Here is a 72089-nt window from a genome sequence, read left to right on the forward strand (position 1 = left end):
ATCTTTGATCGCGGTGTGCCAGGGGTTAATGTGCCGGGGGCGGTCCGTGACCGCTCCTGGCACATAGTGCCGGATGTCAGCTGCGATAAGCAGCTGACACCCGGCCGCGATCGGCCGCGCTCCCCCCGTGAGCGCGGCCGATCGGCTATGACGTACTATCCCGTCCAGGGTCAGATAAGCCCAGGGCACCTCGACGGGATAGTACGTCTAAGGTCACAGAGGGGTTAATGGGGATAGGGTGATAATGTCTGTAAAGTGCTGCGGAATATGATGGCTCTATAAAAGCAATGCATAATAAATAATTCTAATAAGCTTAAAGGGACTCTGTCACCTGAATTTGGCGGGACTGGTTTTGGGTCATATGGGCGGAGTTTTCGGGTGTTTGATTCACCCGTTCCTTACCTGCTGGCTGCATGCTGGCTGCAATATTGGATTGAAGTTCATTCTGTGTCCTCCGTAGTACACGCCTGCGCAAGGCAAGATTGCTTTGCGCAGGCGTGTACTATGGAGGACAGAGAATGAACTTCAATCCAATATTACAGCCAGCATGCAGCCAGCAGGTAAGGAAAGGGTGAATCAAACACCGGAAACTTCGCCCATATGACCCAAAGCCAGTCCCGCCAAACTCAGGTGACAGGTTCCCTTTAAGGCAGAAAAACCCACAAACAAGCAACAACTGAAGTCAGCTGCAGTAAAACCCTGGCAAATCATAACTAATGATATTGAGGAAGCCCAGTGTTTAGTGATGTCCATGGCTTCCAGACTTCAGGCAGAGTATCCAAAATGAACATTTTATTTATGGTAAAATTAATTTATCCAATTACTTTTAAGCCCTGGAAATGAGGAGGGAGGAAAAATGGTTGCAGTTCCTAAACATTTCACAGGATATTTTTGTTGAACCCCTGAAAGTCTAAACTTCAAGTTGTTTTGTTTAAAATAAAAAAAATAGTGGAATACAGAGCGCAAATTACAAAGAATCAGTCACTGTACAAATATTTCTGGGAAGGTTGAGAAATTGCAATTTCTTGGCAAATCATTTGGATTTAAATAAAAAGTTGTAATGTCCAGTGGCTTTTATACCGCTGCGTCTCAAAATTAGAATATCATAAAAAGTTATTTTATTTCAGTTCTTCAGTAGAGTGAAACTCATATATTAGGGTATGTGCACACGTTGCGAATTTGCCTGTGGAATTTTCTGTGCGGATTCTGCATCTCTTGGCAGAAAAAGCAGTCAAAATCTGCGCCTTTTTTTGAGGATTTTGTGCGTTTTTGTTGCGGATTTACTGCAGATTCTGTACAGATTTCATGCATTTTTACCCCTGCGGATTTCTATTATGGAATGGGTGCAGAAACACTGCAGATCCACTCAAAGAATTGACATGGTCCTTCTTTTAATCCGCTGCGTTTCCGTGCGGAATTTTCTGCACCATTAGCACAGCATTTTTTTTCCCATTGATTTATATTGTACTGTAAATCACTTGCAGATCTGCAGCATTTCTTCTTGGAAAAAAATGCTGCAGATGCGCAGGAAATCTGCAGTGTCTGCACATAGCCTTAAATAGAGTCATTGCAATCAGAGTGATTTATTTCAAGTGTTTATTTCTGTTAATGTTGATGATTATGGCTTACAGCCCATGAAAACCCAAAAGTCATTGTCTCAGTAAATTCGAATAATGAACAAAAAACACCTGCAAAGGCTTCATAAGTGTGTACAAAAGTCCCTTAGTCTGTTTTAGTAGGCTCCAAAATCATGGGGAACACTGCTGACTTGACACATGTCCAAAAGGCAGTCATTGACACACTCCATAAGGAGGGTAAGCCACAAAAGGTCATTGCTAAAGAAGCTGGCTGTTCAGAGTGCTGTATCCAAGCATATTAATGGAAACATAGTAACATAGTTGTTAGGGTTGAATGAAGACTTTAAGTCCATCCTGTTCAACCCATAGCCTAACCTAACATGTTGATCCAGAGGAAGGCAAAAAAAAAACCATGTGACAAACAGTAAGCTCCACATTGGGGAAAAAAATTCCTTCCCGGCTCCACATACGGCAATCAGACTGAAAGTTGAGTGGAAGGAAAAAGTGGTAGAAAAAGGTGCACAAGCAAACTGGATAACCGCAGCCTTGAAAGGATTGTTAAGAAAAGACCATTCACAAATTTGGAGGAGATTCACAAGGAGTGGACTGCTGCTGGAGTCATTGCTTCAAGAGCCACCACACACAGATGTATCCAGGACATGGGCTACAAGTGTTACATTCCTTGTATCAAGCCACTCATGACCAATAGACAACGCCAGAAGCCTCTTACCTGGACCAAGGAGAAAAAGAACTAGACTGTTGCTCAGTGGTCCAAGGTGTTGTTTTCAGAAGAAAGTGAATTTTGCATTTCATTTGGAAATCAAGGTCCCAAGAGTCTGGAGGAAGAGTGGAGAGGCCACAATCCAAGCTGCTTGAGGTCTGGTGCTAAGTTTCCACAATCAGTGATGGTTTGGGGAGCCATGTCATCTGCTGGTGTATGTCCACCGTCTTTTATCCATACCAAAGTTAGCGCAGCTGTCCATTAGGAAATTTTAGAGCACTTCATGCTTCCCTCTGCCGACAAGGTTTTTGGAGATGGAAATGCAATTCTCCAGCAGGACTTGGCACCTGTCCACATTGCCAAAAGTACAATACCTAATTTAAAAACAACAGTATCACTGTGCTTGATTGCCAGCAAACTCGTTTGACCTTAACCCCGTTGAGAATCTATGGGGTATTGTCAAGAGGAAGATGAGAGACACCAGACCTCACAATGCAGACGAGCTGAAGGCTGCTATCAAAGCAACCTGGGCTTCCATAACACCTCAGCAGTGCCACAGGCTGATCGCCTTCATGCCACACCTCACTGATGCAGTAATGGATGCAAAAGGAGCCCCGATGAAGTATTGAGTGCATTTACTGAACATACATTTCAGTAAGCAAACATTTTGGATTTTAATATCATTTTTTAAGCTGGTGTTATAAAGTATTCTAATTTACTGAGATAATGACTTTTGGGTTTTCATTGGCTGTAAGCCATAATCATCAACATTAACAGAAATAAACACTTGAAATATATCACTCTGTTTGCAATGACTCTATATAATATACGAGTTTCACTTTTTTTTTTATTGAAGAACTGAAATAAAATGAAAGAAATGAAAAACTTTTTGATGATATTCTAATTTTGTAAGAAGCACCTGTAACAGTTGTGGATGGGTGGTCTTCTGTCCATGTAGGTTTATAAGTATATAAGTATTTGTTACAAACATGTCATTGGAGATTGTCTACTGACATATTGCCTCTATAATTCAATTGACACTTTTTTGTTTTTATAACTGTAAAAGATAAGTCTCCAAACTAAACCATTCTTCCTTTCTTTTCTCATGGGATCTAGTGCTAGTGTGAACTGCACATAAATGAGCGTTAATATATTGGTGAATGGAAAGCTAGTACTGAGACAGAGGGCCGGTTCAGAAACCTGCACTCCGCCTAGGACCTCAGAGGACAGAGAACTCTTCTTCATAAAGGATATCACTATATAATACTGGACAGTAAACACACTGAAAATACATTCAAGCTCCAATTATTTACTCCATTTTACACTTACATTGGAAATATATTCTTTTTTAACACTCTTCTCATTCCCTTATGTGTTTCATCAACCCAATTTCTCTGATGTTACATGACCTTTTCCTGCATTTCACACCGTCAAATTACCCATATGCAGCATTTTGCACTGGCTCATTGCGATACAGAAGAGTTTATTTTCTCATTGCTGTAAATATCCTGTGCAGTATTTCATTTTTATAATGTTAAAAAATTAGACTTTACTATATTGATTGTCTATATTTTAACATTTTACTGTAGTGTACAATATTTTTAGAATGCAAATTACCGTACATCCATAATTACAGGTGTGTTTCATTGCATACGGGCAATGATTTCTGCACCAGCCATGGGTCTCATGACCTGAACTCAACAGCCTCAATTCATCTATGAGGCATCTATGAGGTCAGAAGACCTGAGGATGGGTTGGAAATCACAAACACTGGTATCTGAATTCTGCCTTACAGTGCCTTGAAAACTATTCATAACCTGTGAACTTTTCCATATTTTGTGACATTACTCCCACAAATATAAATGTATTTTATTGGCATTTTATGTGATGAACCAACAAAAAGTTGCAACTATTTGTAAAGTGTAAAGGAAATTATACATTTTTTAAAAATATTTGGAGAATATAAATCTGTAAATTGTGATGTGCATTTGTATTCAGCCCCCCTGAGTCAATACTTTGTAGGACCACCTTTCGCTGAAATTACTGCAAGTCTTTTGGGGTATATCTCTACTAGCTTTGCACATGTAGAGGCTGACATTTTGGCACATTCTCTTTGTAAAATAAAAGTGAAAACCATAACGCAGCGCACGGTAATCTCTAGTGTGCGTTCAGCAGAAGCCGCGTCCCTGTATATACAATGCTTGTGACCAAGTATAAAGTCAGCCCTCTGGCCATCACCGAGTGGTAAATGCACGGGATTCACAACAAGGGACATCAAAGGATTAGGGATGGGAGGGGTGCGAATCTATTCACAATAAATGGATAGAAGAATCCACATGTCCTTTTGTATAACTACAAGTACTGCCCGGGGCGCTAACAATTACAGTAAAATATAGGAGATGAGTGTAACAGATTCTTCTCTGTCCATACATACGCTATCCTTCTCCACATATCACTCTCTTAGAGGCTTTTAACTTACTTGGTTTTTTTATACCTATTGAATATTGGCGGGTACAAACTAAAGTGCGTTCGGTAAGGAACTAGAATAGAGAAATAACAATAAATGGACAAAAAATGAATAAATAAATCAAAGATGATTTCTCATAAGGTCAAATTGGCTAATCTAATTACTGCATTAATACCACAATTTAAAAGAATATTGTCCATAGGGGGTATGAGAGTAGTGAAGTTAGGGAAGTTCTAACAATTTGACAAGTTAATACCTACGTGCATAAAAAATATTAGTGTAAACTTTTTTAAGAAACTGACAATAAACTGGCCATACACATAGTCATAATTGGTACACTCAGCTAACATGTATGTGTAGGGCCAGCTCCACTCCCCATCAACACCTCAGAACTATTGCTTCCATTCTCCATTGCCTCAACAGTTGGGTGACTATCATCATCACTTCCAGTCCTTAGACTACCAGAGGGGCGGCACTGAAGAGGAATAGGTTTAGACTGGTGAGATATATTTATTTAACTGTGCCTTTCCTCTGACTATCTTTAAAAAAAAAGGGGTGGAAAATCATTTTAAGTCCACGCTCACATGTTCAGTATTTGATCAGTAAGCCAAAACCAGGAGAGGAACAATCAGAGGAAAGGTAGAATAGAAACACGTCTCCACTTCTGTATTTATCACCCAATCCTGGTTTTGACTTACACATACTGAGGTAAAAAAAACTCACCAAACGTGTGCACATGGCCTTAATGTGCAGACTTATCAGAACTATCAGGATAAGGCCACGGTCACAGATTTAGCCTTTGGTCAGTATTTTACCTCAGTATGTATAAGCCAAAACCAGGAGTGGGTGATAAATACAGAAGTGGTGACGTGTTTCTACTATACTTTTCCTCTGATTGTTCTTCTCCTGGTTTTGGCTTATAAATTCTGAGGTAAAATACTGACCAAATACTGAATGTGTGACCATGGCCTTATCCTGATAAGTCTTCACATTAATGCCATGTGCACACGTTCAGTATTTGGTCAGTATTTTACCTCAGTATGTGTAAGCCAAACCCAGGAGTGGGTGATAAATACAGAAGTGGTGACGTGTTTCTATTATACTTTTCCTCTGATTGTTCTTCTCCTGGTTTTGGCTTACAAACACTGAGGTAAAATACTGACCAAATACTGAATGTGTGAACGTGGCCTTAGACTAATACTTCTTTAGGCTCAATAGAAATCGATCCCACTCTCAGCTGTGAACAGGACAAGGTTTCCTCATGTTAATCTAAAAGCTTAACATGGGGAAACATTGAAATAAAAGGTTTTTTAGAAACTTGTATAATGCATCTAATGTAATGTTTATATTGAATAAAGTCCCCATTGTTGAGACTTTCTGACAATATGGATCATATTTAAGTGCTTGATTATTTTTTCTCCCACTCTTTCCTCAGTGATGGGTATGCTGGGTAGGTTCATTGATAACTGCATGTGTTATTGGTATTTGCATTAATAATAAGGCTTTATATATATATATATATATATATATATATATTTCTTTGTTATTGCATTACATCAGTTAAAAGATTGTCATTGTAAGGAGTAAGACGCTCTTGATAAATTAGCTGTTGGAGAAAGGGATATACGGATAAATCTATTGTACTGCTGGTCAAGAAGACATCTAATAGTGTTGAATAAAGAGAGCTGTAGTTTTGTTAATCTCCGTGTTTCAGAGTTGAACAAACTCCTTCATCAGAAAGAAAAAAAAATCTTGTGTGCTTGTTTCATAATTCATATTACAGTGCAAGAAAAAGTAAGCAGGGTTCATTTACTTTTTCTCCCTGCCCTGTAGATGCTTACTCATGAAGGTCATATTGTTCTACTTTTTGTGTGTTATTATCGGAGTTGGATTTTGTCTATCATCAGGCTGGATTTCCATGTACCTAGACCATATATCAGTTTTTATGTGACTCCACCGATGGCGAATGTTACATTAAGTTCTATTGCAAAAGTGGTACCTAGAAAAATGCAAAATGCTGCGTTTTCTGATCCAGCTTCTTAAAGGGTCCAACACAACAACTGGCATGTAGGATGCATGGGAATCATACTATAGCAAACCACTTTCCCTCTGGCATCTCACGGTCACACTGGAGACTATCAAGTGATACATTATGTAACTGCCTAGTGTTACCAGATGACAATTTTTCGTGTAGGAGTTCAATCCGTTTTTTTTTTCATGTATATAACTCGCAGATTTTATAGTTGTCCACATGTCCATATATTTTTGTAGGCAAAGTGGTCTGGATAAAATCAGGGAGACATGTCCGATTTAGATCCAAACTCACCAAAACAAGTCTATGGGTCCATAAAAAATGAGCAGCCATCTGTGTGCTGTCTGTTTTTCACTGACTGATTGGAGAGACTCCAGAAACCTCTTTTTTTTTTTTTTGCATACAAGAAAAACTGATTGCGCTCTGACCGAACTCTGATGGTAAAAACTGACACAATGACCAAATTCTGATGGAAATCAGATAATCACTGACGTCTGAATGAGGCCTAAAGGAGAATATGCCATGCTTTGTGCCCAAGGCACAAAGCATGGCATAGAAAACAAAGCAGAATAGAGATAGTTCTGTGCTCATTTCTGACTTGGCCCGAGGTCCTGTTTTTGGTGCAGAGCTGTAGGGTGAGAGGTTATGTGTCCATCATCCCTGAGTAGCTCCACAATCAGAGACTTTCAGTAGCTGCTCCCTTTGTATGGACTGGCTTACATGTGTGTCCAGGTCCCAGCCACATTTACAGGAACTCCGGGATGGCTTGTGCTTGTGATTCAGAGGATGTCTGTTCTCCCACTGGGTCCAGCCTCACACCCTGGAGAGGTAATGGAGCCTTCTGTCCATAGGTCTACACCAAGAGGTGCCATTGTGCCTTCTCCAGTGATCAGGGCAGTGCACCGCCTGCACAGGATGGTAGTATTATGTTTCAGTGCTGGTAATGTGTAGTGGTAATGATAATCCTCATAGTCAATAATAACAATGCTTACTGGTAATACAAAGAGATAATATAGCAGTGATCTATGTAGGTTGTGAGCCCCAATGGGGATAATGTCTGGAAAGCGCTGGGAAATATCATGGTGCTATATAAGTGAGATAAATGAATAAAAAATTATACATAGTAGCAAAAATAGTAAATAATACTCATAATTGTAATTCCCAATCTCTTTACAGTAGATCAAAGGGTTAATGATTCACTTGCCTTTTGCACAGAGCCACTTACCAGTGAATACAGATGTGTTTTCTGATTCCATAGTCGCAGTCAGCAGGCGAGCTGTCTCTTTAATGCGCGCTCCTGACCCCCCGGCGCGCTCCCGCGTCTATATCTGGAGTGTATGGAGATGCCTCAGGCTCAGAGGAGGAGAGGGCAGAGGAGCACGAAGACTCCGGAGCTGCTGGGCCGCTTTCTGCCGGACTCTTCCCTATGGATACAGCTCCTTGGCTCTGAGCATCAGGGACTGTGGCACATTCGGCGCATTCTTCCTAATTCTCTGCGGGGCCTGCTGACAACTCGCTGCCCACATGTTGGTCCACGCGTATTCTGCCATGGTGAGTAGTGGGCAGCTGCCCCTCTACTTCTAGCAACTCCTAGAGACAAGCTCACCAGATTGTGGGTGAGTGGGGAAAGGGAAGGAAGGATGGGTGGGTGGGTGGGTGGATGGGGAGAGAGAGAGATAATAGATAGATAGATGATAGATAGATAGATAGATAGATAGATAGATAGATGATAGATAGATAGATAGATAGATAGATAGATATAGATAGATAATAAATAGATAGATGATAGATAGATAGATATATAGATAGATAGATAGATATAGATAGATAATAAATAGATAGATAGATAGATAGATAGATAATAGATAGATAGATGATAGATAGATAGATAGATAGATAGATATAGATAGATAATAAATAGATAGATGATAGATAGATAGATAGATATAGATAGATAATAAATAGATAGATAATAGATAGATAGATAGATGATAGATAGATAGATAGATGATAGATAGATATAGATAGATAGATATAGATAGATAATAAATAGATAGATAATAGATAGATGGATATGAGATAGATGGATGATAGATAGATACATAATAGATAGTATATAGATAATAGAGAAATGATAGATAGATAGATAATAAATAGATAGATAATAAATAGATAGATAATAAATAGATAGATAGACAGATAGATAGATAATAAATAGATAGACAGACAGACAGGTGGATGGCTGTTGGGTCCCTTTCCTAAAGCTAGCAGGTCAGAGGTGCCCAGGTGCTAGACTTCTGGGTGCTGTGCCTCTGTGGTCAGTCTGGGCACTGTATGGCAGGGGCTGGCAGTGATCAGACATTGATGGGCTCTGGCACCAGCAGACGTGGCCCAGACGACCCCTGTACAGCACATATCGGTCCTAGCAGTGATTGAAGTGTCAGCTACCGCCCCAGTACCGCTGCTATAATCCTCTGTGTCCCAGTACCGCTGCTATAATCCTCTGTGTCCCAGTACCGCTGCTATAATCCTCTGTGTCCCAGTACCGCTGCTATAATCCTCTGTGTCCCAGTACCGCTGCTATAATCCTCTGTGTCCCAGGACCGCTGCTATAATCCTCTGTGTCCCAGTACCGCTGCTATAATCCTCTGTGTCCCAGTACCGCTGCTATAATCCTCTGTGTCCCAGTACCGCTGCTATAATCCTCTGTGTCCCAGTACCGCTGCTATAATCCTCTGTGTCCCAGTACCGCTGCTATAATCCTCTGTGTCCCAGGACCGCTGCTATAATCCTCTGTGTCCCAGTACCGCTGCTATAATCCTCTGTGTCCCAGTACCGCTGCTATAATCCTCTGTGTCCCAGTACCGCTGCTATAATCCTCTGTGTCCCAGTACCGCTGCTATAATCCTCTGTGTCCCAGGACCGCTGCTATAATCTTCTGTGTCCCAGTACCGCTGCTGTAACCTTCTGTGTCCCAGGACCGCTGCTATAATCCTCTGTACCTCAGTACCGCTGCTATAATCCTCTGTACCTCAGTACCGCTGCTATAATCCTCTGTACCGCTGCTATAATCCTCTGTACCTCAGTACCGCTGCTATAATCCTCTGTGTCCCAGTACCGCTGCTATAATCCTCTGTACCTCAGTACCGCTGCTATAATCCTCTGTACCGCTGCTATAATCCTCTGTGTCCCAGTACCGCTGCTATAATCCTCTGTGTCCCAGTACCGCTGCTATAATCCTCTGTGTCCCAGTACCGCTGCTATAATCCTCTGTGCCCCAGGACCGCTGCTATAATCCTCTGTGTCCCAGAACCGCTGCAGTAATCCTCTGTTCCTCTTTTCCAGGAGCGCTCTGATGCCCTGAATGGAGCTGCCAGCAGTGCCAGGCTTTCCCAGCTGTCCTCGCTGAACCAGGGGGCTTACTCCTCGGCTCCCCCGCTCTGTCACACTCCAGCATCAGATTTCCAGCCCCCATACTTCCCTCCCCCGTACCCCCAGCCTCCCTTATCTTACTCCCAAAGCCAGGAGCCTGGATACCCCCATCTGGGAGACCCCTACGCCGGCATAAACCCCATCCACCAGCACCAGCAGCAGGCATGGCACACGCAGAGAAGTCGCCAGGAAGACGCAGGGCTGCTTTCTCAGGCACACAGGGGGCTCAGCCTGGACCCTCGAAGAGACTATGGGGGGGTTCACCGTCTACTGCCCGGGCTGGGAGATGGGCACAGCCTGGCAGAGAATGCCCTGTCCATACACGCTCTGTCACACCACAGCATAGAAGACATGCAGGTAAGGCTGGCATGGAAATCCAGTATCATCCACTCAGCACCAATAATGAGGTCCGTGCCACCATGTTATCTCCCTCCATCTGCTGAGGCAGCGCTAAATGTCGCATGTCCTGCCGCCCAGGGCTGTGCCCACTAGTAATGGGATGCCGCATGGGGTGGGACGCACTGTGTGAATTTCTCCATTACACGCGTGTGCCTGCTGTGTGTGGTGTCCTCTGTGGACGGGAAGGTGCACTATCGCCGCCATCCTCCTCGGCTCTGGCATCATCTGATCGCTCAGGGAATTGGCTGAAAATTGTTTAACCATTTGTTGGCATTTGCCTCAATTCACTTTCATGCTAAGCCCCTGGGGCAGAGTTCAACGAAATTAACAAAGTTTCCTTATTTAAACAAGGAAATGAAATAAATATAATGATTTACACACCATTGTGCTCTATAAAAGGAATTCACACACACAAACACACGCGGTTTACTTACTTATTCAGTGATAACCTGAACAGTAAACTTGTACACCACAAATGTGCCGACAGTTCATGCGACAATTAATCTCAGCTCATATTCGACCTATATTTACCAGTAGTTTCCAATATATATATATATATATATATATATATATATATATATATATATATATATATATATATATATATATATATATATATATACACTGTATATATATATATATATACACTGTATATATATATAGATAGATATATAATTTCATACATGATTATATATTTCATACAGGATTTATTTATTAATTTATGAATGTATTTATTTACTGATGAATTCTACAATCTTGTAACAACGCGTATCACACATTGTAAATATAAATTCGATGTATGTTATTTTGATTTGTTTTCCTCTATGATTTGGTTAAGTTACAATGTCACTAAAGTCGTTCATATGCTGATTGTGAGCTATGGAGGACATTCTGCTGGTTTTAGCTGCCTGTGTTGGATGAACACATTTTTTTCTTTATATAATTTCTTTAACGATATTTGTTACTTAAACTGCAGTAGACAATTGGAAATTCTAGAGAAACGATCTAATATTTTTCTATGTTGAAAAGATGTAATTATTGCTTTGCCCAAAATGTATCAAAACTAAAATAAAAAGTAACTTTTACATAAATATGTGAGAGATAATGAAGATATGGAATAGAGAGAGAGAGAGAGAGAATGATGAGAGTAATGGACAGTTTGTGATGTGATATTAATGTTTGTTTCTAGATGATCAGTCTGAGACTTTATGGCCATAATGGAGAATTGATCAGACATTTCTCATGTGGATGAAAGATGAGTTCTAGTAACAGTAGAAATGGCTTGAAATGATCTCTATAAATAGTGTCAGATCATATACAAATAAATGATAAACACTATTAATATTTTTTTTTCCAATGAATGTAGCTGTCATTTACACCTAGTATTAAAACATAAGGCTAGCAACAAAGTGTATATTTTTATCCCTTACTCTTATGTTTTCTTCACTAGAATTAAATTATTAAAACTTTATCAATAAGTATATCCTATTTTATGAATGGAGATTAATGTGGTAAATGCTGACAGTCCCCAATTTTTTTTCCAAGACATATTTAGGAAGAAGGGGTGATAGGGAAGAATCGGCTGCATATATAATAAAACCAATCTTACAATAGTATTAAAAATGGATAATTGTTCTTTAAAGCTCAACACATGCAGAGAAGCATCAGAGCTGCATAGGACCAACAGTACCTCGGATATTGTGCTTTTCTCCTTACAGACAGATAATTAGTTTACTATATTAATTAATATTAATAATTAATTATTATTTTAATAGAAAATGGTTACAGGAGTAATCCACAATAATGTGTCATTTTTACTTGCCAGGCACTGCATGTATAGCCATATATTGTCACCTAGTTGTCCTTCATGTATTTTTTTATTTACATATACTGCTAATATTATGTCCCTATATATTTACATGTCTGCTGTATCCCTATTAACCAGGTCTTGGATGATTCAGGTGTCAGTTTAATGGACCAGTCTGTCATCAAAAAAGGTAAGTCTTGTTCTTGTATCACCAGAGCTGACCTATGAGAGTATGTAATGTTCCACTATGTTATAAAGGCAGATCTTGGCTGATACTTCATATAAAAATATGAAAAAAAAAGCTTTTTTATTACACATGCAAAATGTAGTTTTAGATGTGAAATGAATGTGTCACTCTGCTAGATGCCTATAGCTAATTCTAGCAGTTTCCCTAACCCTGTATTTATACGTAAGAAAACAATATTATTATTAATTTGTAGAAGTACTAGTAGAGTACTATTAGTTTCAGTCATTTTATATTTTGTATTGTTTATTTAGGTTTTATCATATTTTATAATATTAGTAACGCATGTAATTAATGGTTCATTAATTCTAATGTAATAGTTTTCTACAATTACCTTTTGCAAAATATTGTTGAGAATAATTGAATTGTAGTTTATATTAATCTCACAGATAATGTAAGCATTGCATCTAGACTTCATTACTGGCAGCATACAATAATTTCCCTTAATGTCAATAATTGCCCACACAGACATCTTAAATCCCATTTTCTTCATAATATTCTGCTTCTCACATTATCTTTGATACTTGCATCAATTATAAAAAAAAGTAACATATTCATATTTTTGCTAAGTTTTATTATATACACTGACTCTTCTATAAATGGTGAGATATGGGATAACTAGTTTTTTTCCCTATCCCCTTTGTATATCATTTTCAGTCTTTAGGTCAGTAATAATTATAAAGGTTTGCAGATTTCTTCAGCATAAATATTAAAATATGTTCTAGTAAGTCTTTATTTTATAGGGAAATCCATAGAAGTTGAATCAGATCTGTAATGCTCAATGTAGGACTTTTGTAAATGCACCACATTACTTGGATTATTACATTTAAATATAATATCTATATTCCTGATTAACATGCTAAAGTCCTAAATCTGTCTTTAGAATCATTTATTTAGCGTTTTCAAAATATATCTCCAATCTCAAATAATCCCGCAATTGCATTTATATTCCTTTCTTTATTTTTGGAACAGTTCCTCTAGCTTCATGAGATCCTCCATTCCCATACTGCAGTTGCATTATTTCATATGGCATTTTTAAAAAAAATCTATTTACTATTTAATTTATTTTTATATACAATTTCAGAGATTAAAGTTATCTTTTATTAACAGAAAACGTATGGTATTCCTTCTTCACATTTGTTTACATTACAATCGCACCCTCTGACTGCACAAAGTGATTCTTGGCTTTTTTGTGCATTTGCCAATATTTAATGACACATTTATATTTTTGTTGATTCATATGTTGCGATATGTATCAAGTCTTTTGATGCATTTACAAATATTTTGATGTATTTACCATGTTTGATTTTGGAGAGCTCATGTTGATCAATGACCTAGCTTGTTTCTACCTACAGTGTAGGAGAATATAGTAGAAAGTAAATATGTTTATTTTTGAGAATGGAAAATGCCCATGTCCGGAATGACCTAAAATCCATCCTTCCTGTTCTGCACATTTGTTTCTTGAAGCTATGTGCATGTAAATGATTAAGGACTGGACTTTACACTGAAATGCCAAGACATGTAGAGTGCAACAGTGGCAGATATTCATCCCTGCATCATTCCCCTGTTGTGTGCTTACAGGCTCAAGATTTTGGGGAATACTTTTCCAATCTGTACTGTCTGCTCCAATTTCCTGCCCAGCCTTATGATCAAACCTCCGGTCTCTCACAGAGTCCCGGATTTTCCTATTAAAACTAATTACGGGAGACCAGTCTCATATCCCCAAATCCTCCTTTCTGTTCCCCTGCATTTACTGCCTCATAAACCACTAACAATGTCACAACTAAGGACTTCCAGAGAGCTGATTAGGAAAGCCTAGGAAAATGGCTGTTCTTCTTGGCTGTTTAACCCTTGATTTGCCAAGGCAGAAAATTCCGGCCATTCATTTGTACCACTACATGTAATTCCAGCATTGATCCGAATTCTCTGGAATTCTTAATTGTTATCTAGGACTATAGGCCTGGAGCAGTCAGAACCGTACTTTCGCTGTGCTTTGTGCCAGGGAACTTACAAGTCTAGTTAATAGGTTGGGTTTCATGGTGTGGGCCAAAAACAATTTCAGAATCATTCTTGGCTGGCACAGTTTGAACCCCATATGTGTACAGGTTCGTAGACTAACATCTGCTAATATTGGCCTCGCTGCGCTACAATAGGCATGGCTTATGTGCTCTAGTGGTTTTTGGTGGTAAAATATAAGGAAATCAAATATATCTGATCAGATAACTCTCTTCTCGACCCTCTTCAATCTGGTTTCCGCTCTTTACACTCTACTGAAACTGCCCTCACTAAAGTCTCTAATGACCTACTAACAGCTAAATCTAATGGTCACTACTCCATGCTAATCCTCTTGGATCTCTCTGCAGCATTTGACACTGTGGATCATCAGCTCCTCCTCACTATGCTCCGCTCCATCGGCCTCAAGGACACCGTTCTCTCCTGGTTCTCCTCCTATCTCTCTGACCGATCCTTCACTGTATGTTTCGCTGGTTCCTCCTCCTCTCACCTTCCCCTTACTGTTGGGGTTCCTCAAGGATCAGTCCTAGGCCCCCTCCTCTTCTCTTTGTATACTGCCCCTATTGGACAAACAATCAGTAGATTTGGCTTCCAGTACCATCTCTATGCTGACGACACCCAACTATACACTTCTTCTCCTGATCTCACGCCTACCTTATTAGAAAACACCAGTGATTGTCTTACCGCTGTCTCTAGCATCATGTCCTCCCTCTATCTGAAACTAAACCTGTCAAAAACTGAACTCCTCGTGTTTTCTCCCTCTACTAACCTACCTTTGCCTGACATTGCCATCTCCGTGTGCGGTTCCACCATTACTCCAAAGCAACATGCCCGCTGCCTTGGGGTCATCCTTGATTCTGACCTTTCATTCACCCCCCACATCCGATCACTGGCTCGCTCTTCTTACCTGCATCTCAAAAACATTTCTAGAATTCGCCCTTTTCTTACTTTCGACTCTGCAAAAACTCTTACTGTTTCACTTATTCATTCTCGTCTGGACTATTGTAACTCTCTACTAATCGGCCTCCCTCTTACCAAACTCTCCCCGCTCCAATCTGTCCTGAATGCTGCTGCCAGGATCATATTCCTCACCAACCGTTACACCGATGCCTCTACCTTGTGCCAGTCATTACACTGGTTACCCATCCACTCAAGAATCCAGTACAAAACTACTACCCTCATCCACAAAGCACTCCATGGCTCAGCACCACCCTACATCTCCTCTCTGGTCTCAGTCTACCACCCTACCCGTGCCCTCCGCTCCGCTGATGACCTCAGGTTAGCATCCTCAATAATCAGAACCTCCCACTCCCGTCTCCAAGACTTTACACGTGCTGCGCCGATTCTTTGGAATGCACTACCTAGGATAATACGATTAATCCCCAATCCCCACAGTTTTAAGCGTGCCCTAAAAACTCATTTGTTCAGACTGGCCTACCGCCTCAATGCATTAACCTAACGATCCCTGTGTGGCCTATATTAAAAAAAAAAAAAAAAAAAAAATTAATTAACTGGTTCATGCAGCTTTACATGAACACCCAAGCCTTACACTATGGCTGGTCCGAATAACTATAGCAATTGTTACCATCCACCTCTCGTGTCTCCCCTTTTCCTCATAGTTTGTAAGCTTACGAGCAGGGCCCTCACTCCTCTTGGTATCTGTTTTGAACTGTATTTCTGTTATGCTGTAATGTCTATTGTATGTACAAGTCCCCTCTATAATTTGTAAAGCGCTGCGGAATATGTTGGCGCTATATAAATAAAAATTATTATTATTATTATTATTATCTGCCTGGTTTCAGAAGCAAGAGAGATTTAGGTATATAGATTTTGGTATTCACACATAAAGATGTAGGGGTACTTACTTATTAATGGCTAAAGGATAACGCATGGGTTCGGGGTATGTGGTACATGTACACCAATATAACTAGGCACATACATTGTACATGGAATGTAAATGGAGCCACAGAGACAAGCTGTGTATATATTTGGGAGACTTTATAAAGTGTTTAATTGGTTTATGGATCTGGAAGTAATTATCAGGAGCAGAGAGGGATTTGTGTGCTGGGCAGACATCAGGGCACTTTGATACAGATAACGTCTCAATGAAGGGCTTACAATGTGACAAAGCTGACGTGTCTGTAGCCACATATTATCTGGCAGTTTATGGATATGCTTTAGCTGGCTACCCAGAGCAGTATGCAGTAATCATGGGACCACATGTCCATTTACTCTTGCTCTCTGTCACTGGGAGCTGCTTCATTGGCATGTCACTGGTGTGATAAATGCATAGGTTATTATTATTATGTTATGGAGAGAAGGGGCATTGTTCTGTGTTTACACATCACCAGGGCCGGACTGGCCATCTGGCAATTCTGGCAAATGCCAGAAGGGCCTGTCTGATTGTGGGCTGCCTTGTCTTCTACGTTGTTAACAGAATCGGTTTCTCAAGATACCCAAACTGCTAAGAGTTGTGATGAAGCACAACGTCGCTGACTCTGTCACTTACCCCAGCAGGCTATGGGTATCATTAGAAATATTGGTCTTGTAGTAAATCTTGTTTTCTTCTATCCAGGGTAATATTAGTAATATATCCCATCTGGTGATTGGGGACAATGACGGCATGGGCCTGTGTGATTTCAAATGCCAGGGCTGAATTTCAGTCCCAGTCCGTACCTGCACATCACAGTTGGACCATGGGATAAAGTTGCCCAATAGTCCATGTCAATATACTTCAGAAACGCTCTCGGGTGTAGCTAAGCATTACATTATACTAAATGATTTATTCTTTGAGGGTTTTATTATAGATAGGATGAGAAGGGTTTTTTTTTTATTGTAGCTTATTGTGTAACTTGAGTTTTTCCATATCGTGGCCTTGGCCCATGTCTGGTTTTGTTTGGTGCTAACAGTTTGGTTCACTTACATTATGAGACTCTATAATATTTCCCTTCTTTTTATCATTTCACACTTTTTTATTTATTTACTAGACCCGCCGCGATCCTTGATCGTACCTTAATAGGCTTAATATTGTGGGGTTGATTTTTTGAAATCAAAGTGAGATTTTCAGGAACATGGTCCATAAGACCAGGGGTGTCAAACTGCATTCCTCGAGGGCTGCAAACAGGTCATGTTTTCAGGATTTCCTTGCATTGCACAGGTGATAATTTAATCACCTGCACAGAATGGTTCCATCACCTGTGCAATACTAAGGAAATCCTGAAAACATGACCTGTTTGCAGCCCTCGAGGAATGCAGTTTGACACCTCTGCATAAGACCATTCATGTAGCACTCTGTCCATGGAGGTGCTGTATGTTAACAGCGCAGGTCCTGTACCTATAGCTCTCCTCATAGACTGAGCTGTATGTTAAATGTGGGCACACACAATGTCTCATTTACTAAGGGGGCATTCACACTAGCATCTTTACAGGAATGCACAGGTGACTTTTTGCATTTATTTTATGTATTCTCTTTACTTCAACTTAAATGAGTTAAATATATAGGTCTGTCCACATTAATGTTTTCGCTGCCAGACATATATTACCAGTATATTACAGTCCTTTGCATTAGTGCCTTATAGAAATAGTAATTTGATTGTGCCATGGCATGGGTACGCTTTCTACTGCTCAATGCAGGTACAGGTAATCACTTTATCATTCCTCTGTTATATCTGAGTGTAACCACTAATACATGAATTAACGTATTTTTGGCCCCATGGTGGCTGTCGTTATTCCGAGCCCTCCCATGACAGATGCAGCAATGGATATAGTGGAGCAGAGAGAAGGGGAGGTATTTCTCACATTACCCAAACTCTTGGGACCAAGGTCTATCAATTACAGCAGCACACGTAGCACCTGATGTAATGTATGGCCTGTTGGAAGCCTCCAGCATGTGCCACCTGCTGTACTGTAAGAGCTGAATGTACGTGCGCCACTATTCATTTTAGTAGATAGCGCCATACTTTGGACATGGTTTGGGGCTGCACAAGTAATGGACAGTGAAGGGTAGTAAAAATTACAGCAGATCTGTAAAGGAACCAATGTGGATTAAGTTAGACTTCCATTTTACGTATTTCTAACATCTAGCAATCTAATATTATATAATAGCAATTAAGAAAACATTTGCATGTGAAGACGATAGATAGCATTGATATTTTGGTCAGTGAAAAAAAAATAACAAAAGCTTCTATAACTTCATTTTTTTTTTTCATTCTTTAATAACTGTGTGTATCCCACTTTAATCTGTTAAATTGTTAAATGAGGAATGTAGAGGCGCCGAATAACTAAGGGTATGTGCACACGCTGCGGATTTTGCTGCGGGTCCGCAGCAGTTTTCCATGAGTTTACATTACAATGTAAACCTATGGGAAACAGAAAACGCTGTGCACATGCCGCGGAAACGCAGCGGTTTACATTCTGCAGCATGTCACTTCTTTCTGCGGATTCCGCAGCGGTTTTACACCTGCTCCAATAGAAAACCGCAGGTGTAAAACCGCAGTGAAATCCGCAAAAAAAACACGCGGTAAAGCCGTGATAAATCTGCAGCAAAAGCGCAGCGTTTTTGCCCTGCAGATTTATCAAATCCACTGCGGAGAAATCCGCCGTGGACCATTCTACGTGTGCACATACCCTAAGACTTCACTTCACCAATCAACATGGCAACATCCTTACCTAAACTTGCCAAAATAATGTGAAATAAACTCATTTTCAGCCATATAGATCAATGAGGCTCACGTGCAGCATCTCAGCGCTCTGCCTGTACCACCCATTACCTGTGCATATTGGAAAATCCTGCCTACTATTTCATCTGCAATGTACAGTCTAGGAATGAAAGAGTTAAAATGCTTAGCCTATGGAAATGTGCCAGGCAGTGCTTCTTGGCTAATTGGCTGTTTACTGCAAATCCATAGCACATATCATAGTGGATGCTTTCCTGAAACGGAAAGTACTTGCAAGCAGCATAATACAAAGAATAGCAGGTTTACCCAGAATCCTTTGCAGTAGGCGGAGCTATGCAAATCATCTCTTTCCACCCCTGTCTAATCCACAGCGCTTGGAATCGCCAAGCGTGCAATGCTGCGGATTAGTTTCTAAATTTACACAGCCAACCAATTCCTACCTGTGGACACGTGTTTCGGGCTTTAGGCCCTCATCAGCACAGGGCTGCTATTCTTTGTATTATGCTGCTTGCAAGTACTTTCCGTTTCAGGAAAGCATCCACTATGTATTTCCTTTAAGTAGAGGGCTTTTCGGTCTCTTTCGTCCCGCTACATTTAGCCCAACTTGGGTCTCTCCCTAAGGTGGCTAGCATGTATGTAGCACATATCAAACACTTTAGGTTGTTAACACTATCATTTCCAGGGCTGATAATGTATCGGAGACTCCGTGGAAGCATGACATGCTGCAGAATGTAGCAGACACTTCATCTTTGTGTATAAGGGCTCGCAATGATCTAATTTGGTGTGTGTTACATACAGCCATTGTAAAAGGCTTCTGAAACATGTAACATTGCCTTCCTCCTCTGTATACAGTTAGACACATGTATAGCGCCTTATTCACATTGCACTGTCCAGCAGCAATGCATGGCATATAGCTCCTGATACAGCACGGGATGACAACCTGGACATGCTTAGTCCTATGTCTACCCTCACTATCAGCCGCTCCGCACCTGTGGACTCCGGGACGTCACTACAAAGGAAATGTCTCTGTGGCCTGCAGCAATTGGAGGCGGCCACCACATGACCTCATGTCGCGGTCAATGTAGTGTCATTGAGGCCTTATACAAAGCTCAGACCTCAGACACCAGGTTTTTGCTACCCATTTTGGAAGCAGCATATGTAGTGGCAGAAACCCTGATTCCAGCGACATATCACTTACTGAGATGCTTGCTGTAATGTTGATAAAATCTCAGCTCTATCTGCTGCAGATCTAGCAGTTCTCTGAATGCTGAGCTCTGTATAACCCCACCCACACCACTGATTGACAGCTCTCTGTACTCTGTGCATAGGCAGAAAGCTGCCCATGATAGGTGTGGGCTGGGTTATACAGAGCTCATCAATGTAGAGGACTACTGTACATAGCAGCAGGTTTACTTGTCCCCTAATGATAAACTCCTGTTGATAAAACTGTGATTTTATCAAAACTACAGCAAGCAGACCAGTAAATGACAAACAGCTGGAATCAGACATTCTGTAAATTATGAGGATCTCAGATTAGGTGGCAAAAAATGCTAGTGACGGATGGCCTTTAAACGGGATCTCTTGACTATGTTTGTTGGAAAAGTTTTATCATTACGTCTATTTTACTCATTGAAATCCCTGCTCACACTATTCTTAAGAGTCCAGTGGGTGGTATTTCCGAGGGATTTATTTATTTTACTCACTAATAACTCACTGCTCCACCATATTCCACAGCGTTTAACAGACACTGTCCCCATACATTCCCTGTCAGTATTACTATGGAGTGTGGGAGGAAACCCACACAAACACGGGGAGAACATACAAACCCCTTGCAGATGTTGTCCTTGGTAGGATTTTAACGCAGGATCCCAGCGCTGCAAGGCTGCAGTGCTAACCACTGAGCCACGATGATTGACAGTCTCCACGTGGCTATACGTACAGTTATAGCTGTCAATCATTAGCTGTCAATCCTTACATCAAATACGTATTTACAAACGCCTGGAGACCCCTTTAAAACCTGATTAATATTTGCAAATGATGAACAATCTAAAAGAATCAAGTGTGATGTATAGTGTAAATCTACAATGACAGCAAAGCTAGTTTGGTCCTAGAACAATGCTGTAGAAAACTCTTCTTTATCAAATCCAAGGAAAGTATGTTTCCTTAATATAAGTCAGCGGCTGCTTCAGAGCCCGGAGTGACCAGATCACAGCGCTATCATTGTCAGACAGTTCCCAGATTACTTCTTGTCACACTGTTCTTGCATCATCCTTGCTCACTTGTCCGCATGAGATCATTCATTGTAGGAAACTGCTGTTTCATGTATTTATGTCACTGGAATTGTCTGATGATAACTATGACTAAGGACAAGATTTTTTTCTTTGAAATGTGTCAGTGGTAAAACCTATATGTGTAAGGCCGGTTTCACACGTCAGTGGCTCCGGTACGTGAGGTGACAGTTTCCTCACGTACCGGAGACACTGACTCACGTAGACACATTGAAATCAATGTGTCTCTGCACATGTCAGCGTGTTTTTACGGACCGTGTGTCCGTGTGCAAAACACGGAGACATGTCAGTGTTCGTGGGAGCGCACGGATTACACAGACCCATTAAAGTCAATGGGTCCGTGTAAAACACGTACCGCACACGGACGCTGTCCATGTGCAGTCCGTGTGCCGTGCAGGAGAAAGTGCTACAGTAAGCGCTGTCCCCCCAGCGTGGTGCTGAAGCCGCCATTCATATCTTCTTTCCAGCAGCGTTCGCTGGTGAGAAGATATGAAAAATCCTTTTTTTTTTTTTCGTGTTTAAAATAAAGATCCCTGCCCCCTCCCACCCCCTGTGCGCCCGCCCGCTGTTAATAAAATACTCACCCGGCTCCCTCGCAGCGTCCTCTCTGCGCCAGCTTCTCCTGTATGAGTGGTCACGTGGTGCCGCCGATTACAGTCATGAATATGCGGCTCCACCTCCCATAAGGGTGGAGCCGCATATTCATGACTGTAATCGGCGGCACCACGTGACCGCTCATACAGGAGAAGATGCGGCGCGGAGAGGACGCTTTGAGGGAGCCGGGTGAGTATTTTAGTAACAGGGGGTGGGGACAGGGATCTTTACTTTAAACACGAAAAAAAAAAAAGGATTTTTCATATCTTCTCTCTAGCGAACGCTGCTGGAGAGAAGATATGAATGGTGGCTTCAGCACCAGATGCAGAGGACAACGCTTACTTGTAGCGCTGTCTCCTGCACGGTCCGTGTGGTACCCAGTTGGCACACGGGCGGCACACGGCTGCCGCACGTGTGCCACACTGATGTTCACGGTAAGCACACGGACACACGGACACGGATAATTCCGGTACCGATTTTTCCGGTACCGGAATTATCTGGACATGTGAGACTGGCCTAACGGACTTTAAGAATGAAGAATGTTAACTTCTAAATAGTTCTGTCTGACCGCTTTTCTTTTATGGACTAAGTGGTCTGATAATAAAGTGTACCAAGGATTTCTAACATAATTTATTATGCATTTTCATACTCCTTGAGTCAATCAAACCAAAACTTAATAGCAGGAGCCCAATGTTTCCTGAGCCTTGGTTGTTGTTGATCTTTTAAATAATGAATGTGTTAGGGTATGTTCACACATAGTGATTTTGCTGCATTATTTTCTGTGTGATTTTGTTTTGTGTAGAAAAAAGCAACGTTTTTACAGTAGCAGCAACGTAAATCAGATTTATCAAATCTCATTCACGCTATGCATTTTGTTTCTTATGTATTTGAACTTTTTTGGTTAAACCACAGCTTGTCAATTCAGTGTTTTTTCAATGTTTTTCATCCATTCAAATAAATGGAAAGAAAATGCAAATAAAATCGCTGCAAACGTAAAAATACATACAAAATACACGTATGCAGCGTTTTTCCTGCCAACACTCTGCAATTACGCCACATGTGAATATACCCTAAGGCTACTTGTGTGTAGCAGGGTCCACATGCCATATGCCAAAAGCTCCTGCTGCACATGTCCTATTGGCCTGGGCAGGCTATAATGCAGTCAGTATACCTTTTTTTTGCTGCACTATTCCATTTAAAGGCATTTAAAATGTCAAACACTGCAAAATGCAGTGTGAAAAGAGACTTACTGGCGTCTTGCATAGTAATAATTTACTATACTTACATAATCCTGTAATTCGTGGAATAGTGTGACAGTGCTTCTGGATAGTAACTACACTACCGTTCAAAAGTTTAGGGTCACCCAGACAATTTGTGTTTTCCATGAAAAATCACACTTTTATTAATCAAATTAGTTGCCAAATGAATTGAAAATCTAGTCCAGACATTGACAAGGTTCAAAAAAAAGATTTTTGTTTGAAATAATAATTTTCTCCTTGAAACTTTGCTTTCGTCAAAGAATGCTCCCTTTGCAGCAATTACAGCATTGCAGACCTTTGGCATTCTAGCAGTTAATTTGCTGAGGTAATCTGGAGAAACTTCGCCCCATGCTTCCAGAAGCCCCTCCCACAAGCTGGTTTGGCTTGATGGGCACTTTTTGAGCACCGTACGGTCAAGCTGCTCCCACAACAGCTCAATGGGGTTGAGATCTGGTGACTGCATTGGCCACTCCATTACAGATAGAATACCAGCTGCCTGCTTCTTCCCTAAATAGCTCTTGCATAATTTGGAGGTGTGCTTTGGGTCTTTGTCTTGTTGTAGGATGAAATTGGCTCCGATCAAGCGCTGTCCACAGGGTATGGCATGGTGTTGGAAAATGGAGTGATAGCCTTCCTTATTCAAAATTCTTTTTACCTTGTACAAATCTCCCACTTTACCAGCACCAAAGCAACCCCAGACCATCACATTACCTCCGCCATGCTTGACAGATGGCGTCAGGCACTCTTCCAGCATCTTTTCAGTTGTTCTGCGTCTCACAAAAATTCTGTGTGATCCAAACACCTCAAACTTGGATTCGTCTGTCCATAACACTTTTTTCCAATCTTCCTCTGTCCAATGTCTGTGTTCTTTTGCCCATATTTATCTTTTCCTTTTATTAGCCAGTCTCAGATATGGCTTTTTCTTTGCCTCTCTGCCCTGAAGGCCAGCATCCCGGAGTCGCCTCTTCACTGCAGATGTTGACACTGGCGTTTTGCGTGTACTATTTAATGAAGCTGCCAGTTGAGGACCTGTGAGGCGTCGATATCTCAAACTACAGACTCTAATGTACTTGTCTTGTTGCTCAGTTGTGCAGCGGGGCCTCCCACTTCTCTTTCTACTCTGGTTAGAGCTTGTTTGTGCTCTCCTCTGAAGGGAGTAGTTTTTAGGGTTTGGCGGAACACACCAAATATATATTTATAGAGTAATAGGTGCGTTCGCAACCCGGGGTCCACCGTGCAGGAGTAAAACCCGCTGCTAGTAACTGATGGTACTATATGGTGGTATAAGTGAACTTTGTTACTTCACAGAGTCACTTAAGACAAGAGAACGCTGTGCCCTGTTAAGCTCACAGAGGAACACAGCTACCAAATAGAGCGAGCAGTGGTCATGCAGTCAGAATAGCACTCGCAAAACTACTCACCGGAGGTGCCGGTATTCTAGGGGCTTATTTCAGCCGAACCCTGAAACCACATACATATGACCACACTGGCGCAGAACACATAACTTACTTGATACTAGCGCATGGCCGACCTTTTATAGCTGCAGCAACTACAGGACCTTCCTAGAGGACCAATGGGAGCTTCTACAGTACCTGAGCCACTTCAGGACCTTCCTAGAGGACCTAGAGGACCAATGGGAGCTGCTGTAGTACCTGAGCAGGTGACCCCCGACCTCCAATGAGAGGACTTACTCTGGGCATGCTCAGAAAGGAAAAAGCAGGACTTAGTCCCAGAGACGTCTGCTTGCCGCTAACCATTACTGGCTATAATGGCTGAGCCTGGAAAGGCAACAGTAACCATCTGCACCGTATCAGGCTGAGCCAGATGCTGGGATCGACGTCTCCGCTGAGCAGGCTCCACTGCGGCTGGAGAAGAATGGGAGACCGCAGCGGAGATGGTTCAAGACTCCCACTGTACAGAGGTGGGAACTCGACACCTAACAGTACTACACACCGTTGTAGGAAATCTTTAGTTTCTTGGCAATTTCTCCCATGGAATAGCCTTCATTTTTAAGAACAAGAATAAACTGTCAAGTTTCACATGAAAGTTCTATTTTTCTGGCCATTTTGAGAGTTTAATGGAACCAACAAATGTAATGCTCCAGATTCTCAACTAGCTCAAAGGAAGGTCAGGTTTATAGGTTCTCTAATCAGCCAAACTGTTTTCAACTGTGCTAATATACTTGCACAAGGGCTTTCAAGGGTATTCTAACCATCCATTAGCCTTCTTACACAGTTATCAAACACAAAGTACCATAAGAACACTGGAGTGATGGTTGTTGGAAATGGGCCTCTATACACCTATGAAGATATTGCATTACAAACCTGTTGTGAATTCTGTGGCGGAGCTCCCTCCTGTGGTCACAAGTGGTACTTCGGCTGATTCTCTCTGGGAGCTTCCGTTTGTGGAGGAAACTGGTACTGCTGCTTCTGAGTTTCCTTCCTCAGGTGATCTGGTGAGGTCGTTAGGTGCTTCTCTACTTAACCCCACCTAATGCTTTGATTCATGCTTCCTGTCAATGTTCCAGTGTTGGACTTGTGTTTCTCTGGATCATTCCTGTGGCCTGCTGCTCTGCATAGCTAAGTGCTTCTTTGCTATTTGTTGCTATTTTTTCTGTCCAGCTTGTCTATTTGTTTTGCTGGAAGCTCTGGGACGCAAAGGGTGTACCTCCGTGCCGTTAGTTCGGTACGGAGGGTCTTTTTGCCCCTTTGCGTGGTTTTCTTTAGGGTTTTGTGTAGACCGCAAAGTTATCTTTCCTATCCTCGTTCTGTCTAGAATATCGGGCCTCACTTTGCTGAATCTATTTCATCCCTACGTTTGTCTTTTCATCTTACTCACAGTCATTATATGTGGGGGGCTGCCTTTTCCTTTGGGGTATTTCTCTGAGGCAAGGTAGGCTTATTTTTTCTATCTTCAGGCTAGTTAGTTTCTCAGGCTGTGCCGAGTTGCATAGGTAGCTTTAGGCGCAATCCACGGCTGCCTCTAGTTGTGTTTGGAGAGGATCAGGGATTGCGGTCTGCAGAGTTCCCACGTCTCAGAGCTCGTTCTATTATTTTGGGTTATTGTCAGATCACTGTATGTGCTCTGACCTCCATGTCCATTGTGATACTGAATTGCCTCGCATAACACAAACCAGATGTTTACAGCTAAATATTCACTTACCACATTAAAAATGTATAGAGTGTATTTCTAAATCATTTAATGTTAGCTTCATTGGGAAAAAAACTGTGGTTTTCTTTCAAATATTAGGAAATTTCTAAGTAACCCTAAACTTTTGAACGGTAGTGTATGTCCAGGCTTCTTCTTATAAGATAGGCCACTTACACTGCACACGTCTCCTAACTTGAGTTGCTGATGGAAAGAGAAGCCATGCAGCTAGCATTAGTGTCAAGTGGCTGAATGCAAAGCTCACAAGCTTGTAGCTGGATGTCGTTTCTGCCAGCTCTGCTTTCAGTAGAAAGTACAAAGAAATAATAATCAAGAATTAAATTTGCCAGAATATCGTATACATTACAATATTAATGATCTATGGTAAATCATACTGCAAATCTGAATTATTAGCGAAGGGTACATGCACTCAAATAGGATCACATCTGCATGGTGGGCTTTCCTTATTTGTAATTGATGAAATGTGGCAATTTTTGCAACATCTTATGTATGGGCAGCACGGTGGCTCAGTGGTTAGCACTGTGGCTTTGCAGCATTGGGGTACTGGGTTCAAATCCCACCAAGGAGAACATCTGCAAGGAGTGTGTGTTCTCCCCATTTTTATGTGAGTTTCCTCCCACACTTCAAAGACATACTAATGGAGAATTCAGATTGTGAGCCCCACTGGGGACAGCAATTTTAAAGCAATGCAAAATATGATGGCGCTATATAAGAAAAGCATAATCAATGAAGTGTGCTATGCTGTTGGTAAAATATTTAAACCATAGATAAAAAAGAAATAATTACATTTCTATGTACTGACAACTATTTAAAATGACCAGATTGTGCAGCAATGAGTGAAGGGAAGAGATTAAAAACATGTAGAAAACATATGCAATAGGGAGTGAACAGATGTGTAAATATGGCAAGCAGGGAATAAATTAATTGCGGGAGCAGGCAGAGAGAAGGCTGATTTAGGTAACAGCTGAGGGCCTGGTGCTGGGAACAGTTGTAGGCAGCAAGTGAGAATTCTAGATCTCCTGGTTTATCCATTGATCATCTACGTGGGAGAAATATGTAGTTTGGGTAATTTAACAAGACTATCCAATGAATTAAATCTATCATTTATTCAGAAACATGCTTACAATACCCATTTCAGGTTGGACACTCCTCTGCAAACTGGTCAATACACCACATGTGCAGCTGATTCAGCTGTACAGGTGCCTATGAGGAAGAAGGGCCCTCTCATACTGCAGGTTGCTCAGCCGCTACAGGTTGCTCAGCCGTTGCAGGTTACTCAGCCGTTGCAGGTTGGCCCAGCCGCTGCAGGTTGTTCAGTCACGACAGGTTGCTTAGCCGCTAAAGGTTGGCTCAGCCGCTGCAGGTTGTTCAGTCACTACAGGTTGCTCAGCCGCTATAGGTTGGCTCAGCCGCTGAAGGTTGTTCAGTCACTACAGGTTGCTCAGCCTCTATAGGTTGGCTCAGCCGCTGTAGGTTGTTCAGCCACTACAGGTTGCTCAGCCGCTATCGGTTGGATCAGCCGCTGCAGATTGTTCAGTCACTACAGGTTGCTCAGCCGCTATAAGTTGGCTCAGCCGCTGCAGGTTGTTCAGTCACTACAGGTTGCTCAGCCGCTATAGGTTGGCTCAGCCACTGCAGGTTGTTCAGTCACTACAGGTTGCTCATCCACTATAGGTTGGCTCAGCCGCTGCAGGTTGTTCAGTCACTACAGGTTGCTCAGCCGCTATAGGTTGGCTCAGCCGCTGAAGGTTGTTCAGTCACTACAGGTTGCTCAGCCTCTATAGGTTGGCTCAGCCGCTGTAGGTTGTTCAGCCACTACAGGTTGCTCAGCCGCTATCAGTTGGATCAGCCGCTGCAGATTGTTCAGTCACTACAGGTTGCTCAGCCGCTATAAGTTGGCTCAGCCGCTGCAGGTTGTTCAGTCACTACAGGTTGCTCAGCCGCTATAGGTTGGCTCAGCCACTGCAGGTTGTTCAGTCACTACAGGTTGCTCATCCACTATAGGTTGGCTCAGCCGCTGCAGGTTGTTCAGTCACTACAGGTTGCTCAGCCGCTATAAGTTGGCTCAGCCGCTTCAGGTTGTTCAGTCACTACAGGTTGCTCAGCCGCTGCAGGTTGTTCAGTCACTACAGGTTGCTCAGCCGCTATAAGTTGGCTCAGCCGCTGCAGGTTGTTCAGTCACTACAGGTTCCTCAGCCACTATAGGTTGGCTCAGCCGCTGCAGGTTGTTCAGCCACTACAGGTTGCTCAGCCGCTATAGGTTGGCTCAGCCGCTGCAGGTTGTTCAGTTACTACAGGTTGCTCAGCCGCTATAGGTTGGCTCAGCTGCTATAGGTTGGCTCAGCCGCTGCAGGTTGTTCAGTCACTATAGGTTGCTCAGCCGCTATAGGTTGCCCAGCCTTTGCTGTTATTTTTTCCAGTTTCTCCCTTTGTAGATTCTCCTTCTGCAAATCAGAATGTTGGGGAAAAAGGTCAATGCTTTTCATTTATAGTTAATTAAGTAGTTAAAGTATTATGATTTTTTTAAATGTGGTTTTCTCTGGGATTTATATTCACAACCTCTTGCACGGCAGGTGAGAGTTTTAGCAATGAGCCATAGTCCGCACTGATAAAAATGAATTTTGTTCTGATTAAAGAGATAAACGGTATTCTTCTTAACAGGCATGTAGTACAGATACAGTTAAGTCCATATATATTTAAACAGAGACAACATTTTTCTAATTTTGGTTATAGACATTACCACAATGAATGTTAAACAAAACAATTCAGATGCAGTTGAAGTTCAGCCTTTCAGCTTTCATTTGAGGGTATCCACATTAAAATTGGATGAAGGGTTTGGGAGTTTCAGCTACTTAACATGTGCCACCCTGGTTTTAAAGGGACCAAAAGTAATTGGACAACTGACTCCAACTCTATATTATGGACAGGAGTGGGCAATCCCTTCGTTATGTCATTCTCAATTAAGCAGATAAAAGGCCTGGAGTTGATTTGAGGTGTGGTGCTTGCTTTTGGAAGGTTTTGCTGTGAAGTAAACATGCGGTCAAAGGACCTCTCCATGCAGGTGAAACAAGCCATCCTTAAGCTGCGAAAACAGAAAAAACCCATCCGAGAAATTTCTACAATATTAGGAGTAGCAAAATCTACAGTTTGGTTCATCCTGAGAAAGAAAGAAAGCACTGGTGAACTCATCAATGCAAAAAGACCTGGACGCCCACGGAAGACAACAGTGGTGGATGATCGCAGAATAATCTCCATGGTGAAGAGAAACCCCTTCACAACAGCCAACCAAGTGACCAACACTCTCCAGGAGGTAGGCGTATCAATATCCAAATCTACCATAAAGAGAAGACTGCATGAAAGTAAATACAGAGGGTTCACTGCACGGTGCAAGCCACTCATAAGCATCAAGAATAAAAAGGCTCGACTGGACTTTGCTAAAAAAAAATCTAAAAAAGCCAGCACAGTTCTGGATGAACATTCTTTGGACAGATGAAACCAAGATCAACCTCTACCAGAATGATGGAAAGAGAAAAGTATGGCGAAGGCGTGGTACAGCTTATGATCCAAAGCATACCACATCATCTGTAAACCACGGCGGAGGCAGTGTGATGACTTGGGCATGCATGACTGCCAGTGGCACTGGGTCACTAGTGTTTATTGATGATGTGACACAGAACAGAAGCAGCCGAATGAATTCTGAGGTATTCAGAGGCATACTGTGTGCTCAGATCCAGCCAAATGCAGCCAAACTGATTGTCCATCTGTAGTATGAAACGACGACCAATGACCCAAAACATAAAGCCAAAGCAACCCAGGAGTTTATTAAAGCAAAGAAGTGGAATATTCTAGAATGGCCAAGTCAGTCACCTGATCTCAACCCAATTGAGCATGCATTTCACTTGTTAAAGACTAAACTTCAGACAGAAAGGCCCACAAACAAACAGCAACTGAAAACCACCACAGTGAAGGCCTGGCAGAGCCTCAAAAAGGAGGAAACACAGCGTCTGGTGATGTCCATGAGTTCAAGACTTCAGGCAGTCATTGCCAACAAAGGGTTTTCAACCAAGTACTAAAAATTAACATTTTATTTACAATTATTGAATCTGTCCAATTACTTTTGGTCCCTTTAAAAACAGGGTGGCACATGTTAAGGAGCTGAAACTCCTAAACCCTTCATCCAATTTTAATGTGGATACCCTCAAATGAAAGCTGAAAGTCTGAACTTCAACTGCATCTGAATTGTTTTGTTTAAAATTCAATGTGGTAATGTCTATAATCAAAATTAGAAAAATGTTGTCTCTGTCCAAATATATATGGACTTAACTGTATATAATAGATACATCTCTATTTATCAGGGCATTTCTATATTCCTGTATATAAAAGGTAAAATAAAAGCCAAAATAATGACAATTCCAATGATCACACTTTTTCATACACTTTTTAACCCATTCACGACGCATGACGTAAATATTTATGTCATTTGATATGTCCCTGCCTTTGATGTCGGCTCCAGCGCTGATTTAATCAGCCATCAAATGCCTCTAACCAGTTAAATGCCGCTGTCCGTCTCTGACAGCAGTATTTAACAAGCTCCGGCCAAAAGGGCGCCACAAACCCCTCTCATTGGCACCCCTGTCAAGTGGTCGTGGGCCACCGATGGGTTGTCATGACGGCCGGGGGGACTGCAGAAGACCCTGGTACCAGTCATCACATTGCTCCTGTGTGTTCATAGGAGATCATGATTTCTGCTACACATAGCCGGGCCGAAGCCCTGCTATGTGTAGCACAGAAGATAGGATGATCCCTGCTTCAAGTCTCCTAAGGGGACTATTAAATAAAGTAAAAAATAAGAAAACATTTTTGAAAGAAAAAAAAAAACAAAAACACAAAAGTTCAAATCACCCCCATTTTGCCCAATTTAAAATAGAGCAATAATAATAATAATAATAATAATAATAATAATAATAATAATAATAAAAATACACACATATGGTATCGCTGCTTTCAGAAATGTCTGAGCTATCAAAAAGATAAAGCAAATTAATTTGATCAGTAAGTGGGGTAGGAAGAAAAAAATTTGAAACTCCAAAATTAGATTTTTATGATCAGCGCAACATTCCAATAAAAACAGGAGATCAAATCATCGTATCTACGCCAAAGTTGCATGAATTAAAATGTCAGCTTGGGGCAAAAAAAATGTTCTCACCAAGCCCTAGATATTGAAAAATTAAAACGCTATGGGTCTCGGAAAATGGTGACAAACGCAAAAACTTTTTTCATACAAATTTTGGATTTTTTTTCAGCACTTAAATAAAAAATAACCTATACATGTTTGGGATTTGTGTACTTGTACTGACCTGGTCAGTTTTACCATATAGTGACCATGGTAAAATAATTAAAAAAAATTATGGAATTGTACTTTTTTTGCAATTTCACTATGAGGTAAAATCAATGGGGTCACAAGTATAACTCGTCCCACAAAAAAACAAGCCCTCACATTGCCATATGGATGGAAAAATAAAAAAGTTATGGCTTCTGGAAGAAGGGGAGGAAAAAATGAAAACAAAAAAGAAAAATCGCCTGAGGGAGAATGGAATAAAAATAAACATTGCAAACCCATAAATAATATGGACATATTTAGTAAAAAAAATGTTATTTTTTTCTCCATTAAACCCATAAACAAATTACATACATCAGTAGCAAAATGACGCAAAAAATAAGTAGAAATAAAGAACAATACCTCATATAGTGAGGCTTATGTAAAAATAAATGGCTGTTACAACTATGAATGAATGAACAAAAAATATTTTTTATGGTCATCTAAATAGGTGCGTCACAAAAATGTCACTATAGATATACAGTATACATGTGTATATATGGATCTTATTTACGCTTGTTCACATGTGTATACTATGTATATGTGAGCTTAATGTGTAAATGCACATTTATTATCTGCTAGATGGTGGCCCGATTCTAACGCATCGGGTATTCTAGAATATGCATGTCCACGTAGTATATTGCACAGCCCATGTAGTATATTGCCCAGCCACATAGTATATTGCCCAGCCACGTAGTATATTGCCCAATCACGTAGTATATTGCCCAGTCACGTAGTATATTGCCCAGCCACGTAGTATATTGCCCAATCACGTAGTATATTGCCCAGTCACGTAGTATATTGCACAGCCCACATAGTATATTGCCCAGCCACGTAGTATATTGCCCAGTGATGTAGTATATTGCACAGCCCACGTAGTATATTGCCCAGCCACGTAGTATATTGCCCAGCCACGTAGTATATTGCCCAGCCACGTAGTATATTGCCCAGTGATGTAGTATATTGCCCAGCCACGTAGTATATTGCCCGGCCACGTAGTATATTGCCCAGTGATGTAGTATATTGCACAGCCCACGTAGTATATTGCCCAGCCACATAGTATATTGCCCAGTCACGTAGTATATTGCACAGCCCACGTAGTATATTGCCCAGCCATGTAGTATATTGCCCAACCACGTAGTATATTGCCCAACCACGTAGTATATTGCCCAGCCACGTAGCATATTGCCCAGTCACGCAGTATATTGCACAGCCCACGTAGTATATTGCCCAGCCACGTAGTATATTGCCCAACCACGTAGTATATTGCACAGTCACGTAGTATATTGCACAGCCCACGTAGTATATTGCACAGCCACGTAGTATATTGCCCAGTCACGTAGTATATTGCACAGCCCACGTAGTATATTGCCCAGCCACGTAGTATATTGCCCAGCCACATAGTATATTGCCCAGTCACGTAGTATATTGCCCAGTCACGTAGTATATTGCCCAGTGACATAGTATATTGCCCAGTGATGTAGTATATTGCCCAGTCACGTAGTATATTGCCCAGTCACGTAGTATATTGCCCAGTCACGTAGTATATTGCCCAGTGACATAGTATATTGCCCAGTCACGTAGTATATTGCCCAGTCACGTAATATATTGCCCAGTGACATAGTATATTGCCCAGTGATGTAGTATATTGCCCAGCCACGTAGTATATTGCCCAGTGACGTAGTATATTGCCCAGTGACGTAGTATATTGTCCAGTGACTTAGTATATTGCCCAGCCACGTAGTATATTGCCCAGTCACGTAGTATATTGCCCAGTCACGTAGTATATTGCCCAGCCACATACTATATTGCCCAGTCACGTAGTATATTGCCCAGCTACGTAGTATATTGCACAGCCCACGTAGTATATTGTCCACCCACGTAGTATATTGTCCAATCACGTAGTATATTGCCCAGTCACGTAGTATATTGCACAGCCCACGTAGTATATTGCCCAGCCACGTAGTATATTGCCCAACCACGTAGTATATTGCCCAACCATGTAGTATATTGCCCAGCCACGTAGTATATTGCCCAGTCACGTAGTATATTGCCCAGTGACATAGTATATTGCCCAGTCACGTAGTATATTGCCCAGTCACGTAGTATATTGCCCAGTGACATAGTATATTGCCCAGTGATGTAGTATATTGCCCAGCCACGTAGTATATTGCTCAGTGACGTAGTATATTGCCCAGTGACGTAGTATATTGTCCAGTGACGTAGTATATTGCCCAGCCACGTAGTATATTGCCCAGTCACGTAGTATATTGCCCAGTCACGTAGTATATTGCCCAGCCACATACTATATTGCCCAGTCACGTAGTATATTGCCCAGCTACATAGTATATTGCACAGCCCACGTAGTATATTGTCCACCCACGTAGTATATTGTCCAGTCACGTAGTATATTGCCCAGTCACGTAGTATATTGCCCAGCTACGTAGTATATTGCCCAGCCACGTAGTATATTGCCCAGTCACGTAGTATATTGCCCAGCTACGTAGTATATTGCCCAGCCACGTAGTATATTGCCCAGTCACGTAGTATATTGCCCAGCTACGTAGTATATTGCCCAGCCACGTAGTATATTGCCCAGTCACGTAGTATATTGCCCAGCTACGTAGTATATTGCCCAGCTACGTAGTATATTGCCCAGCCACGTAGTATATTGCCCAGTCACGTAGTATATTGCCCAGCTACGTAGTATATTGCCCAGCTACGTAGTATATTGTCCACCCACGTAGTATATTGTCCAGTCACGTAGTATATTGCCCAGTCACGTAGTATATTGCCCAGCTACGTAGTATATTGCCCAGCCACGTAGTATATTGCCCAGTCACGTAGTATATTGCCCAGCTACGTAGTATATTGCCCAGCCAGGTTTGTCACAGTTTAAAAAATAAAAAATAAACATATACTCACCTTTCCGAGGGCCCCTTGTAGTCCACGGCAGCTTCCGGTCCCAGGGTTGGTATGAGCACAGGACCTGTGATGACGTCGCGGTCACATGACCGTGACGTCATGGCAGGTCTTTCTAGCGCAGGCGTGCAGGGCCTGTGATGACGTCATGGTCACATGACCGTGACGTCATGGCAGGTCCTTCTCGTGCAGGTGCGCAGGGCGTGCGATGCCGTCGCGGTCACATGACCGTGACGTCATGGCAGGTCCTTCTCCCATACCATCTTTGCCACCGGAACCTGCAACGGAAGATGGCGGCCGGCGCGAGCGGCTCAGCGGACTACGGAGGGTGAGTATAGCAGGTTTATTTTTTTTATTATGTTTAACATTACATTTTTTACTATTGATGCCACATAGGCAGCGTCAATAGTAAAAAGTTGGGGACACACAGGGTTAATAGCGGCAGTAACGGAGTGCGTTACCCGCTGCATAACGCGGTCCGTTACCGCCGGCATTAACCCTGTGTTAGCGGTGACTGGAGGGGAGTATGCGGGCGCTGGGCAGTGACTGCGGGGAGTAAGGAGCGGCCATTTTCTTCTGGACTGTGCCCGTCGCTGATTGGTCACGGCAGCCATGACAGGCAGCTGGCGAGACCAATCAGCGAATGAATATCCGTGACAGAAAGACAGAAGGACAGAAAGACGGAAGTGACCCTTAGACAATTATATAGTAGATTCGCATGTGCACAATATGTGTTTTATATGAGTCGGGCCTGATGGATTGGGGGTCCAGGCACAAGACCTACACCAGAGCACTTCACTGTAAGTATCCGTCTTTGGGTTCACAAATAGGTTGGGCTTATGCAAATTTGCAACTAAAGAGCCCATTTTTTGGCGTTCTCAGGGAGGGGTTTGACTTTAGATATTCAAAACACCACTCCAACATTTTTTTTTACATTTCAGCGCTGGAGTGGTGCTACTATTCAAAGTTCCCTGACCTTAGTATTATACTTACCAGTCGCCATCTTATATTGAGTAGTGACTTCTGGATCGCCCAGGAAACACTGGAGCGATCTACAGGTCACAGCCTGCTGGAGACCAACCGGAATGGTGTCGGAAACAGCTGAAGATGGCGGCTGGTAAGTATAAGACTGGGTGCAGAGAACTTAGATTAGTGACACCACTCCAGCCCTGCAATAAAAAAAAATGCTGGCGTGGGGTTTTAAGTGTTGGAAAGTATGCAATCGACAATATTTTCATAATATTTCCCACCCTCCTACTTGCTAGCGATGCTGTTTCTATTAAAGGGAATCAGTCAGCATAATTTTGCTATTTAATCTGAGAGCAGAATAATGTACAGATATAGAGCCTGATTCCAGGGATGGGTCGCTTATTAGGCTGGGTGCTGTAGTTTCAATACAATCAGTGTTTTATGGCAGGAGATTAGCACTAGAGGACTAGATCTCATATGCAGGCCAGTCAGGATAATCTGTGTAACCCCGCCCACAGCACTGATTGGCAGCTTGCTGACAATGTACAGTCTCATGTTTACAATGCACAGTGTATGCAGGAAGCTGCAAATCACAGGTGTGGGTGGGGTTACACAGATCAGCATTCTTACCACTGATACATTGTACAACAGATAAAACAGAGTTTCTATGCAAACTACACCAAGCAGCCCAGTAAGTGACACATCACTGGAATCAGGCTCTCTGCCCCTACATTATGCTGATCTCAGATAACATAGCAAAAACATGATGGCAGATTCTCTTTAAAGCAAGAGTCCAGCACTGTTTTTCACAATCAAAAGCAGAAGGGATGCGACTACTCAGGGTCTGGCTAATTTCTCTATGGTTAAGTAAATAAGGCAGCACACTACAGCGCTAAAACATGCAAACTTGAAAACACGAAATTTGAACTGCATTACTGCACTAGAAATATGAAAAATGAGAGCTTTTAGCGCATAAAAATGGCCAATTTTATGTGTACCTGGTAGCCTCTTTACGGCATCTCTCTTATACCAGGTCCTAAACTTGCCTTACCTTGCGGGGAATAAACGTCTCCATCTGAATGGGTGCATGTGAAACCTCTTCTTAGACTAAAATTCTCTCTCTCTCTGTGGAGGGGTATTGGACCTGCTGTAATTAAAACACCTGAAGCTAGGAGGCGGAGTGCACGATCAGAAGGCTAAAGAATACATTTCAAAAACCTGACCTGCACATCCAAACATAGACTAAGTGTGAACAGGTGCTGAACCTAGAGTCGCCAACTCGTATATAGTTAAGTAAATAAGGCAGCACACTGCAGCGCTAAAACATGCAAACTTGAAAACACGAAATTTGAACTGCATTACTGCACTAGAAATATGAAAAATGAGAGCATTTAGCGCATAAAAATGGCCAATTTTATGTGTACCTGGTAGCCTCTTTACGGCATCTCTCTTATACCAGGTCCTACGCTTGCCTTACCTCGCTGAGAATAAACGTCTCCATCTGAATGGGTACATGTGAAACCTCTTCTTAGACTAAAATTCTCTCTCTCTGTGGAGGGGTATTGGACCTGCTGTAATTAAAACACCTGTGGCTAGGAGGCGGAGTGCACGATCAGAAGGCTAGAGAATACATTTCAAAAACCTGACCTGCACATCCAAACATAGACTCAGTGTGAACAGGTGCTGAACCTAGAGTCGCCAACTCGTATATAGTTAAGTAAATAAGGCAGCACACTGCAGCGCTAAAACATGCAAACTTGAAAACACGAAATTTGAACTGCATTACTGCACTAGAAATATGAAAAATGAGAGCTTTTAGCGCATAAAAATGGCCAATTTTATGTGTACCTGGTAGCCTCTTTACGGCATCTCTCTTATACCAGGTCCTACGCTTGCCTTACCTCGCTGAGAATAAACGTCTCCATCTGAATGGGTACATGTGAAATTGGCCATTTTTATGCGCTAAAAGCTCTCATTTTTCATATTTCTAGTGCAGTAATGCAGTTCAAATTTTGTGTTTTCAAGTTTGCATGTTTTAGCGCTGCAGTGTGCTGCAGGTCAGATTTTTGAAATGTATTCTCTAGCCTTCTGATCGTGCACTCCCCGCCTCCTAGCTTCAGGTGTTTTAATTACAGCAGGTCCAATACCCCTCCACAGAGAGAGAGAATTTTAGTCTAGGAAGAGGTTTTCACATGCACCCATTCAGATGGAGACGTTTATTCTCAGTGAGGTAAGGCAAGCGTAGGACCTGGTGTAAGAGAGATGCCGTAAAGAGGCTACCAAGTACACATAAAATTGGCCATTTTTATGCGCTAAAAGCTCTCATTTTTCATATTTCTAGTGCAGTAATGCAGTTCAAATTTCGTGTTTTCAAGTTTGCATGTTTTAGCGCTGCAGTGTGCTGCCTTATTTACTTAACTATATACGAGTTGGCGACTCTAGGTTCAGCACCTGTTCACACTGAGTCTATGTTTAGATGTGCAGGTCAGGTTTTTGAAATGTAATTTCTCTATGGGTCCTATAGAAGCTGTACATGGTATGTAGTCAGGGGCAGACACAGACATTAGGGTACTCCTGTAGAAGAACAGTATGTGCACCCTTTGCAGTCCAATAGCTCATCATAATGCACCCCTTTATCTGTCTGTGCATGTTGCTTTGGAGCTGGAAGTTCCCCCTCTTATCTTTTGTGCCTGTGTCCAGATGCACGGGTTATGCCAATGATATGCCTGCCTCTGTGTACACGCTTAGTCATACAGATTCATATATATATATGTATATATATATATATATATATACATATATATATATATATATACAGTATATATATATAAAATATAGCTTATTTGAATTGCAGTCTACTCTAGGAACTGCAGGTAAATACCAAATATTTTCAATATACCAATGATACAGTAATCTAATATACAAATCTAGAGGAGATATATACAGTATAGAAGAGTAAACATACTCATTTGTTCCTTCTGCAAAATCTAATCTGTCTGACATCTGACAAGCTATGGAAAATACTGACCAACTAACAGTCTTTTTTTATTGCTCCACAGTTCCGATGCCATTGAAAAACAGCAGCATGATGTCCTCTCTCACTGTGAATAAAGAAGGCCTCATAGGAGGAGTATCAAATCCAAATGAGGTTTTCTGCTCTGTCCCTGGACGCTTGTCCCTGCTTAGTTCCACTTCCAAATATAAGGTGACAGTGGGGGAGGTGCAGAGACGCCTATCACCTCCTGAGTGTCTTAATGCATCCTTACTTGGAGGAGTACTAAGGAGGTAAGTGAGAAGTCATATACCCTGTTCCTCTTTGGTTCCATGTTTCATCATAAAATAATAGTACTTATTAATTTTAGGGCATTTTCCTATTGAATATTTCTCTAAAAATTGTAAGTCATATTACAAAAATGAGCTAATGTAAAAAAAAAAATTGCTATTGTAAAAAAAGCATTAAAAGTGTTATCCCCCAAAACTTTGCAATGCCTGTCCAAGTGTTTGAATGGAACTGCGGTTCAGTCCTATGCACTTATGTAGCGTAAGGGTACCGTCACACAGTGCAATTTTCATCGCTACGACGGTACGATCCGTGACGCTCCAGCGTCGTAACAATATCGCTCCAGCATCGTAGACTGCTGTCACACTTTGCAATCTACGACACTGGAGCGATAATTTCATGACGTATGTGCGATGTAGAAGCCGTTGGTTACTATGCGCACATCGTATACGATATATGTTACACCATGCAATCATGCCGCCACAGTGGGACACTAGACGACGAAAGAAAGTTTCAAACGATCTGCTACGACGTACGATTCTCAGCGGGGTCCCTGATCGCAGGAGCGTGTCAGACACTGCGATATCGTAACTATATCGCTCGAACGTCACGAATCGTGCCGTCGTAGCGATCAAAATTGCACTGTGTGACGGTACCCTTAAGCTGCAATCCTGGGTACTGCCACATGAACAATCATAGCCATACTACTAAAAAAGGATCTTCTTCTTGACAAGTCTATCTTTTTGTATGTAGGGCGAAGTCAAAGAATGGTGGTCGCTGTCTTCGTGAAAGGTTGGAAAAAATTGGTTTGAATCTGCCTGCAGGAAGACGTAAAGCGGCCAATGTGACTCTACTGACATCTCTGGTGGAAGGTAAGAAACCCATAGAGACAAGTACAAAAGACTTTGGTGGGGATAAGAAAGGTAAAGTGACATGATCTGTTCTTGGTAGAAATCTGTGCTTTTAGATACAAAAAATTAATCAGTACACCCTCTGAGCCACTTTAAATGAGATGAACACCACCACCGGTTGAACTAAGCAATACTTGGTGGAACACATTGTATTGGGACAAACCTGTTGTCGCAGTAATTTATTATGTGAGCAATCATTCCCATAATAACACAAATCCAAAAATATTGGATTCTTATGTTGTGTTCATCATTGGCTGCCTTCACTTAAAGGGGATATCCAGGACTTAAAAGGCAGCATGTGGTCGCTAACAGAGGCAACTCCCTGTCTGTTGTACCCGGCGCCGGTCATTGACCACTCCTGCCAGAGATTCAGCTACTCCCTGACAACAGGTCATGTAAATCAATTTGTCTTCCTGTTGACAGGGGGGAACTACTGGTGTCATGTTGATTGACAGCTTGCTTCCCCAATTAGGCAGCAGATCATACTGTATCTCTGGAACCGAATGGCCAGTTTTAAAAAGACCAAAAAATGGAAAAGTTTGGATCAGCAAGAAAAAAATAGGAGCAAAAATTGGCCACTCTTGACTTGGTTACTGTGTAGCTCATTGTAAAGGAAGAGTTTATTCAGTGTTAATCATTCACTTCGCTTCTAACCCTTTCTAAAACTATGTGAGAAGACATGAAGGAAGCAGTACATGGAGATAGACAGTCTAGTGTTAATCTATCATTGTGGCACCCTGGGCAGAATATGAAAGCTGCTCCTAATCAACAGCAGTTTTCAGTAGACAGAATATGTCCTCTCTTTCATTCCATGTTTATGTAAATTACTGTGCCTTGGGCTAATGTGCAGAATTACTTTTAATCATGTGTTGTTGTTGGTTTGTGAGGAATAAATAGAGATAAACAGAGGGTGAAACGGTATATTATACATATATAGTACTTAATATATGACGGTGGATTCTTTTCATCGGTAGCTGTGTATATCAACCCCTAACCATTTATAACGACGTTACTTAGGAGCTAACATGGAAGGGAAAGTCTCCTTTATGATAACTATGGTAAAGTAGCTAAGGTCTGGTGAAGGTGCAGAAGAGTTTTGCAATCTAGTCCAAGGAGTTATAAAATGTTCCCAGAATTGCTCCTGTTGATCAAAGTTACTAGATTCTATGACATGCACATTGTATGAAAACATCACATATGGAAAATAATTATACAACTCACTGGTTGTATTTACATGAGTTAATGTCTATTAGATACCGTATTTTTCGGACTATAAGACGCACCCCAAATTTGGGGGTAGAAAATAGCAGAATTGTCTGAATTTAAGGTATCTTACCTGAGAGCCGGCGGTGGTACAGCAGGGTCACAGAAGGAAGGTTCCCTTTCTCAGGAAGCTGGCGGCGACAGAAATGGGGCACTGCTGCAGTCCCGGGGTGCGATACTGCAGGTCCGGTGTCAGTGGTGAGGCAGATCTGGAGCAGGGTCCCATCCTCAGGATGCCGGCAGCTACAGAGGTGTTGCGATGCTGTGGCGGTGGGCGGTGCAGAGTGCACCTGAGCAGGGTCCCTTCTTCAGGATGCCAGCGGCAGAAATGTGGCAGCGCCACAGCCCAGTGTCCACGTTGAGCAGAGCGCATCACCGGTTTCCCTACGCCCATCTTCCTGATGCCGTGGGCCACCGGAGGCTTCAGGAAAATGGCCACCAGAGGCCACGCATGTGCAGATTGAGATCTCCGCAGCCATTTTCCTGAAGCCGAGTGCCGCCAAGATTTCAATCTGTGTACGCGCTGCCTCCAGCGGCCATTTTCCTGAAGCCTCTGGCGGTCCACATCTTCAGGAAGATGGCCGCAGGGAAACCGGTGATGTGCTCTTCTCACCATGGACACCAGGCCACATTTCTGCTGCTGGTATCCTGAAGGGACCCTGCTAAGGTGCACTCCGCAGCACCCACTGCTGCAGCAATGCCACACCTCTGCTGCAACCCCCCCGGTAAGTCTGCTTTTGCACTATAAGACGCACCCCCATTTTCCTCCCAAATTTTTTGGGGAAAAGGTGCGTCTTATATTCTAAAAAATACGGTATATTGGAAGTGTAAAAAATGGAAAATTGATGTGTCTACCTAGAAGAAGGATAGGCTTAGTTGTGTCATAGTTGTGGTACTAACTAGCACTTCTCTTCTGCAGGTGAGGCGGTCCATCTAGCCAGAGATTTTGGCTATGTCTGTGAGACAGAGTTTCCTGCAAAAGCTGCTGCAGAGTACCTGTGTCGGCAACACTCTGATCCTACTGAGATCCACACGCGAAAAAACATGCTCCTTGCAACCAAGTAAGTGTTAAGACTTTGGTAACTCCTTGGTGTCATGCATGGAATATTAGGCAACTCAAGAATATCTTTAGGCCGTAAGGTTTAGTCTAATTTTGTCAATATCATGTCATTTGAAAAGTGCTACTGCAAAGAGTAACAGAGGGGGTGTCCTATGTAACTATTGCTCACAATGTGTACTGGAAAATTGTGAATAACTTTCATGTTCATAGTTTTTCCATTTTCTTTAGTAGATGCCAACAGAGACATGTCTTTTTACAATCTGAACTCTGGATGTTTAGGATTCTTTGGTGGGACATAAGACTAGCAATAGGAAGTAACTAATTTATTTGGAGATTAGTGGTTTGAATACAGAGTTGAATCTCATTTTTGTGATGCAGGACACCATGTTATCACGTCCCAAGAGCACTAGGGAAACTGTGTTTGGAAAATGACTTCCAGATTACTGGGGCTAAACCTGCATACATTTCAGTTATTTCTCATTTTTCTCTGACACATTATCCCAGTCACATCACATAGAATTGTTATTGACCCATACTTTCCTATAAAGCAAATCTGACAGTAGCTTTACAGTATAAACTGCATAAGTTACTAAATGGATCTCTTGGACCTGATCTGGGTGCTGTATTTTCTTTGAAAATCCATGTCAGAATGGTGTGTAATCCTTATGGAAGTGTAACTCAATCTTTGCCCACCTGGCCTGATTAACAGCTCCTCAGTGTCACTCCTGCTGCTGAGATCTCACACTGCTCAGTATAAACTGTACCTGCCAGCCAGACAGGATGGTGGACATTGAATGCACTAGGACTCATGAACTATTTTATTCTATAACTGGGCTCAAGATTAAATAGCCATTGTGACATGGATTTCCATACTAAATACACCAGCCTCCTCTGGTCTAGGAGATTTATTTAATAATGTATCCTGTTTGAATTGTGAAATGTATTAATGCTGATACCCTATGATTTTCTAAAACTGAGTTATACATTTTAGGCAGATATGTAAGGAGTTTGCAGACTTATTGGCTCAAGACCGTTCTCCATTGGGAAACAGCCGTCCATCTCTTATCCTAGAACCTGGAGTACAGAGCTGCCTGACTCACTTCAGCCTGATCACTCATGGATTTGGAGGACCAGCCATATGTGCAGCACTCACTGCTTTTCAGAACTACCTACTTGAGTCTCTAAAAGGCATGGATAAGATCTTTATGAACAGCACAGGAAATGGACACTCTGGGGATTCTAAACCTACAGAGAAGGAGCTTAAACATAGGAAATAGCCCTATGTGACATTTATGATGAGGGCTTGAAAGTGAGGTAGATCACTTGGAAAACAAGATTAAATTCTAGTGGTGGAAACTATTCTGTGAAAGCGGAATAATTTCATGTCCCAGAGATGAAGATACACTATATTAAGAAGGATCCACATTGAAAGAAAAAAAGGAAAAACGATGGGAAGACATCATAGCGTCCTGGTACTATTTTGCAGATATGAAGATGTATTTTATACTTGCACCTGTCTTTAACATAACACGCACACAGACTGACATATAGACTATGAAGGACTTCCAGAACTTTTTTATATGACAAAGTACAGTCAACCTATCAGTCCTATAATGAATTGTTTCCCACAGAACTGCAGATCACCTCTATAGGGAGTTATGGAACCACTACTACAATATACAGGTTAAATAGTCATCAAAGATCTTACTAATTTTGGTCTACAACAGGTGACTTAGCAAAATGACATGGTAACACAAACCTACGGTAATATTCAATCCAATTGTATGAACTGCTGCAAAATGTCATTCCACTAATGCAGTTTGGATTTAGACTTTATGGAACAGATACATAACTTAAAGAATTGTCCACTACTTGGACAACTTCCTTTCATACCCCACGCTTGGCCCTGTTAAAATAAAAAAGCCTATACTCACCTCCTCATGCTGGCACCGTTTCCCCGGTGCCGATACTCATTCTCCCCTGGGTTCGTGTATTGTTGTTGTGATACGTGACTCCGGTGCCCAATCAGTGCCGGCTTCACTGTCCCCGCCTCCAGTCAAATTGAACATGAAAAGGAAGTCAGAGATCAGCTGCAGCCCGGACTTCCTCTTCATGTTCAATTTGTCCGAAGGAATGGACATTGAACTGCACGAGAGCCCCAGGGACCACGAGTACCGACAACCCCTGGAACTGCATCGGCATGGGGAGGTGGGTATTGTTTTTTTTATTTTATCGGCTACAAACATTTAGATTAAGAAGGGGTTGTCCTATTAGTGGACAACCCCTTTAAATTGTTAAACATGATACCCCACTAACCAGGAAACATTGCTGTTCTGGAAGAACACAATTGCTTTTATACACCACACTGCATTGCTCTTACCTTGCTGTGCACACTTAAAGAGGACTTGCTACCAGGTCAAAAGGGACCAGTTTTTTTTATTTTAGTTTAATGTCACTGCTGCTCTGAGTATTCCGTTTTTGCTTTTTTAAATCTGCCATATGGTTCCAGAGATAAGGGCCTTTTTATTTAGTACTAATCATTATTTTTATAATGTTTATCCAGGGAGCATGGCTCACAGGCCTATAACTATGGAACTGTATGGTGGATTTAAAAAAAAAAGAAAATCTATATACATGTATACAATCTATATATGTATGTATGTATGTATATATATATATATATATATATATATACATACATACATACATACATACATACATATACACACACACACACACTGCTCAAAAAATTTAGAGGAACACTTAACAGAATATAACAACAAGTAAATCAAACTTCTGTGAAATCAAACTGTCCACTTAGGAAGCAACACTGATTGATAATCAATTTCACATGCTGTTGTGCAAACGGAATAGACAACAGATGGAAATTATTGGCAATCATCAAGACACACTCATTAAAGGAGTGGTTCTGCAGGTGTGGACCACAGACCACATCTCAGTACCAATGCTTTCTGGCTGATGTTTTGGTCACTTTTGAATGTTGGTTGTGCTTTCACACTCGTGGTAGCATGAGACGGACTTTACAACCCACACAAGTGGCTCAGGTAGTGCAGCTCATCCAGGATGGCACATCAATGCGAGCTGTGACAAGAAAGTTTGCTGTGTCTGTCAGCGTAGTGTACAGAGGCTGGAGGTGCTACCAGGAGACAGGCCAGTACACCAGGAGACGTGGAGGGGGCCGTAGGAGGGCTGCAACCCAGCAGCAGGACCACTACCTCAGCCGTTGTGCAAGGAGGAACAGGAGGAGCACTGCCAGAGCCCTGCAAAATGACCTCCAACGGGCCACAAATGTGCATGTGTCTGCACAAACGGTTAGAAACCGACTCCATGAGTGCCTGACGTCCACAGATGGGGGTTGTGCTCACAGCCCAACACCGTGCATGACGCTTGGCATTTCCACAGAACACCAGGATTGGCAAATTCGCCACTGGCGCCCTGTGCTCTTCACAGATGAAAGCAGGTTCACACTGAGCACATGTGCCAGAGTCTGGAGATGCCATGGAGAGCGATCTGCTGCCTGCAGCATCCTTCGGCATGACCAGTTTGGCAGTGGGTCAGTAATGGTGTGAGGTGGTATTTGTTGGGAGGGCCGCACAGCCCTCCATGTGCTCACCAGAGGTAGCCTGGCTGCCATTAGGTACTGAGATGAGATCCTCAGACCCCTTGTGAGACCATATGCTGGTGTGGTTGGCCCTGGGTTCCTCCTAATGCAGGACAATGCCAGACCTCATGTGGCTGGAGTGTGTCAGCAGTTCCTGCAAGATGAAGACATTGAAGCTATGGACTGGCCCGCTTGTTCCCTAGACCTGAATCCGATTGAACACATCTGAGACATCATGCCTCGCACCATCCACCAACGTCACATTGCACCACAGACTGTCCAGGAGTTGGCGGATGTTTTAGTCCTGTTCTGAGAGGAGATCCCTCAGGAGACCATCCGTAACCTCATCAGGAGCATGCCCAGGCATTGTAGGGAGATCATACTGGCATGTGGAGGCCACACACTCTACTGAGCATAATTTCCTTGTCTTGAGGCATTTCCACTGATGTTGGATCAGCCTGTATTTATTTATTGCTCTCAACACATTCCACTATGTAATGAATAAAGATTTACAACTGGAATATTTAATTCAGTCACATCTAGAATGTGGGATTTTAGGTTAGTGCTCCCTTTATTTTTCTGAGCGGTATATATATATATATATATATATATATATATATATATATATTTATATATATATATATATATATATATATATATATATATACACACCCACACAAAAATCAGAGTACTCATGTCAGCAGTGGGAGTAAAAACTGGTCACTTTTGACCTTGTGACAGCTATCTCTGAAAGCATTAACAGGAAGACAGGCTTCATTCTCAGTTTATATTTTTATTCTTTTAGGTTCTGCTCATATTGAGTAAACAGCAAGGATAAAAGGAGTAAATTTTGTACACATTTACACTCGCTCTTTATTATAGTAGCAGTGGCTTCCTTTAATTTTCCTCCCAGTAACAGCCAAAAAAGGATATCATAGTAGCACCAAAATGTATCACCAGCATTTCCCATTCACTACAGTGCTTAACACTAAAATATATCCACAGGAGCATGGAGACCAAATGGCGTCATGTCAAGTGTTGGTCCCAAAATATTTGGGTCACGTTATACTACAAAAAATTATTGTGAAGGACTCTCTAAGTGATAATTATGATATAAGTTATTTTATAAATACAAAAACAAAACTTTCCTGAATTAAACTATTGCGCATCCTTTTTTTTTCACTCAACTTTTTTTTATTTTATTAAATGCATACCAAAAGACTGAATAGATAAAAATACTAAACCCTCAAAAACATCCTACCACAGCATGGGAAAAGCAAAAAAACAAATAAAAACAAAACATCCTTTTATAACTTAATTCACTTCAATACATACATGATTATAAATCATCTTGTTAAAACTCCACCACTTACTCCATCTTTATTCGAAAGCGGAAATCTTCCCTCCAGCTTTAAATCTTCAATTAAATATTCAACACTATGAAAAAAGTCTCAACAGAAAGTACATGTATATTATACATATCTCATATATATATATATTTACAGAACAGAAAAGGTAAGGTACAGTGTTGACTCTAGAAAAGGCAAAGTTACATCTTACTAAATTATTACTTACTAACAATTTCCTTTTAAGTATGTCGGCTGCAGATGAAGTGAGGAAATGCACGACTGTGAATATTGAATTGATGGAAGTGGTAACATTGGGGAAACAATCCATGTGTAAAGCCACTTTTATTAGCTGCTCAGGTGAAGCACTAAAATCTATATAGTCAAAAGTGTCCCTGCTGCTTGCAAACTATGGGATATGCCACTGCAAAACTGCCAGATGATTATTTCTGTCTACAGAGGAGGCATCTGCCAGTTTTCTTATTTATATACCGTATATGACTATTAGAGTAGACCTGCTGATGTGGGAGCTCGGCCATTGAAGCATCTTTTGCCCATGGTCACTTTGCACCCCAAATGCTGGGGTCTGTTGGGCCAATCATTCTCCAAAACCCTGTATCCTTCTCCAGAAATCTCTGCACTTTGCATGGACAGCAGACATCGGCCATCCTCCACAAGCGTGGTCAAGACTGGAAGCACCACTGATGAGAATATGTTGCTTTCTGCCCTGGTTAATCAAAGACTTTTGTAAATATTTATTTATGTGTAATTAAATGGGAACATTGTAAAAATGTTCAGTGCAAGCTATTTATAAGCTGAGTGAGTTTTGGGGTAGTATAATTTGGGAAATCTCCCCACTCCTGTGTCTGGGGTGTCCATGCATCCTTGAGGGTTTCTTATATCACAGATGTGTCTGTTGTTGTTACAAAAAAATCATAACCTACAAATGAGAAAAAAAAATAAATTATCATTAATAAAAAAAAAATCAATCCTAACCAATGTCTCTTTAAATATTGCCAGTTGTGAAAGGATTGATGTGACATTGTAATATTAAAGATTTTAAGCACAATTTTTTTTAACGCGAACAGTGATAAAATGTAAAATTGTTCAATGTTGGCCATAGAATTCAGTCAGTGGTTTTTAAGGGCTTGATTCCTGAAGGGGTTGTCAGAGCCTAGATGAAAGAATATATATACTGCATATATTTTATCATCCCTAAACGGCATCAGTTTATTTTTGAAGCTGAAGTTTCAATACCATGAAGAGCCCAAGAAAAATGTATATATATACTTATTTTAATGTGAGACAACCACTATTAACTGTTATTCTCGTTCTCAAACAGTAACAGCAGTCGCTGGATGGGCTGACCTTGCACCACTATATATAACCCACCCTGTTGTTTTGAAAAGAAAGGACTGTCACCAAAAATAAATTCATAAAGATATCATAAGGAAACAAAAAAAAATCAATCAATAACCTATTTATCAAAGCAGGAGAAATAACAATGCCTTGACCAGTACATTAACTCCGAGTCCTAAAACTATCTCATGACAGCACCTTATTGATATGAAAGATGCCAATAGTACTAACACATGTAACTGAGAAAAGTAACTGTAAAGTAGAACTCACCCTTGGATATAACGACTGTTGAATCTGCCAAGGGTACTACCTTGATGCGTGTTTCACTGAAGAAGCAACTTTATCAGGTTCAGAACGTCTAAAAAATGTCAGATCTTGTGAGATGTTCTAACTATGCAGTGGTTAGTACTTATTATTATAGCACCATTTATTCCATGGCGCTTTACATGTGAGGAGGGTTATACATAATAAAAACAAGTACAATAATCTTAAACAATACAAGTCACGACTGGTACAGGAGGAGAGAGGACCCTGCCCACGAGGGCTCACAATGCAAAAGGGATTGGTGAGGATACAGTAGGTGAGGGTAGAGCTGGTCATGCAGCGGTTTGGTCGATCAGTGATTACTGCAGGTTGTAGGCTTGTCGGAAGAGGTGGGTCTTCAGGTTCTTTTTGAAGGTTTCCATGGTAGGCGAGAGTCTGATATGTTGTGGTAGAGAGTTCCAGAGTAGGGGTGATACGAGAGAAATCTTGTATACGATTGTGGGAAGAGGAGATAAGAGGGGAGTAGAGAAGGAGATCTTGTGAGGATCGGAGGTTGCGTGTAGGTAAGTACCGGGAGACGAGGTCACAGATGTATGGAGGAGACAGGTTGTGGATGGCTTTGTATGTCATGGTTAGGGTATTGATCTGGAGTCTGTGGGTAATGGTGAGCCAGTGAAGGGATTGACAGAGGGGTGAGGCCAGGCAATAGCGGGGGGACAGGTGGATTAGTCAGGCAACAGAGTTTAGTACTTATCAAAAGTGGTGCAAGAAAGGACAACTGATGAACCACTGACAAAATCATAGGTGTACATTGAAGTGTTCGGGAATCAAAAACTAAGTCAATCCCATAAAATAACTACTGTTGCCCAAACTGCGGAAAAACTTGGAAGAGTCTGCCATAAGGCTGGACTCACACATCAGTGTGTCATGGACTCCGCACAGACTGTGATGCACAGTCCGGCCATCGGTCTCCTGCCCTGAACTCAGCAGCCTCAAAGGCTTATAAGAGGCTGCTGATTTTGGGTGAGGAGACCTGTGGCCGTTCCATACATTATATTCCATACCTGTGATACAAAGATGAGTGAATCCAGCCTAAAGGTATGATTCTGATAGGGGTTATATCCCTATGTGCTTTGTTTATGCTGTCAATTTATATCACAAAGAACATTAATTTGTGTGGAAAGGTGTAGACACAAATCATTCAGGTTGCCCATGATGACACATGTTCTGATGCATATGGGCATCAGAACTGGACCATAGAACAATGGATGAAAATGGACTTGCCTGATAAATCACATTTTATATTATCATGTGGATGGCTAGGTGTGTTTGCATTACTTACCTAGTAAGAAGTTGGTATTAGGATGTACTATGGAAGGAGTCAAAATGTTAGAGGCAATGTGATGCTAAAGGCAATGTTGTGCTTGGAAACATTGTGTCCTTCCATTAATACAGATATTATTTAGATATGGTACTTAAGTAGGCCCTTTCACCAATTTTAGCCTTTTAAACTGTACATTCCTGCAAATAATACTTCCTTGTGGAGATACAGGGAACTGAAATTATTGGCACCTAATGAGTTACTTTTATCATTCAACTGGGCATTACATTTGGTTCTGCTCTTTGGACATGTACTTTCATCCCACTATGAGGCTGTCTAATCATAAAAACGCAGCATGTATAGGTGAAAAAAAGTTGACGCCCACAGTTCTGACCTACATGAAACACCCCTTGAAGTCAGTAACTGTGAAAGCCTGTCTCACATGACCATGCTGATAACACCTTTTCAACACCTTTAAAAGAAATACTTACCCTCTGACCTTGGCGGGGGTGGGGTGAAGGTTGTGTATACCACGTTGTGGAGATATAGAGGATGTTCGTCTCCAAGTTTTAGTGATGGCAAATACATGTATGTGCTGCAAACAACATAGCAATAACCGCATGTATTACATGTATTACCACATTGACAAAAAATAAAATTGTACCTACTAAACCATCACACGTGAAAGCACGCTAAGTCTGCCATCCATATGTAAGCCAAGTTTTGTCCATTTTTTCTGATAAAATGGGCAGAAGCTTGGAATTTTTTGTGTACAAGAAAAATGAAATTCAAAATTAATAGCAAAAATGGACATGTCAAATAAGGATAAAAATTGGATCTAACAACCTGTTCGTTTAGACATGTAGAAGAAAAGAATGGATTTCTGAATAATGCCTATGACAAGGGTGTCAACACTGTTAAACATCAAACTTCTCTTGTTCTTAATAGGAAAAAAAAACTAGCATGCAACTTTTACTTTTACTTTACGAGCTCGGATAAGGTGTCAACCAAGTGACTTTGGCATGCTTGAAAAATATGTCAAAAACCTCCCAAAAATGGACACAATACCAAAATATCAAAAACCACTGTATTGAATAGTTTATTAAATATATTTTAAGATTAAAAAATGGGGAAACTGACAAAATAGTCCACAATACATATCACAGTACATAAGAAATATCATATAGGGTGCAGATCAAATAAACATACTAGATGATAATCCCCAAAGAGACAGACCTACTGAATAAATGCATATATCATGAGTGGCCTATAACAAGACCAAATAAAGTGCAGGAAAAGTCTCTAGATATCAATACCAGTGTAGAGATGATCCGTCAATCCCCTGGATTCCAGCTCCAACGTACGTTTCGCCACCGTGGCTTTTTCAAGGAGTGAGAAGGTGAAAGTAAGGATCTAATATACGTGACCCCAACCAATCAAAAGATTCATAGCATATAATGTGATAAATACAATGAAATAACGAACCGAAACAAATATAATGCCATATAAAATCAATCACATAAGTCCGAAAAAAACAAGTGACATATAAAATAACAAAAATGTATTCCCCAAGTAGATGCACAACAGAAAATAACCGGAGCCCAAACCGGAAGTGACGTATCACAATTCAAATCACATCATGTGACCAGAGAATAGCGCAAGATGAGAGTGCGTTCCACTCTGGAGTGCAAGCCACAGACTCCCACCGCAAATCACGTCATCATGTCAGACACAGTGAGAGGTATGTCTGCGCCACCGAGTGAGGCGCACACCGCAAGCTGTCATGACCGGACCGGAAATGACCTAACGGCTCAAATACCAAAAGGGGAATGTGGATTAAAAGGAGTTTGTTTCCCAAGAATATAACATTGTAAAACCAGTATGTGAAAACCAATAAGATATATAATACAAGGACGCAGCATATCTGAAAAATAAAGATGACGCATCACAGAAATGTGTACAAGTGGAAAAGTCACCTCTGGGACACATACCGGAGGAGACATCAAAAACTCCTTTTTGAGCAATATTTATGCTTAACCCCTTAGTGACAGAGCCAATTTGGTACTTAATGACCAGGCCAATTTTTGCAATTCTGACCACTGTCACTTTATGAGGTTATAACTCTGGAACGCTTCAACGGATCCCGCAGATTCTGAGACTGTTTTTTCGTGACATATTGTACTTCATGTTAGTAGTAACATTTCTTCGATATTACTTGCGATTATTTATGAAAAAAACGGAAATATGGCGAAAATTTTTAAAATTTTGCAATTTTCAAAATTTGTATTGTTATGCCCTTAAATCAGAGAGATATGTCACGAAAAATAGTTAATAAATAACATTTCCCACATGTCTACTTTACATCAGCACAATTTTGGAAACAAAATTTTTTTTTGTTAGGGAGTTATAAGGGTTAAAAGTTGACCAGCAATTTCTCATTTTTACAACACCATTTTTTTTTAGGGACCACATCACATTTGAAGTCATTTTGAGGGGTCTATATGATAGAAAATAATGAAGTGTGACACCATTCTAAAAACTACACCCCTCAAGGTTCTCAAAACCACATTCAAGAAGTTTATTAACCCTTTACGTGCTTCACAGGAACTGAAACAATGTGGAAGGAAAAAATGAACATTTAACTTTTTTTTGCAAACATCTTAATTCAGAACCATTTTTTTTATTTTCACAAGTGTAGAAACAGAAATGTAACAATAAATTTTGTTATGCAATTTCTTCTGAATACGCCAATACCCCATATGTGGGGATAAACCACTTTTTGGGCGCACCGCAGAACTTAGAAGTGAAGGAGCGCCGTTTGACTTTTTCAATGCAGAATTGGCTGGAATTGAGATCGGACGCCATGTCACGTTTAGAGAGCCCCTGATGTGCCTAAACAGTGGAAAACCCCCACAAGTGACACCATTTTGGAAACTAGACCCCTTAAGGAACTTATCTAGATGTGTGGTGAGCACTTTGAACCCCCAAGTGCTTCACAGAAGTTTATAACGTAGAGCCGTGAAAATAAAAAATCGCTTTTGTTTACACAAAAATGAACTTTTCGCCCACAAATTCTTATTTTCACAAGGGTAACAGGAGAAATTAGACCACAAAAGTTGTTGTGCGATTTCTCCTGAATACGTCGATACCCCATATGTGAGGGTAAACCACTGTTTGGGCGCACCGCAGAGCTTGGAAGTGAAGGAGCGCCGTTTTACTTTTTCAATGTAGAATTGGCTGGAATTGAGATTGGATGCCATGTCGCGCTTGGAGAGCCTCTGATGTGCCTAAACAGTGGAAACCCCCCACAAGTGACCCCATTTTGGAAACTAGACCCCTTAAGGAACATATCTAGATGTGTGGTGAGCACTTTGAACCCCCATGTGCTTCACAGAAGTTTAAAATGTAGAGCCGTGAAAAAAAAAATCGAATTTTTTCTACAAAAATGATCTTTTTGCCCACAAATTTTTATTTTCACAAGGGTAACAGGAGAAATTAGACCACAAAAGTTGTTGTGCAATTTCTCCTGAGTACGCTGATACCCAATATGTGGGGGTAAACCACTGTTAGGGCGCACAGCAGAGCTTGGAAGAGAAGGAGTGCCGTTTTACTTTTTCAATGTAGAATTGGCTGGAATTGAGATCGGACGCCATGTCGCGTTTGGAGAGCCCCTGATGTGCCTAAACAGTAGAAATCCCCCACAAGTGACCCCATTTTGGAAACTAGACCCCCCAAGGAACTTATCTAGATGTGTGGTGAGAACTTTGAATGCCCAAGTGCTTCACAGAAGTTTAGAATGCAGAGTCGTGAAAATAAAAAATATTTTTTTTTTCACAAAAAAGATATTGTAGCCCCCAAGTTTTTATTTTCACAAGGGTAACAGGAGAAATTGGACAACTAAAGTTGTTGTCCAATTTATCCTGAGTATGCTGATGCCCCACATGTGGGGGTAAACCACTGTTTGGGCGCACGGCAGAGCTCGGAAGGGAAGGAGCGCCGTTTTGGAATGCAGACTTGGATAGAATGGTCTGTGGGCGTTATGTTGGGTTTGCAGAGCCCCTGATGTACCTAAACAGTAGTAACCCCCCACAAGTGACCCCGTTTTGGAAACTAGACCCCCAAGGAACTTATATAGATGTGTGGTGAGAACTTTGAATGCCCAAGTGCTTCACAGAAGTTTATAATGCAGAGTCATAAAAAAATATATATATATATTTTTCCACAAAAAAGATTTTGTAACCCCAAGTTTTTATTTTCACAAGGGTAACAAAAGAAATTGGACCCCAGAAGTTGTTGTCCAATTTATCCCGAGTACGCTGATGCCCCATATGTGGGGGTAACCCACTGTTTGGGCGCACAGCAGAGCTCAGAAGGGAGGGAGCACCATTTGACTTTTTGAGCGCAAAATTGGCTGTCGTGTTTGGAGACCCCCTGATGTACCTAAACAGTGGAAACCCCCCAATTCTAGCTCCAACCCTAACCCCAACACACCCCTAACCCTAATCCCAACCTGATCAATAATCCTAATCACTAACCCTAACCATAATCACAACCCTTACCCCAAAACAACCCTAATGTCAACCCTAACCATAACCCTAAATCCAACACACCCCTAATCCTAATCTCAACCCTAACCTCAAACCTAACCCTAATCCCAATACACCCCTAATCACAACCCTAACCTTAACCCTAATCCCAAACCTAACCCTAATCCCAAGCGTAACCCTAATGCCAACCCTAACCCTAACTTTAGCCCCAACCCTAGCCCTAACTTTAGCCCCAACCCTAACCCTAGCCCTAAGGCTACTTTCACACTTGCGTCGTTTGGCATTCCGTTGCAATCCGTTGTTTTGGACAAGAAACGGATCCTGCAAATGTGCCCGCAGGATGCGTTTTTTGCCCATAGACTTGTATTGCCGACGGATCGTGATGGATGGCCACACATCGCGTCCATCGTGCACTGGATCAGTTGTGTTTTGGCGGAACGTCGACACAAAAAAAGTTCAATGAAACGTTTTTTTGTACGTCGCATCCGCCATTTCTGACCGCGCATGCGTGGCCGTAACTCCGCCCCCTCCTCCCCAGGACATAGATTGGGCAGCGGATGCGTTGAAAAACTACAGCTGCTGCCCACATTGTGCACAATTTTCACAACGTGCGTCGGTATGTCGGGCCGACGCATTGCGACGGCCCCATACCGACGTAAGTGTGAAAGAAGCCTAACCCTAAATTTAGCCCCAACCCTAACCCTAAATTTAGCCCCAACCCTAGCCCTAGCCCTAACCCTAGCCCTAACCCTAACCCTACCCCTAACCCTAACCCTACCCCTAACCCTACTCCTAACCCTAGCCCTACCCCTAACCCTAGCCCTAACCCTAGCCCTACCCCTAACCCTACCCCTAACCCTACCCCTAACCCTAGCCCTAACCCTAATTTTAGCCCCAACTGCTGTTCTCCTGCCGGCCGGCAGATGGAGACAGATGGCGGGTGCACTGCGCATGCGCCCGCCATTTTCTTCTGCCGGCGGCCAGGAGGAGCAGCAGGAGGATCCAGGGACACAGGTGAGTATGATAGGGTCCCCGAATCCCCCTATTTCTCTGTCCTCTGATGTGCGATCACATCAGAGGACAGAGAATTACACTTTACTTTTTTTTTGCGGTTGCCGGTAAACAGTTAATTACCGGCGATCGCAAAACGGGGGTCGGTAAAACCGACCCCGATCATGCTCTTTGGGGTCTCGGCTACCCCCGGCAGTCGAGACCCCAAAGATTCTCGCGGGGCCGGCCGGCGGGCGCACTGCGCATGCGCCCGCCATTTTGAAGATGGCGGCGCCCACCGGGAGCCACGAGGAGCATCGGGGGAGATAGGTAAGTATTGGGGGGCTACCTGGGACCCCTTTTCTCTGTCCTTCGATGTGCGATCAAATCGGAGGACAGAGAAATTAAAAAGAGATCGCGTTTTTTGTTTTTTTTGCGATCGCCGGTAAACGGTTAATTACCGGCAATCGCAAATGCGGGGTGGGTAAAAAACCCCCCGAATCATGTTCTCTGGGGTCTCGGCTACCCCCGGCAGCCGAGACCCCGGAGAAAATCCGACTCTGGGGGGCGCTATTCACTTTTTCCACAGCGCCGTTAATTAACGGCGCTGTGGTTTAAGTACCCTTAGCGGCCGCCGTTAAAAGGCGTATCGGCGGTCGCTAAGGGGTTAATTGCCTTTTCTGTTTTTTTCAAGATGGATTTTTGAACTCTTGAAGCCAAATGGTTGATACAAGCAGAAAATATGTTTAAAGGGGAACCTGCTCAAGATAACACTAATCATAGTAATATACATGAGCTTAAAAGTAAAATAAAAAATGCTTTCCACCGTAGGATTAAAATCTGGTGGAATAAGATTTTTCTAGAGAACTACCTTAGTAAACATTTGATAACGAGAGGTTTACGCAGTGGCGTAACTACCGCGGTCGCAGCGGTCGCCAGTGCGAACGGGCCCGGCAGGTCAGGGGCCCGGGCCCGGCAGGCAGGCTCGGACTGGCAGTGCCTCCCCCCGCTCCAGGGCCTCCCCCCCCTTCCCCGCCGCCGCCGCTGCCTTGAATACTCACCCTGCTCCAGCGATGGTCTCGGCGTCTGCACTGCAGCTCGTTCCTGCTTGAGCGGTCACGTGACACCGCTCATTAAGATAATGAATATGCGCATATTCATGATCTTAATGAACGGTGTCACATGACCGCTCAAGCAGGAAGAAGGTGCGGCGCCGGCGCCGCCGTCTGGAGTCGGGACAGAGCGCGAGGGATGTCGGCACGGCCGTGCAGTGGGAAGACAGGTGAGTATGAGGGACGGGGGAACGGGGGGGGGGGGGATGAAGGAGGACATAAGCCGGCGCGCCGAGCAGGAGCGGAGAGCTAAGCCTGCATACAGGGGGGAATATGAGCCATGCAGGGGGGAATATGAGCCATGCAGGGGGGGATATGAGCCATGCAGGGGGGAATATGAGCCATGCAGGGGGGAATATGAGCCATGCAGGGGGGAATATGAGCCATTCAGGGGGGAATATGAGCCATGCAGGGGGGAATATGAGCCATGCAGGGGGGAATATGAGCCATGCATACAGGAGGGGTAATATGAGCTATGTATATGGGATAGGAGGGAGATGAGCCATGCATACAGGAGGGGGGTCATTATACAGTATTGAGCATCATGTGTGGCCGTTATACAGTATGCAGCATCATGTGTGGCCATTATACAGTATGGAGCATCATGTGTGGTGGCCGTTATACAGTATTGAGCATCATGTGTGGCCATTATTCTATGGGGGTTACATTGAGTTGTATGGCAGGGCTGCAGGGGGGGGGCCCCATTTGGAAGTTCGCACCGGGGCCCCTAACTTTGTAGTTACGCCACTGGGTTTACGGGTACAATTATTTCCATCATATGGGAGGGATGATGTTGGGTTCTCATCAGCATGGGAGAATATATGTGATACCTGTTCTAACTCCTTCCTGACTTTGATAGTGGAGTTTAACTCACAATCTTTACCTATACTAGAAAAAGAGATTGAGGATCTTCAGAAAGACCTCAATAAATTGATAACACCATTAGAAATTGAGAAATTTAGGAAGGAATCGGAGGATTTACATGTAGTTTGGGAGAAACAAATCAAGGACATTAAAGCTAAAAAATATGCAAGAGATCTATCTGACAAAGAGAACAATAGGGTATATAAATGGAAGCTTCCTCCGAGACAAGCCAGAGCTAGGAGTGCATCTATGATTTCTTCAACATCTTATGAATCAACAAGTTCGGGGGCAAGAAGAGTTTATAATACCAGGACTTAGAAGCGTAAAAATCATGGACACCTGTCTCCTAGGAAAAAGATGACTCCTTCAGTATCTGGCACTAGCACATTGGCTACCAATAAGGTACCGTATATACTTGAGTATAAGCCGACCCGAGTATAAGCCGACCCCCCTAATTTTGCCACAAAAAACTGGGAAAACTTATTGACCCGAGTATAAGCCTAGGGTGGAAATGCAGCATTTACCGGTGAATTTCAAAAATAAAAATAATCATTATTTCCCCATAGCTGTGCCATATAGTGCTCTGCACCGTTCATATTTCCCCATAGCTGTGCCCCATACAGTGCTCTGCACCGTTCATTTTGTCCCATAGCTGTGCCCCATATAGTGCTCTGCACCGTTCATTTTGTCCCATATCTGTGCCCCATATAGTGCTCGCCACCGTTCATTATTGCCCCATATCTGTGCCCCATATATGCTCTGCACTGTTCATTTTGTCCCATAGCTCTGCCCCATACTGTGCTCTGCACCGTTCATACTGCCCCATAGCTGTGCCCCATACTGTGCTCGGCACCGTTCATTATTGTCCCATATCTGTGCCCCATATAGTGCTCTGCACCGTTCATATTGTCCCATAGCTCTGCCCCATACAGTGCTCTGCTCTGCACCGTTCATTTTGTCCCATAGCTGTGCCCCATATAGTGCTCTGCACCGTTCATTTTGTCCCATGGATGCTCCACATAAATCTGTGCCGCTGCTGCTGCTGCAATAAAAAAAAAACACATACTCACCTCTCTTGCTTTTGCAGCTCCCAGCGTCCGGTCCCGGCGCCTCCATCTTCCCGGCGTCTCTGCACTGACTGATCAGGCAGAGGGCGCCGCGCACACTATATGCGTCATCGCGCCCTCTGACCTGAACAGTCAGAGCGCAGACGCCGGGAAGATGGAGGCGCCGGGAAGATGGAGCGACGCCCGGCGGCTGGAACGTGGACAGGTGAATATAAAATACTTACCTAGTCCCAGCGATCCTGACGCTCACTCTGCCTGTCACAGCTGGTCTTCGGTGCCGCAGCCTCTTCCTCTATCAGCGGTCACCGGCACCGCTGATTAGAGAAATGAATACGCGGCTCCACCCCTATGGGAGGTGGAGCCGCCTATTCATTTTTCTAATGAGCGGTCCCACGTGACCGCTGAAAAGGGGAAGAACTGCAGCACCGAAGACCGTGGGACGGCAGGGACAGCGCCAGCATCGCTGGGACTAGGTAAGTATACCTCAGCGCCCTCTCCCCCTCACCCGCCGACCCTGCCACCCACCTTGACTCGAGTATAAGCCGAGAGGGGCACTTTCAGCCCAAAAATTTGGGCTGAAAATCTCGGCTTATACTCGAGTATATACGGTAATTAATTTTTCTAATATTGACCTTACGGTCTCTCAAATGGAAGTTCTTGATCTTGGATTAAATTTTTCACCCACTGCTAAATTTGATCCGTTTGTAGCAATAAAAGATCTGCATCTTTTTGCATGTAAATTATTGTTGAAAAAACTCCATCACAAGACTACTATGAATGCCACTGATTTGACTTTGGATACGGAGGAAGAAAGGGAGGCATTGGATGCCTTGAATGAACTTTTGATGGAACAAATGCCTATATCCTCAAGTAAGTTCCCAAGAACTTTGATTCCCAAGTCTAAAAAATTTCCACCCCTCACTTTAAATGCGAATATTGATCTTTTTGTCAAACTGGTTAGTGATGATTTGAAAAAAATATCCACTAGGATACTAGGCCATAACTGTACATTGGAACATAAGAAAGCTATTGAAGAGTTGTCAGCAAGGACTGATGTAGCAATTAAACCCTCAGATAAAGGTGGTAACACTGTGATTTGGCCCTGCAAAATGTATGAAAGGGAGGTGTATAAATTGTTGAAAGATGTGAGGTGTTACAAGAAACTCACATTCAATCCTCTCTCATCGTTTTGTTTACAGCTTAAAGATATTCTGCTGAAAGCCGTTGAATCCTCTGTCATTAGTAAGAAACAAATGGAATTTCTAATTGTGGAACATCCAATGATTGCAACTTTTTATGTCCTCCCGAAGGTACATAAAAGTATACTCTGTCCACCAGGTCACCCTATTGTGGCAGGAAATAATAATTTTAGTGAACCAATATGCAAATTAATTGACTTTGTCCTTCATCCTTTGGTAGAAACGCTGCCATCATATTTGAAAGACACGAATGATGTTCTTCGTAAAATGGATGGACATCAATTGGAAGATAACATGGTTTTGGTGACCGGTGACATCGAATCTCTTTACACATCAATAATACATGAAGATGGCTTGACGGCTGTTAAGCAGTTTCTGATGATGTCTAATGAAGAGGGTGAGTTCTGCTCTTTTATCATGGACCTTCTCCAGTTTGCACTCACTCATAATTTCTTTGTTTTTAATGAGAAATTCTTCCTACAGCTCCAGGGAACATCAATGGGGGCGGCGTTTGCGCCCTCATATGCTAATTTGTTCTTGGGGCTGTGGGAGAGAAAGAGCTTTACTACAGAACCCATACCTATGGTTGATCGAGTGCAATACTGGGGAAGGTTCATTGATGATATTATTCATCTGGCAGGGGTCCTTGGAGGAGTTGCAAACTTTTATGAAACATCTCAATGACAATAATTTGAATCTACGATTGACATACAAAGCAGGAAGATCGGATGTGGAATTTTTGGACATTTGTCTTAAAGTTGATGAGTTGGGGTTTATTCACACAGATGTTTTTCGAAAACCCACCTCAACGAATAGCTTACTACATTTTTCATCATCACATCAATCTAGTCTCATTCGAGGTATACCAGTGGGGCAATTTTTACGTATGCGACGTATTTGTTCTGTTGAAGATTCTTTTGAGAAATGGAGTAGAGATTTGAGTGCGAGATTCTCTGAAAGAGGATATTCTTCTCAGTGTATTGAACGAGAATACTGGCAGGCTAAATATACTAATCGTTCCCAAGCATTGAACAAACAGAGATCAACAACTCAAGATTCGGACAAGGTACGATATATTCAATCTTTTAATTGTAGATGGCAAGAGGTCAGAGGTGTCCTATCTAGACACTGGAAAGTCTTGCAACTAGATCCAATTTTAACACAGTACCTACCTCCTAAACCATCTATCACACACAGAAGATCATCAAATTTTCGCGATGTCTTGGTACATAGCCATCACATTAAAAAGAGGTCTGACAACCCATTTGTATCACGGGGTCCTAAATGGGGTTGTCGTCTGTGTGGGACTTGTGTGGTGTGTCCCAACATTGAGAACTGTATCACTTTCTCAGGTGCTGATGAGGATAAAATATCCTCTACCCGATTACATGTACCACTATGGCAGTTACATACTGTGCGACTTGCCCGTGTAAACTTAAGTATATTGGTTTAACTTCAAGGGAGTTTAGACGGAGAGTTAGGGAACATGTACTTGACATTCAGGCAGCACAAACCATCACTGACATTGAGTCCCTTAAAACGTTGCCAAAACATTTTAAACTATTTCATCAGTGCAATGGGTCCTTACTTAAGGTGAGAGGGATTGACCATGTGATTCTCAGTGTCAGAGGGGGGATATCAAGAAACGCCTGGCCCAGGTTGAGGCTAAATGGATCTTTAGATTAAATACATTGGCTCCCAAGGGCCTAAATGAACAAATGTCATTTAGTGCATTTTTATGAAATAGTATTTTGACTCTCCTCGTGATTTTAATTACTTATTCTTTTTTCTCCTTCTTTTTAGCTATAGCCCTTTGGTTGATTCTTTTTGATGGGAATCTATACTGTGACCAGCATTAAATATTTTTTATATTGCTTCATATTTGTATTTTTGGTGTCACTTATTTAACTCGTTCGCACGTGTGTTTCACTATCACCTTGCACTTTTAGTTATATTGGGCAGCACGGTGGCGCAGTGGTTAGCACTGCAGCCTTGCAGCGCTGGGGTCCTGGGTTCTAATCCCACCCAGGACAACATCTGCAAAGAGTTTGTATGTTCTCTCCGTGTTTGCGTGGGTTTCCTCCGGGCACTCCGGTTTCCTCCCACATTCCAAAGACATACTGATAGGGATTCTAGATTGTGAGCCCCATCGGGGACAGTGATGATGATGTGTGCAAACTGTAAAGCGCTGCGGAATATGTTAGTGCTATATAAAAATAAAGATTATTATATATATATATATTAAAAAAATAGGAACAGCATCTAATACTACCTCAATGGTGTGCAAAGCTCTCCCAACCAGCAGTCCAAATGGCCTCCAGTAATAGTATCAGAGAAAGAAAAGCAGCACAAAAAAAATAATGAAAAAAGTGGACTTTATTGCCTGAGCAGGCGTGGCAACGTTTCGGATATGAGAATCCTTTTTCAAGCTTGAAAAAGGATTCTCATATCCGAAACGTTGCCACGCCTGCTCAGGCAATAATATATATATATATATTATTTATATTATGCATTTTTAGGGCATCTATATACCTATAAATGTTGTTATTTTACTATTAGGAACTGCATATATTCCCTTTTATGATCTATTTATATGATATTTTCACCTGATTATAATATTTGTTAATATGTATCACTTTTTTCACTACATAGGTATATATACTGCAGAGTTTATGATGTCTCCTCCGGTATGTGTCCCAGCGGTGACTTTTCCGCTTGTACAAATTTCTTTGAGGCGTCATCTTTATTTTTCAGATATGCTGCGTCCTTGTATTATATATCTTATTGGTTTTAACATACTGGTTTTACAATGTTATATTCTTGGGAAACAAACTCCTTTTAGTCCGCATTCCCCTTTTGGTATTTGAGCCGTTAGGTCATTTCCGGTCCGGTCATGACAGCTTGCGGTGTGCGCCTCACTCGGTGGCGCAGACATACAGTGGGGCAAAAAAGTATTTAGTCAGTCAGCAATAGTGCAAGTTCCACCACTTAAAAAGATGAGAGGCGTCTGTAATTTACATCATAGGTAGACCTCAACTATGGGAGACAAACTGAGAAAAAAAAATCCAGAAAATCACATTGTCTGTTTTTTTTAACAATTTATTTGCATATTATGGTGGAAAATAAGTATTTGGTCAGAAACAAACAATCAAGATTTCTGGCTCTCACAGACCTGTAACTTCTTCTGTAAGAGTCTCCTCTTTCCTCCACTCATTACCTGTAGTAATGGCACCTGTTTAAACTTGTTATCAGTATAAAAAGACACCTGTGCACACCCTCAAACAGTCTGACTCCAAACTCCACTATGGTGAAGACCAAAGAGCTGTCAAAGGACACCAGAAACAAAATTGTAGCCCTGCACCAGGCTGGGAAGACTGAATCTGCAATAGCCAACCAGCTTGGAGTGAAGAAATCAACAGTGGGAGCAATAATTAGAAAATGGAAGACATACAAGACCACTGATAATCTCCCTCGATCTGGGGCTCCACGCAAAATCCCACCCCGTGGGGTCAGAATGATCACAAGAACGGTGAGCAAAAATCCCAGAACCACGCGGGGGGACCTAGTGAATGAACTGCAGAGAGCTGGGACCAATGTAACAAGGCCTACCATAAGTAACACACTACGCCACCATGGACTCAGATCCTGCAGTGCCAGACGTGTCCCACTGCTTAAGCCAGTACATGTCCGGGCCCGTCTGAAGTTTGCTAGAGAGCATTTGGATGATCCAGAGGAGTTTTGGGAGAATGTCCTATGGTCTGATGAAACCAAACTGGAACTGTTTGGTAGAAACACAACTTGTCGTGTTTTGAGGAAAAAGAATACTGAGTTGCATCCATCAAACACCATACCTACTGTAAAGCATGGTGGTGGAAACATCATGCTTTGGGGCTGTTTCTCTGCAAAGGGGCCAGGACGACTGATCCGGGTACATGAAAGAATGAATGGGGCCATGTATCGTGAGATTTTGAGTGCAAACCTCCTTCCATCAGCAAGGGCATTGAAGATGAAACGTGGCTGGGTCTTTCAACATGACAATGATCCAAAGCACACCGCCAGGGCAACGAAGGAGTGGCTTCGTAAGAAGCATTTCAAGGTCCTGGAGTGGCCTAGCCAGTCTCCAGATCTCAACCCTATAGAAAACCTTTGGAGGGAGTTGAAAGTCCGTGTTGCCAAGCGAAAAGCCAAAAACATCACTGCTCTAGAGGAGACCTGCATGGAGGAATGGGCCAACATACCAACAACAGTGTGTGGCAACCTTGTGAAGACTTACAGAAAACGTTTGACCTCTGTCATTGCCAACAAAGGATATATTACAAAGTATTGAGATGAAATTTTGTTTCTGACCAAATACTTATTTTCCACCATAATATGCAAATAAATTGTTAAAAAAACAGACAATGTGATTTTCTGGATTTCTTTTCTGTTTGTCTCCCATAGTTGAGGTCTACCTATGATGTAAATTACAGACGCCTCTCATCTTTTTAAGTGGTGGAACTTGCACTATTGCTGACTGACTAAATACTTTTTTGCCCCACTGTACCTCTCACTGTGTCTCACATGATGATGTGATTCGCGGTGGGAGTCTGTGGCTTGCGCTCCAGAGTGGAACGCACTCTCATCTCGCGCTATTTTCTGGTCACATGATGTGATTTGAGTTGCGATACGTCACTTCCGGTTTGGGCTCCGGTTATTTTCTGTTGTGCATCTACTTGGGGAATATATTTTTGTTATTTTATATGTCACTTGTTCATTTCGGACTTATGTGATTGATTTTATACGGCATTATATTTGTTTCGGTTTGTTATTTCATTGTATTTATCACATGATATGCTATGTATCTTTTGATTGGTTGGGGTCACGTATATTAGATCCTTACTTTCACCTTCTCCTCACTCCTTGAAAAAGCCACGGTGGCGAAACGTACGTTGGAGCTGGAATCCAGGGGATTGACGGATCATCTCTACACTGGTAGTGATATCTAGAGACTTTTCCTGCACTTTATTTGGTCTTGTTATAGACCACTTATGATATATGCATTTATTCAATAGGTCTGTCTCTTTGGGGATTATCATCTAGTATGTTTATTTGATCTGCACCCTATATGATGTTTCTTATGTACTATGATATGTATTGTAAACTATTTTGTCAGTTTCTCCTTTTTTTAATCTTAAAATATGTTTAACTATTCAATACAGTGGTTTTTGATATTTTGGTATTGTGTCCATTTTTGGGAGGTTTTTGACATAGTTATAGGACATTTTGCAATAGTGTGAGTTTCTATCACCGAGTTGTGTATTGTGCTTGAAAAATATGTTTGAGTCCCCGCACCTGCATGTCTTGCGGCTGTTAGGCAATTCTTGCATGTGTTGTGGCTGTTTAACAGCCACAAGACATGAAGCCGTGGGGACTCAAACATATATTTCAGGCACGCCGAAGACACTCGGTTAGCACCCGAACACGTTCGCTCATCACTGGTGATAACTTGTTTTCACCAGACTACTCCTTTAGTCTATAATCCAATATGTTGGGCACTTCTGAAACATCAGGAAACACTTGTAGAGCATTTGTAATGTTTGTCTTTTTTTTCAGGATATTTTCCTACATATTACGCCCCCCATACACACTACCGTGCCCCCCATACACATAACTTTGGCTGAACCAGTCTAGTTTAATTTGAAAAAAAACCCAAACAATTGTTTTGCTTTCTAAGAAAGAATCTGTTACCAGCGGAGACTGGCAGCAGCTCTCATAGAGAACACAGGAGTGCTTGTTTGAACCATCATTGGCCTACGGCTCTCTATTATGCATGGGGGGGGGAGCATTACTTCCAAAATAACATTTGTCATTCATGACATGGGTTTTCAATTACACCTAACGTGCCTGATTTAGGACAATAAGCCTGACGTCGCTTAGGGCCATGCCCCATATTCCCCAATATACTGCAGACATCTGCAATGCAAATTCCAATGGTGTAAATTATTGGAGGTACGTCATTCTCTGCAAATCTCCTGTTGGGTTTGTGTGTAGGACGTGCAACTGTTCAAGTTAGAGGTCACAACTCTATCGTACCTAATATTACAAGCCATTGTTTCATGACTCAAGATGTAGTTGGGAGAAACGTTGAATATTTATTCAACATTTTCACTGTGCTGAAACCATACATTTTATTTTGGTGCCCACTAGACAGGTTGTAGGAGTTTAACCCCAGTTTCAATTTGCCAGTGGGGGAAGGGACATTTGATATCCAAACCATGCCTTAGGCACAACATATGCTGCCTCGCATCCTCACCCTCCGCCCTCTGCTATCCTGCTAGGGCGTGAGGATGGGGGAGTGGTGTGTGAGAAATGGCTAATTGTTATATGTTTATTAATCACCTGCTGTGGATGGAAGTAAATGAACCAGTCTGATAACTATTAGTTAGAACAGTCCATTCCCAATGTCAGATTACCATTAATGGAGGTTCCTTGCAAATATAGTAGACCTTAATCTCCAAAGATGGAGCTACACAACCATCATCCTGCTCTTATAGCATGGCTTCTTCTCACAAACTATTAGAGAGGGGAAGGTCAAGTTCCCACTATGTAGCAAAGCTAAAACCGTATGGAATGTAAGGAATGAAAAACATTTCTAAAAAAGGTGACTAGGATCAGATTCATGTGCTAATCTGCCCCATATGAAGGGCTTTACATCTGAGGTCTGTACTAACTAAAACAACATCTATACTTGGGTTCATGGATGTTAAATTGCAGATATTTTTCAATAGACGTAGAACATATGACTAACGATAGCCCCAATAAATAGTCATCAGGTATATTAACTACCATTAAACACTTCTAGATACAATGAATTCTCAAAATTTCCCTTCTATGAAAAGAACATTTCTTCAGGTAGACAAATAAGCCACAGTGATGCTTGAAAGTTTGTGAACACTTCAGTATTATCCAAATTTCTGTATAGATTTAACCTAAATCAGAATTACACTCAAGACCAAAAAGTAGATAAACATAAGTCTAATGTTTTTGACTCGTTTATTTTTAACAGAAATGCATCAACCAAAAAGAAAAAATACAATTCTGCCTGTTTTTTTTCTTCGTTATGGCATTTAGTGATTGGACTTTTTCAGACACCAATACTAAACATGTGTTGTTTTTTTTATTTAATTTTTACAGTGGAAAAGGGAGGGGATTCAAACTTGGGTAGAAGTAATAAGATGTATAATTATGTGCTTAATTCTAAAACTTTGGGCAAAACCGTCAATGAAAAAGACCTGGGAGTATGGGTGGATGACAAACTCATGTTCAGCGGCCAGTGTCAGGCAGCTGCTGCAAAGGCAAATAAAATAATGGGATGCATTAAAAGAGGCATAGATGCTCATGAGGAGAATATAATTTTACCTCTATACAAGTCACTTGTTCGACCACACTTAGAATACTGTGCACAGTTCTGGTCTCCGATGTATAAGAAAGACATAGCTGAACTAGAGCGGGTGCAGAGAAGAGCGACCAAGGTTATTAGAGGACTGGGGGATCTGCAATACCAAGATAGGTTATTACACTTGGGGCTATTTAGTTTGGAAAAACGAAGACTAAGGGGTGATCTTATTTTAATGTATAAATATATGAGGGAACAGTACAAAGACCTTCCTGATGATCTTTTTAATTATAGACCTGAGACAGGGACAAGGGGGCATCCTCTACGTCTGGAGGAAAGAAGGTTTTAGCATAATAACAGACGCGGGTTCTTTACTGTAAGAGCAGTGAGATTATGGAACTCTCTGCCGTTTGATGTTGTAATGAGTGATTCATTACTTAAATTTCAGAGGGGACTGGATGCCTTTCTTGAAAAAGTATAATGTTATAGGTTATATATACTAGATTCCTTGATAGGGTGTTGATCCAGGGAACTAGTCTGATTGCCGTATGTGGAGTCGGGAAGGAATTGTTTTTCCCCAATGTGGAGCTTACTCTTTGCCACATGGTTTTTTTTTTTGCCTTCCTCTGGATCAACATGTTAGGTTAGGCTATGGGTTGAACTAGATGGACTTAATGTCTTCCTTCAACCTTAACTATGTTACATTTTTAAAAACATTTTTTTTTAACTTTTTTCTTCATTCACTTAGGGGACTTGAACCAGTGATTGTCCATCTAGAATAAATCAGTCTCCCATGAAGTGCAGCCACAAGCTGGTTTTCATAGGAGTACTGTTAAGACAGACATGTACGTCTCCAGCAGAACCCCAGCTGTCGTAGCAACCTATCAGCACCCCACAACTGAGTCTCCAAGGGAGAAGGGCTCCATAGACATGTGCTGGGAGATTGACTATAGCATTTAGGAGATCACCAGCAGCAGGCAAAGCTCAGGACCACCCGCTGATGTTATAGACCGGTCCTTGCTGCGTACCACAGCCATTACCTGCCAGGATTGAGCCAAACTCAGTTTTTGAGCCTGCATCAAAGTCTGGGACCCAATTTAGAAATGTTGTAGAAGCATCTGAACTGAGCAATTCATTGGAAAAAACCCACAAGTAGATGTTTTGTAAGGAGGAATAGGCAAAAATTATTCCAAGCAACAATTACCAGAAATGTTTTTACTCATTTCTTTGATCTGGTTCTTTATCTTCTTTTAGGACTTGTGTGAATTTCTAATCCTGTTTTAGGTCAAATTTATGAAGAAATATGGAAAACTCTCAATTCTAAATATTTTTCAGAGTCCTCAGTGGTTGATCCCTTTTATCACCACTGAGGCCTCTCAATTCGAAAATATTTTTCTATCCACTGACTAACACGGGGTCAAGGAAAATTCTGAAGGATTCACAAACTCTCAAGCATTGCTGTATACAAAGTATCAGTAAGGGTACGTTCAGACTAGCGTTGTGCTAGTGTGCGTCGGCGACGCAGCGGCGACGCACGCGTCATGCGCCCCTATGTTTAACATGGGGAACGCATGCGTTTTTGCTTGTTGCGTTTTGCGACAAATGCGTCTTTTTTGCCGCAAGCGTCGGACCAAGAAAACGCAACAAGTTGCATTTTTCTTGCGTCCGATTTTCGGCAAAAAACGACGCACGCGTCGCAAAACGCAGCGTTTTTGCGTGTGTTTTGCCGCGTTTTTCGGTGCGTTGTGCGTCGCCGACGCAGCGGCGCACAACGCTAGTCTGAACGTAGCCTAAGAAATCGATGCCAGCCTGGGTATTTGCGGAGGGATAGAGAAGACTGGTGTGGGGTAAATCCAGATGCTTCAAGAGTACTGTACTTCTAGAGAATACCAGAATATGCTGCGGCTTGTCACAATTATTTTTTCTTGAAAGACTATACAAGGTACTCAAGAAAAATGTATGCCTTCTTATAAAATCAGAGGTATAGCGTGGCTCATACAGATCTACAAGTGGCATACAGCTGTGTGTATGATGTCAATTTACACTTTTATATAGTAACTAGATGGCAGCTCGATTCTAAAGAATCGGGAGTCTAGAATCCATATATACTTTATTTATTCAAATGTAAAAATAATACAATTAATAAATAATAGTAAGAAAGAACAAAAAATGGCTGCACTCACCAGCTCTTGACAATTCTTGTTATTTAAGGTACAGTTACACAGGATCCATGAACATGCTTATGAGGGGAGGGATGAAAGACATCAGACGACAACTTTGCGTGTTGTGGCAAATGCCACAACAACGGTTCTTTGCTTAACCCCTTAGCGACCGCCGATACGCCTTTTAACGGCGGCCGCTAAGGGTACTTAAACCACAGCGCCGTTAATTAACGGCGCTGTGGAAAAAGTCCATAGCGCCCCCAAGAGGCCGATTTTCTCCGGGGTCTCGGCTGCCGAGGGTAGCCGAGACCCCAGAGAACATGATTCGGGTTTTTTTTAACCCACCCCGCATTTGCGATCGCCGGTAATTAACCGTTTACCGGCGATCGCAAAAAAAAAAAAAAAAAAGCGATCTCTTTTTAATTTCTCTGTCCTCCGATGTGATCGCACATCGGAGGACAGAGAAAAGGGGTCCCAGGTGGCCCCCCAATACTCACCTAGCTCCCCCGATGCTCCTCGTGTCTCCCGGTGGGCGCCGCCATCTTCAAAATGGCGGGCGCATGCGCAGTGCGCCCGCCGGCCGGCACCGGGAGAATCTTTGGGGTCTCGGCTGCCGGGGGTAGCCGAGACCCCAAAGAGCACGATCGGGGTCGGTATTACCGACCCCTGTTTTGCGATCGCCGGTAATTAACTGTTTACCAGCGACCGCAAAAAAAAAAAAAAAAAAAAAGTAAAGTGTAATTCTCTGTCCTCTGATGTGATCGCACATCAGAGGACAGAGAAATAGGGGGATTCAGGGACCCTAGCATACTCACCTAGGTCCCTGGATCCTCTTGCTGCTCCTCCTGGCCGCCGGCAGCAGAACATGGCGGACGCATGCCCAGTGCGCCCGCCATCTGTCTCCATCTGCCGGCCGGCAGGAGAACAGCAGTTGGGGCTAAAATTAGGGTTAGGGTTAGAGGTAGGGTTAGGGGTAGGGTTAGGGGTAGGGTTAGGTTAGGGGTAGGGTTAGGGGTAGGGTTAGGGGTAGGGTTAGGTTAGGGGTAGGGTTAGGTTAGGGTTAGGGGTAGGGTTAGGTTAGGGTTAGGGGTAGGGTTAGGGTTAGGGGTAGGGTTAGGTTAGGGGTAGGGTTAGGGGTAGGGCTAGGGTTAGGGCTAGGGTTGGGGCTAAATTTAGGGTTAGGGTTGGGGCTAAATTTAGGGTTAGGGTTGGGGCTAAACTTAGGGTTAGGCTTCTTTCACACTTACATCGGTACGGGGCCGTCGCAATGCGTCGGCCCGACATACCGACGCACGTTGTGAAAATTGTGCACAACGTGGGCAGCAGCTGTAGTTTTTCAACACATCCGCTGCCCAATCTATGTCCTGGGGAGGAGGGGGCGGAGTTACGGCCACGCATGCGCGGTCAGAAATGGCGGATGCGACGTACAAAAAAACGTTTCATTGAACTTTTTTTGTGCCAACGCTCCGCCAAAACACAACTGATCCAGTGCACGACGGACGCGACGTGTGGCCATCCGTCACGATCCATCGGCAATACAAGTCTATGGGCAAAAAACGCATCCTGCGGGCACATTTGCAGGATCCGTTTCTTGTCCAAAACGACGGATTGCGATGGAATGCCAAACGATGCAAGTGTGAAAGTAGCCCTAGGGCTAGGGTTAGGGTTGGGGCTAAAGTTAGGGCTAGGGTTGGGGCTAAAGTTAGGGTTAGAGCTGGGATTAGGGTTAGGGTTTGGATTAGGGTTCGTATTAGGGTTAGGGTTGGCATTAGGGTTACGCTTGGGATTAGGGTTAGGTTTGGGATTAGGGTTAAGGTTAGGGTTGTGATTAGGGGTGTATTGGGATTAGGGTTAGGTTTGAGGTTAGGGTTGAGATTAGGATTAGGGGTGTGTTGGATTTAGGGTTTTGATTAGGGTTATGGTTAGGGTTGACATTAGGGTTATTTTGGGGTAAGGGTTGTGATTATGGTTAGGGTTAGTGATTAGGATTATGGATGAGGTTGGGATTAGGGTTAGGGGTGTGTTGGGGTTAGGGTTGGAGCTAGAATTGGGGGGTTTCCACTGTTTAGGTACATCAGGGGGTCTCCAAATACGACAGCCAATTTTGCGCTCAAAAAGTCAAATGGTGCTCCCTCCCTTCTGAGCTCTGCCGTGCGCCCAAACAGTGGGTTACCCCCACATATGGGGCATCAGCGTACTCGGGATAAATTGGACAACAACTTCTGGGGTCCAATTTCTCTTGTTACCCTTGTGAAAATAAAAACTTGGGGGCTACAAAATCTTTTTTGTGAAAAAAATAATATTTTTTATTTTCACGACTCTGCATTCTAAACTTCTGTGAAGCACTTGGGCATTCAAAGTTCTCACCACACATCTAGATAAGTTCCTTGGGGGGTCTAGTT

General features: G+C 42.3%; 1 protein-coding gene across 1 annotated transcript; it reads left to right on the forward strand.

Moving 5' to 3' along the window:
- The first annotated feature begins 8153 nt into the window (after positions 1 to 8153).
- Positions 8154 to 43887, forward strand: TFAP2E (transcription factor AP-2 epsilon). Its single transcript, XM_069756832.1, has 7 exons — positions 8154 to 8348; positions 10143 to 10586; positions 12574 to 12625; positions 39005 to 39230; positions 39979 to 40097; positions 42319 to 42460; positions 43451 to 43887. The coding sequence occupies exons 1-7, from the start codon at positions 8322 to 8324 to the stop codon at positions 43734 to 43736; spliced, it is 1296 nt and encodes a 431-aa protein (XP_069612933.1). The 5' UTR covers positions 8154 to 8321; the 3' UTR covers positions 43737 to 43887.
- Positions 43888 to 72089: the final 28202 nt, after the last annotated feature.

The sequence above is a fragment of the Ranitomeya imitator genome, chromosome 3 (assembly GCF_032444005.1).
Source record: "Ranitomeya imitator isolate aRanImi1 chromosome 3, aRanImi1.pri, whole genome shotgun sequence".
In the NCBI taxonomy this organism is placed as follows: domain Eukaryota; kingdom Metazoa; phylum Chordata; class Amphibia; order Anura; family Dendrobatidae; genus Ranitomeya; species Ranitomeya imitator.

What these genes read in the sequence shown, in the direction of transcription:
- TFAP2E (XM_069756832.1), top strand. Translation starts at nt 8,322, where the DNA reads ATGTTGGTCCACGCGTATTCTGCCATG. An exon ending in TCCACGCGTATTCTGCCATG is followed by an intron (nt 8,349 to 10,142) that starts GTGAGTAGTGGG and finishes CCTCTTTTCCAG; the next exon opens with GAGCGCTCTGATGCCCTGAA. An exon ending in AACATGCTCCTTGCAACCAA is followed by an intron (nt 42,461 to 43,450) that starts GTAAGTGTTAAG and finishes TATACATTTTAG; the next exon opens with GCAGATATGTAAGGAGTTTG.